Here is a 72,089-nt window from a genome sequence, read left to right on the forward strand (position 1 = left end):
CCTACGGTCCAGCAATGCCAGGCCCCCCTCATATACTCCTCTTTGTAGATTAACTAATGCTATTCTTGCGCCTCCCCCATCCCACAGTAACCTCCACAGTTCACTATCGACCTCTTTAAAAAACCTGTCAGGTATCTTATATGGGATATTCTGGAGTATATAGACCATTTGTGGTAACAACATAAGTTTAAACAGGACAGCTCTAACCATCAGGGAGATTGGCAACGTCCTCTAGTGCTCCACGTATCTCCTCAGGCTTCAAGTTGGGGTAGCACATTTTGGGCCATGAATTCTGCTTCTGTTTTAGTTACTACCACGCCTAGATATTTCAAATTATCATGTACTTGAAGCTGGATACCCTCAAGGAGAACGGGTGGCGGGCCGCCCGAGAGCATAAAAAAAAGGGACTCCGGTGAGTAGGCAGCTGCCTGACCTCACGCACGGTCATACGGTGCTAATCTTGAGTAAAACGCTTGACTTTTGAAAGCACGACCTGGAACTGATTTTAATCTTTAATTTTAAGCAAATTAGGCTTTTTAATTCTGTTCCACCTACCTGGATTCATGCACTCCGACTGCTAACCGCCTCGGTCCCCGCAGCTCAGCTGTTTGAGAGAAGGGCGTGTTAGCAGCAGACTGACCCCGGGCTGTACTTCCTGCCAAAGGGGGCGGAGCCGCGTCTCCGCTTGGATATCTATTTAGGCTGATGGACCAGTGGACGACCAGCGGGCGCACCGACGGCGCACCGAAGGTGCGCCAAAGGTAAGCCCATCTGCGCCCGTCCGCGCACGACGGGCCCAGGGGCCAGACCCCCTGGCCAACGATTAGTGTACTCCGCCAAAGAGTTACACTCAATGGACTCAAAAACTTATTCCATCAGTAGGTCCACCTTCGGTAAACTAAAGGAAGTAAATATACTACAAAAGCGTGGTCTTTCGCCCTCCCACAAATGCTCCGGAAATAAAACTAGTTCGACTACCAAACCCCAGACTGATTTGAAACTGACAAGTCTGAACACACGGTCTTTACAAAAACACCACTTAGAAATCTTCACCCTCCTCCAGGATGAGGATATAGATATTTGGGCACTTACGGAAACCTGGTTGGGAGATAGTTCAATACCAGATATCATTTGAATTTTGAATTTTGAAGGGGTATTTCTAAAGCGCAGCGGTCACTCCGAAGGGAGCATCATGGCGCTGAAAATTCCTGAAGGCCTAGTCGTGTTGGCGGAAGGAGGGCTAGATGGCAGCTTTAGTCCAATCATCGGGGAGGTTAAAGATCCAAGTCTTAAGAAGTTTCCTGAAAGGTTTCTCAAGGATCTGTTGTCTCAAGTGTTTGGGCATGCTGTTCCAGGCTTTGATGGCCAGGGAATTTAAAGTTTTTCCACCTGTAGTCTTCAGGTTGTAACTGACGGGGGACATGAGATTTTCTTGGGCAGAGCGGAGGGAACGACTAGGTTTATAGTGGTGGAAGCGTCTGGTAAGGTATTTTGGGCCAGTCTTGTTGAACGCTCGAAAAGCGATGGTAAGTATTTTGAAAAGAATTCTTTTATGGAGGGGGAGCCAATGCAGGGTTTTCAGGGCTGCAGAGACAGAAGATGTGCGGGGTAATTTCAGGACCAGTCGAGCAGCCGTGTGAAGGATGCTTTGGAGTTTGGTTTGTGTGGACTTTTTTGTCCCTGCCAATAGACCGTTACAATAATCAAGGCGTGAAATTATGAGGGCCACTGTTACTGTTTTTCTGGCCTCAAGAGGGAGAAAGTCAAAAAACTTTATGAGTGATTTGATTATGCCGAAGCATCTGCCGGCAACATTCTTGGCGTGTTGGTCAAATGATAGGTCCGAGTCAAATGTAACACCGAGGTTTCTAGCTGTTGTTACGGTCTGCGGAGGGGCAACAGAGTTGTCCTGCCACCAGAGGGCTGGGCAGAAGGAGGTGTTCTTTCCTATGGGGAGGATCTCTGTTTTGCTGGAATTACATCTGAGGTGGTTGGTGTCCATCCAGTGGAAGACCGCAGTTAAACAGTTTTTGAGGTTGAACTCAGCTTTGGTTGAATTATCCTCAAGGGGTACAATCAGCTGCGTATCATTGGCGTACGAGGTTACTGGTATGCCATATGATTCAATCAGGGAAAGGAGTGGGATGAGGTAAATATTGAAAAGGAGGGGACTTAGGATGGACCCTTGGGGTACTCCGGAGGAGACCTTTTTTTCTTTGGACTGAAAAGGACCAAGAGCGACAGTTTGGAATCTGTCGCTGAGGAATGATTTTATCCATAGTAGGGCCGTATCTGAGATCCCTATCTCCCTCAGTCGGTTGATAAGGATAGAGTGAGAGATAGTGTCGAACGCTGCTGTGAGGTCGAGAAGTATGAGAATAGCCTTCTTCCTCTGGTCTTGCAGCGTTTTTATAGTATCTGACAGTTCGATCAGAGCGGTCTCGGTTGAATGTTTGGGACGAAAACCAGACTGTTGGGGGTGAAGTATGTTGTGGGCTTCCAAGTAGATCTTAAGTTCTTTGTAAACCAACTGTTCTGTTATTTTTCCCAAGGCAGGGAGAAGGGTGATCGGGCAGGGATTGGTCAGGTCCACCGGTGATTTGTTAGCTTTCTTCATGAGCGGTTTAACTGTGCCCCTTTTCCATATGCAAGGGACAGATCCGGAGCTAAGTGACGAGTTGACTATGTCATTGATGACAAGGTTAACAACGTCAATGATTTGGTGAAGAATCTTGGGAGGGCATGGATCAGAGGGGGAGCCGGACCTACAAGATAAAATGACTTCTCTAGTTTGGGCTAGAGAAACAGGGGTGAAATGTTTGAGACTCCCAACTGGGGGTTCTGATTTGTCAGGGATAGGGGGCCCTTGATGGGTTTGTGGCGGGGGGAAGTTCATTTGGATGGCGGTGATTTTTTCGTCAAAATAGTCTAAAATTTTATCACAGAGATCTTGGGATGGGGGGATTTCGGGTTGGAGTGCTTTGGGCTGGGTAAACGATTTTACTATAGAGAACAAGGTTTTTTGTTTCTGACTAGCTTCTTTGATGGCATTGACGTAGAAGGTTTTCTTAGCAGATTTGATGCTAGAAAGGTAGTTTTTTCTTTGTTGGATATAGGAGAGACGATCGTCCTTATCGTAAGTTCTGCGCCATTTACGCTCGGCTTTTCTGCAGATTAGGTGAGCGGTCGCTAAGGCAGGTGTGAACCAAGGGGCGTTGTTTTTCGTATTTTTTAGAATTCTGCAGGGGTGCTTAGTAGGGTTCCGATTTTTGATTTCATGAGAAATCCAATTATGGAAGAGATCTGCGTCCAATTCAATGTTACCGGATAGGACGGGGGAATGTGATTGGAGGATGGGGTTAAGTGTAAGGTTTTTCTGGACTGTTTTCCAGTTGACAGAGTGGTCACGGTGAGAAATTGCTTTGTTGACGGAAGGAAGTGAGATAGTAATATGAAATGGGATCAGGCTGTGATCTGTCCATATCTGTCCATTGCTTCCCTGCCAAATGAATATGTGCCATGTGGCACAATCGTAGTGACAACATTAGAGGGGGGGCATGGCAATCTCTTTCAAAAAACAACTGATGATCACGAAATTAATGGCAGAGACTGTGGACTCAGCGGATATACTCGGTGTAAAAATCACTTTTAATAATTCATGTCTTGCTCTTTTGACGGTATATCGTCCCCCCAAATCAACTCCTCAGTTTAATGACTTTTTTACAACCATTATCTCTGATATCCACACACGCTATCAGAGAGTACTAGTAGTGGGTGATTTTAACTTACACTGGGAAAGATACGGCAACTCTACAGCTGGAGACTCTTATGACCACATTAGGTTTCCAACAACTAGTAGAGGTGCCCACGCATAATAAAGGCCATACTTTAGATCTTATCTGGACTACCCACCCGGAGGTTACTCTCATAGACATTCTACCTTGCCTTTGGTCATCCACTGTTTAATAAGTTGCTGTATCCCAATAGAAGGTTATCCGACCCACACACCCCAAATATACAAAATGGTACGTCAATGGAATAAAACTGACCCAGCAACCTTGACAGACCTCCTCCTCACATATACACTTCCTGCCAACAAACAAGGGAATTTGGATCAGGAGTGTGTATACTTCACAAAAAACCTATGCTGGGCCATTGATCAGGTAGCACCATAGCGGAAACATAAGATCAAAGAAGCAGAAAAAGGGGCCCCTTGGTTCAATTCCTCACTGAGAGAACTTAAAAGAAAGCTTTGTTATACTGAAAGACTATGGCGTAAAACCAATGACCTCACAGATCGAGATAAATATAAGTCATTGCTCAATTCTTATAAAAAATTTATTTTGTCCACCAAAGTCGAATATTTTGAAGCTCGAATAAACAATGCCAGAAATAAACAGAAAGAAACCTTTAGAATTCTGACTGAGCTCAGTAAAAAAACAGGAAAAACAGAGGTTCCAATTGATTGTAATAGATTTCAATCTTTCTTTCTGGAAAAAGTCAGGCTTATTCTCTCAGATATCAATAATATTTCCATTAGCTATCCCTTACTACTGTGCCCTCAAACCCCCTCTCCAGTTCATACCCTCTAGATATAGCTTCCCTCAGGCAGCCTCTGAACCGAATTAAAACAGGCTCCCCATCGGATCCATGCCCTCCTCGAATCTTCCGAATGGCGCTTCCAGGTCTAGAGGGACACATCATCTCCTTACTCAACAACTCGCTAGATACTGGATATTTGCCATCCAGCTTTAAAGAGGCACAAGTTAAGCCCCTAATAAAAAAGCTTGGAGCAGACCCAACCAACTTAAAAAACTATAGGCCAATGTTAGACCTGTCTGCTTCTGAGAGTCCCCTCACACTATGATTTATTTTGTTCCCCCGTGCCTCCTAAAATTTGTCGCTTTTTCTTTGTCTACCAGGACCTTTTTGTGTGTTGTCCCATGGGGCTAGATGCTCTTTGATGCCCAGTTGCTCACCAAGTTCCTGGCACCTATGTACAAGGCGCCTGACGGAACCGGTGGCATAACCAACTGGGGTTGTCAACCCTAAAATGGTGGACACCATTGTCCCCTATGAGAGTGACTCCCATTGGAGCCCCTCTGACCTCTGACCCTTTGAAGGTTTTGGCGCACTTTGTGTAACCTGCAAACCTGACAGGAATCCCCTCAGGAGTAACAAGTACACAAAATGGATGCCTTAGGAAGCCCAGTACGGTGGCTCCTAATGACCAAAAAGATACCTTGAAAGGGCCATGTCATTGACATAGCCAGGGAAGGTTCTAGAACCTTCTGGCTCGTGCTGGCATCCTAGGGCACTGGCTATAAAAGGCCCAGTCCCTGGCGGCCATGGGAAGAATGATCAAAGAACACCAGAAGAAGAGGACTTGACCCCAGATTGACACCTGCCCTGTTAACCCCCTGGGGCAGCTGATAGCGCAGGCAGAAGAGCAGCAGAGGTTGCTGGCGTGGACCCTGACTGGCGTTCCAGTCAGAAGCGTGAGCAGTGACCTCTAGCCTTCAGCGCCTGGTCAGCGAGTGCCCAATTGACCCTCAGAGACTTTGGCCATAGTTAGAGCCTCCCCGCCCCCAGTGGTGAGATCGCAACTGCAACTCTTAAAAGTGCCACCTTCAACTTAAGTGCTTCCTTGCGGGCGTTCGGACGTCTCCACGTCGCTGTTTGTGGATAGAAGGTGAGGTGCTGCGCTGGGGCGGGGAAAGGCTGGCCTTCATTTGGGCGAGATTACTGTCTCTGCCCTGCCCGAGTGACTTGGGAGCTGGTGTGTGGGCGGGAACCCCCCCCGTGAGTGAGCTCGGAGGGAGGATCGCGGAGCCCCTGGAACCCCCCTTCGCCCTTGGGAGAAGTGCCATACTGACTGGAGCGCTTACCGGCGCCGCCGAAGTGAGGTGGGCCGTCTCTACCCCTGAAGTTGCCGCGTTGTTGTGGAACTGTGATGCGGTCTCATTTTGAACTGTGCGCGCAGGTGTTTTGGCCCCTCCGGCAGCCCGTTCGACGGTCCCAAGACTTGTGAACTGAAGCCGCCTTCGGAAACCCCGCCTGCGCTGACAGAAGCGCACAGACTCCTCCGGCAGCAGTAGCATTGAACCGGCTGGCCGCGGAGTGTAATTGCCGTAGTCATTTTATCCCTTTATCTTCCAGATATACGCGCAATGAGCTGTGAGTGCAACTAAGGGATTATCACGCGTATCTTGTGCCCAGAGAGCCCGAACCCGTGAACACTTCAAAAACTGTAAGAGCACGCATTCCGCATTGAATGACAAACGTAATGTGTTTCCCCTGAAAGTGATTAATTGGTGGCAGCGATACCAGAATGACCCTGTGATATTTATGTGAAACGATCAGTATCTAACCTGCTAGGAAACTGTCCAGTCATTGCTGATATTTATTCCAGTCATTGCTGATATTTATTCCAGTCATTGCTGATATTTATTCCAGTCATTGCTGATATTTATTCCAGTCATTGCTGATATTTATTCTAATGTATTGAATCCTGATATTTATCCAGTATATTTATTTATTAGAGTACAACTATTTATTCCTGAGAAACCAGTACACAGCTAATCAAACCCATGTAAGAAATGTGAATGTGATTACCTAAGTGAACTTCCTTCAAACCCAGAGAACTTTTACATAAACGAAACGTATTTTTCTATAACAGTGGTGTGGTGTTATTATTTGGTCATAGCCGGCTTAACACAACAGCCTTCTACCGCCTTGTCACTCAAGCCAAGCTACCCCCCTTTGTGCTGGGCTTGCCTATCGCAGGTCCAACATAAAATTGGTGGCAGCGGTGGGATTGCGAGCCGTGCTTGTTTTGAACCCCATAATAATTCAGTGTGCACCACAGGTACACACCCGGAGTTTTCTCCTAGCGGCCCTCAAATTCAACGTTTTGCTTTTTCCAAATTCTTTCCTGGAGGTGGGTAGAAGTGACCCTCAAAGTTCTTATCCTGGTCACCTACTTCGGGGTGGTGGTCCACACTTTTCACTGACAAGATGGAATTCGAAATGTCAGAGCTGGAGACCTATACTGTGGCCCAGCTCAAGGATTTCTGTCAGGAGAGGGGAGTGTTTGTCAGGCGAGGGGCCAAAAGAGAGGAGCTCCGTACTAGTCTGCGAGCATGGGTGGAAGCACACACGGAGGGAACGGTGGAAGAGGAGGAATCGGACAGAGGTACTGTCATTGATAGGACTGCGGAATGTCCCCCAGGGGTGGGTGAGATGTCAATCAGCCCCAAGGCAACCTCGCGGGAGGGCAGCAGTGTGTCATCGAGAGGGTTGTCAGAAACCGAGTTAGCTGACAGGAGAGAGGAAAGACTGTTAAGGTGGGAAATGGCAAAAATGGAGTTGGAAGAAAGGAGGGAGGGGAGGAGGTTGGAAAACGAGTTCAAGCTACGAGAACTCGAGTTCCAGGCCTCTAACATCACTCCAAAGGGTGTCGAGTCAAAGGAATTTGCCAGGGAGCCCAGGCCCCATTTACCCAAGGACGTAGTCGCCAGTTATACCGCTGGAGACGACATAGCCAAGTGGCTGGCAGCCTATGAGGTCTCCTTAAGAGCCCATGGGATCCATGAGAAGCATTGGGGTGGTGGATTATACCGGTACATGCCTCCGACAGGTAGGGATGCCCTATTGGCCCTAGACCGGGAGGAACAGGTTAATTACCCCGCCATGAAGGTGGCGCTCATCAGGAAGTTTGGGTTGACCCCCGAGAAATACCGGCAAAGGTTTAGGGGCAGACACAAGCTGAGCTCACAAAATTGGGTTGACTTCCTGGATTTTGCCAAGAAAGCCCTGGAAGGGTGGCTCCAAGGTAGTGAGGTGGAGGACTATCAAGGGTTGTATGACTTAATCCTCAAGGAGCATCTACTCGAGAAATGTCTTCCCGAGCTGAGGCAACACCTGGTAGACAGCAAACTTACTTGCCCCCGTAAGCTTGCTGAGGAGGCGGACATTTGGGCGAGTACCCGAGTGTCCACGAAGGGGACTGGAGGAGATTCTCAGAAGTCCGGACAGGGCGCTCCCCAGAGGAAAGAGGGGGGAGATAATAAGAAAGAGTTCTCCAAAGGTCCCCAAAATAACTTTATGGGGAAAAACACTTTTTCCAACTCTAAGGCTAACCCGCAGAAGAACCCTAACCCTGGCCAGAGTCAGCAGCCAAGGGTTGTCCATTGCTTTGAGTGCGGTGGTATTGGACATTACAAAGGAGACCCGAAATGCCCAAAGAGACCACCCCCTCCCACTGGAGGAAAGGCCCCGGGAGTCGCTAGTGTAGCGCTTGGGGAGGAGATGTCCTTAAGTAAGGGAAGGGAGTGGGCGGGAGTCACCTTAGTGTCCCTGGGTGATCGGGAGATGGTTCCAAAGATCCAGGTGCCCGCGAATACTACCAAGTATGGGCAGTGGATCACCATCAATGGCCATAGAGGGGAAGCTCTGAGAGATACAGGAGCCAGTATGACTATGGTAAGGAGTCATCTGGTGTCCTCGGAGCAGGTGATGCCAGGCGTACTTCATCCAGCCGCAATGGCTGACGGCAGAATGGGTCACTATCCTTTGGCCGAGGTTCCCTTTGAGTGGGGAGGGGTTGCAGGTCCACTTCGAGTCACCGTAAGCCCCGCCGTGCCAGTCGATTGTTTGCTGGGCAATGATATGGAGCACAATGCTTGGAAGGAGGTGGAATACCGGACTCATTCTGAGATGCTGGGTACACCTGATTGGGCCTGTGTGAGTACCAGGTCGGCGACTGCTTGAGAGGAGAAGTCGCAGGGGTCGGAGTCTGGAACAATGGCCCGCCCCGTAGCTGCTGATGAGGGAGCATGTCGAGGACAGGAGGAGCCTGCCTCGACGTCCGTGCCCCGTGAGGTGGATAGGCCACCTGCGGAGGTGGACCCGGAGTCCACGGAGGAGGACATGGTTCCGTTGGAGAACTTACCTATCCCCGCTGATTGGCGAGTGGAGGGAGGTCCGTCCAGGGAGGAACTGAGCAAGGGACAAAGGGAATGTCCCTCCCTCGAGGGTCTGAGGCAACAGGCTGAAGCCCAAGCAGCGGGTAACGAGTCTGGGAACTATCATGTTTACTGGGAGGTTGGCCTTCTCTACAGTGAACCCAGGGCGCCAGTGCACGGATTGTCACGGGCCCTGGTAGTCCCACAGTGTTACCGAGCCTTCCTGTTAGAGTTGGCTCATGAGATTCTCTTGGCAGGACACTTGGGTCAGGACAAGACCTTTGCCAGGCTTGTCCCCCACTTTTATTGGCCTCGAATGAGGGTGGCGTCCGACGCATACTGTCGGTCGTGTGTGTCATGCCAAGCCAGTGGGAAAACAGGGATGAATCTGAAAGCTCCCCTGGAACCAATTCCCGTCGTTGGCACCCCCTTTGAAAGGGTGGGCATCGACATTGCTGGGCCCCTAGATCCACCGACAACCTCCGGTCACAGGTTTATCCTGGTACTGGTGGAACATGCCACAAGGTATCCAGAGGCAATTCCTCTGAGAACCATCACTGCACCGGTGGTGGCAAAGGCCCTGATGGGGATCTTTACCCGAGTGGGTTTCCCCAAGGAAGTTGTGTCTGATAGGGGGACCAACTTCATGTCAGCATACATGCGGGCAATGTGGAAGGAGTGTGGAGTGACCTACCGGTTCACCACTCCTTATCACCCACAGGCCAATGGCCTTGTGGAAAGATTCAACAAGACGTTGAAGGGTATGATCAGAAGTCTACCCGAAAGCCTGCGGAGGAAATGGGACGTCCTCCTACCCTGTTTACTTTTTTCTTACAGGGAAGTGCCGCAGAAGGGAGTGGGCTTCAGCCCCTTCGAGCTTTTGTACGGGCACCCTGTACGTGGACCTCTCAGCCTGGTGAGGGACTCCTGGGAAAAGTCTCCCCGGAAAGTTCCCCAGGATGTGGTGAGCTACATGCTGGCCTTCCGGAGCCAAATGGCTAAGTTGTGGAAGCAAGCTTCTGACAACTTGGAAGCCAGCCAGGCAGTGATGAAAGCGTGGTACGACCACAACGCTCACCCAGTGGAGCTGGAGCCTGGACAGAAGGTGTGGGTGATGGAGCCGGGAGAGCTGAGCGCTCTTCAGGACCGTTGGACAGGCCCCTATGAGGTATTGGAAAAGATGGGCAAGTCTACCTACCTGGTGGACGTCAAGACCCCACGGCATCCCCATAGGGTGCTGCATGCCAATCGCCTCAAGCCCCACTATGAGAGGCCCGAAGTCATGTTAATCATGGTGACTGATGGATCGGAGGAAGAGGACACTGAGCCTCTCCCCGACCTGTTTGCGTCTCAAGGGAAGGATGGGTCAGTGGGGGGAGTGAAACTCTCACCATCCCTAACTCTGGAGCAGCAGGAGGAATGTCGCCAGGTCTTGGGGTCATTCTCTCCTCTGTTCTCCCTTGTCCCGGGTAAGACCCATCTGTGTGTTCATGACGTGGACACCGGTGACAGCCCACCTGTGAAATCTAAGTCTTACCGGCTGTCGGACAAGGTGAAGGCCAGCATCCGAAGCGAAGTAGCTAAGATGCTGGAGCTCGGAGTCATTGAACCTTCGAATAGCCCTTGGTCTAGCCCGGTGGTTTTAGTTCCCAAAGCTGCACCACCTGGCACCACGCCAGAATTGCGATTCTGCGTGGACTATCGAGGACTCAATTCGGTCACGAAGACCGATGCTCATCCGATCCCTCGGGCGGATGAACTAATTGACCGGTTGGGAGCTGCCCAATATCTGAGTACCATTGACCTCACAGCAGGGTACTGGCAGATTCCCATGACTGATGGAGCAAAGGAAAGGTCAGCCTTCTCCACACCTGATGGACACTACCAGTTCTGTGTGATGCCCTTTGGGCTCAAGAACGCTCCTGCAACATTCCAGCGACTGGTGAACACGATCCTCACTGGGAAGGAATCCTTCTCTGCTGCTTACCTGGACGACATTGCCGTCTTCAGTAGCAGGTGGGAGGATCACTTGCAGCACCTGCAAGACGTTCTCCAGGCCCTGGAACAAGCTGGTCTGACGATCAAGGCCAGCAAGTGTCAGATTGGGCAGGGGTCGGTGGTGTACTTAGGTCACTTGGTGGGCCGGGGAACGGTGCAACCCCTTCAGGCAAAGATTGAGGCAATCGTGGCCTGGGAACCCCCCAAGACCCAGACTGAGTTCCGAGCCTTCCTGGGCCTCACAGGTTACTACAAACGGTTCGTGAAGGGGTATGGCACTATCGTGGCTCCCCTTACTGAACTCACGGCCAAGAAGCAACCCAGGAGAGTCATCTGGACCGAGGCTTGCCAACGAGCCTTCGACACCCTGAAACAAGCATTGTGCAACGCTCCAATTTTGAAGGCTCCAGATTTCTCAAAGGAATTCATTGTCCAGACAGACGCATCCGACATTGGCATTGGGGCGGTGCTATCGCAACTCAATGAAGAGGGTCTGGATCAACCTGTGGTCTTCGTGTCACGGAGACTACGGGAACAGAGATGGAGTACCATTGAGCGGGAAGCCTTTGCGGTGGTCTTGGCACTGAAGAAGCTGCGACCATACCTGTTTGGTTCGCACTTCCTGGTTCAGACAGACCACCGACCCCTTCGTTGGCTCATGCAGAAGAAGGGGGAAAACCCAAAACTGTTGAGGTGGTCTATCTCCCTACAGGGAATGGACTTTCGGGTGGAACATCGGCCCGGAGCTGACCACGCCAATGCAGACGGTCTCTCCAGGTATTTCCGCCAAGGGGTTGGGTAGCTCTCCCCACTTTCAGCTGGGGGGGACACGTGTTAGACCTGTCTGCTTCTGAGAGTCCCCTCACACTATGATTTATTTTGTTCCCCCGTGCCTCCTAAAATTTGTCGCTTTTTCTTTGTCTACCAGGACCTTTTTGTGTGTTGTCCCATGGGGCTAGATGCTCTTTGATGCCCAGTTGCTCACCAAGTTCCTGGCACCTATGTACAAGGCGCCTGACGGAACCGGTGGCATAACCAACTGGGGTTGTCAACCCTAAAATGGTGGACACCATTGTCCCCTATGAGAGTGACTCTCATTGGAGCCCCTCTGACCTCTGACCCTTTGAAGGTTTTGGCGCACTTTGTGTAACCTGCAAACCTGACAGGAATCCCCTCAGGAGTTACAAGTACACAAAATGGCTGCCTTAGGAAGCCCAGTACGGTGGCTCCTAATGACCAAAAAGATACCTTGAAAGGGCCATGTCATTGACATAGCCAGGGAAGGTTCTAGAACCTTCTGGCTCGTGCTGGCATCCTAGGGCACTGGCTATAAAAGGCCCAGTCCCTGGCGGCCATGGGAAGAATGATCAAAGAACACCAGAAGAAGAGGACTTGACCCCAGATTGACACCTGCCCTGTTAACCCCCTGAGGCAGCTGATAGCGCAGGCAGAAGAGCAGCAGGGGTTGCTGGCGTGGACCCTGACTGGTGTTCCAGTCAGAAGCGTGAGCAGTGACCTCTAGCCTTCAGCGCCTGGTCAGCGAGTGCCCAATTGCCCCTCAGAGACTTTGGCCATAGTTAGAGCCTCCTCGCCCCCCAGTGGTGAGATCGCAACTGCAACTCTTAAAAGTGCCACCTTCAACTTAAGTGCCTCCTGGCGGGCGTTCGGACGTCTCTGAACCCACCGCCGTCGACGCGCTGTTTGTGGATAGAAGGTGAGGTGCTGCGCTGGGGCGGGGAAAGGCTGGCCTTCATTTGGGCGAGATTACTGTCTCTGCCCTGCCCGAGTGACTTGGGAGCTGGTGTGTGGGCGGGAACCCCCCCCGTGAGTGAGCTCGGAGGGAGGATCGCGGAGCCCCTGGAACCCCCCTTCGCCCTTGGGAGAAGTGCCATACTGACTGGAGCGCTTACCGGCGCCGCCGAAGTGAGGTGGGCCGTCTCTACCCCTGAAGTTGCCGCGTTGTTGTGGAACTGTGATGCGGTCTCATTTTGAACTGTGCGCGCAGGTGTTTTGGCCCCTCCGGCAGCCCGTTCGACGGTCCTAAGACTCGTGAACTGGAGCCGCCTTCGGAAACCCCACCTGCGCTGACAGAAGCGCACAGACTCCTCCGGCAGCAGTAGTATTGAACCGGCTGGCCGTGGAGTGTAATTGCCGTAGTCATTTTATGCCTTTATCTTCCAGATATACGCGCAATGAGTTGTGAGTGCAACTAAGGGATTATCACGCGTATCTTGTGCCCAGAGAGCCCGAACCCGTGAACACTTCAAAAACTGTAAGAGCACGCATTCCGCATTGAATGACAAACGTAATGTGTTTACCCTGAAAGTGATTAATTGGTGGCAGCGATACCAGAATGACCCTGTGATATTTATGTGAAACGATCAGTATCTAACCTGCTAGGAAACTGTCCAGTCATTGCTGATATTTATTCCAGTCATTGCTGATATTTATTCCAGTCATTGCTGATATTTATTCCAGTCATTGCTGATATTTATTCCAGTCATTGCTGATATTTATTCTAATGTATTGAATCCTGATATTTATCCAGTATATTTATTTATTAGAGTCCAACTATTTATTCCTGAGAAACCAGTACACAGCTAATCAAACCCATGTAAGAAATGTGAATGTGATTACCTAAGTGAACTTCCTTCAAACCCAGAGAACTTTTACATAAACGAAACGTATTTTTCTATAACAGTGGTGTGGTGTCCTTCTTTTTGTGTGGTGTGCAGGAAGTTATTATTTGGTCATAGCCGGCTTAACACAACAGCCTTCTACCACCTTGTCACTCGCCAAGCTACCCCCCTTTGTGCTGGGCTTGCCTATCGCAGGTCCAACAGCCAATATCCCAGTTACCTTTTCTGGCCAAAATCCTAGAACAACATGTTCTGAAAACGCTCTTGTCGTTCCTGGAGGCTCACCATCTTCTCCAGGAACGCCAAGCTGGGTTTCGAGCCCATCATAGCACTGAGTTGGTGATGCTCTCAGTGCTCGACGAGCTTAGAGTTATGGCTGACGGTAAAAAACCGTGTGCCCTGATATTATTAGACCTATCAGTGGCATTTGATACTGTCAGCCATACTCTCCTACTGGACAGATTGACCACTTTAGGTATACAAGATCTAGCTCACCGATGGCTTGAATCCTTTCTCTCTGGCAGGACACAAAGGATTCAATTGGGGGTGCAACATCTGACTTGGGCTCACTTGACTGCGGAGTTCCCCAGGGATCTGCACTGTCCCCACTCCTTTAATGTTTATTTGCAACCCCTAATAACAACTCTGGCAAATATGGGCTGCAAAATTTTTACCTACGTGGATGACACCCAGTTGTTGTTTAGCATTGACAACACGGCATCTGCGCAGATCCAAGCCCAAAACATTCTCAGCTATACCGTGAGTTGGATGTCTGCCAACTCACTAAAAATCAACCCGGACAAAACAGAGGTCCTGGTTATCCCTGCAGCGGAATCACCCTGGAGCGATCTGTTCTGGCCCCAGGACCTAGGGCCCACCCCCAAACCATGTTCAACTGTAAAAAGTCTAGGCAAAAAAATTGATCATGAACTTTCACTGTCTAGCCAAGTTTCATCAGTGGTGGGTACGTGTACGGGACTAATTAGACAGCTACGGAAACTGGTCCCCCTTCTTTCTACTTCTACACTCCGTACGATAGTCTCAGCGATTATAATCTCAAGGTTGGATTATGGGAATGCCCTCTACCTGGGTCTTCCCCAGGCATTGATAAGTAGACTTCAAGTGGTCTTAAATTATGCAGCTAGATTGATCTTCAGGTTGCCGAGATGGACCCATGCCTCACCACTGTTGCATAAATTGCATTGGCTCCCCATAAAACAGAGAGTAAATTTCAAGAGCCTCTGTGTAGCCCATAAAGCTATACACGCCCTAGCACCTGTCTATATAAAAGAACGCCTTGAGGTCTATACTCCTGGACGCTCATTAAGGTCTTCTGAGGCACAATTGTTGTCAGGCCCTCGGTACAAACTGTCCTCTAAAGGCGGTAGATCTTTCTCAGTGCTGGTTCCGCAGCTCTGGAACAAACTACCTGAGCATCTCCGTAAAGAATCCAACTTGCTCCACTTTCGGAAATCGCTCAAAACTCTCTTGTTTAAAGAAGCATTAAGCGCAGTTTAACCTTTGATGACCCGTGTGCCTTTAACCCGCTCAGCTGCCGTTTTCTCTTCCCTGGGCCCAAGCGCTAAGAGACCTGTGGCTGATTTGGCGCTATATAAATCGAAATTAACATAACATAACATAACATATCTTATTCCAATAAATTTGTTAACCGGAGTATACTCCAAAAAGTGAAAAAATTTTAGGAGTCTGCTGATCGTGAAGCGGGCCTGGTTGCATATAAAAGAACATCGTCTGTATATAGGAAGATTTTCTCCTCCTATTGCCCACCTCCATCAATTCCCGAGGCCACCAAGTCCACCCGCACCCACGCCGCAAGTGGCTCCAGAGCCAGCGCGAATAGTACAGGAGGTAATAGACCCCTGTGCAAGGTGAAGGAGTGGGAGACCGAGCCTATCACAAGTACTCTGGCCGAAGGCAAGCCGTAGAGTAGCTGATCCAGGATTGAAATTGGGGGACAAACCCAAATCTGTCTAAGACAGCAAACAGGTAGTGCCACTCGATGCTGTCAAATGCCATATATGCATCTAAGGACAGGAGTGCTGCGTCTTCGGCTGGTCGGGACCCTGTCAGGTGCATCACGACATACAGACGATGTAGATTTAATCTGGTGCTCCGGTGTGGCATAAAGCCAGACTGATCAGGGTGTATTATTGAGGTAATCACTCCTGGCAGGCAATTCACCAAGTCCTTAGCAAGGATCTTGACTTCCATGTTCAGTAAAGATATGGGCCTATAGGAGCTACAGCAGTTTGGCGGTTTCCTTGCCTTTGGTATAACCACAATGGTGGTTGTGCATTGATCAACTGGCAGGCAGCCCACGTACCTGGCCTCTTTAAACATAGATAGGAAATAAGGCCCCAGGGCACTCGTCATGTGCTTGAATAGCTCCTCTGGTAGGCCATTTGGCCCTGGGGCCTTCCAGACCATCACCTGCATTGTCCCCCATGAATTGCAGATCTCTCCCACCCAATTACATTCTCTATCCCTCTTCTCTAGCCAGGCAATTCTCTTGTTGGCTTTATCGCCAAGGTTATATACCCGCTGCTGCGTTGCCAGGGCAGCTGCTCTTGGGGAGCAATCAGTAGGCTCTTAACCTTCTACCTTTAAGCTAAAGTTGATGGGTGAGCGGCAGATCCAGACAGGATTCTGGCTTCCAAGGTAGCAATCTCGTCCTCTAGCATGTCCCATTGGATCCTTTTTTCTTTATTACAGCCCCCTAGGTGGGCTTGAATGTGTCCCCGTATCACTGGTTTAAACGCTTCCCAGAGGGTGCACCCCGAGTCTAATGATCCCTCGTTTTCCTCAAAATACAATTCAGCTCTCTCCTTCATGTGGTCCACCAAGTCCTTATTCATAAAGACCCAGTTGGTTAGTCTGGGTGGCAGGTCAGTGTTTCGTACAGGTCCCTGGAGCGTTACCTCTATCGATGAATGGGCCGAGATTCCCAGTGATTTACCAGCCTTCAGTACCCTGAAGAGTCAGTACATGATCGAGACGGAAGTAGCTGCCATGCGTGTATTATTGTTCCTGGGGATTATGAAGATGCCATATGTCTGTTAGGACCATGGCCTCTGTAAAAGCATGCAGTGGCTCCACCCCTCTCCCCCTTTCTGCCTTAGATACCCTATCTCTATGTGGATCCATGCTGGAGTTCATGTCCTCCAATATCAAAATACCCAATGGGAGGTCCACCAGCAAGGCCCCCAATACCCACAGAGCTTCAGTATGTAACGCTGGCGGTATAGAGCCCGATTCTATGTTCAGCGTCTGATTCTCCCACTTTCCAGTAAGTGCCACATGTCTTCGCAAGGGGTCATGCCAGATGTTTATGCCACAAAGGGGAGGCCAGTCCTGACCAGGGTCCCCACCCCCATGAGAGTGTGGTGTAGCTGTAGTGTGCGGCAAGTTTATAGCCATATCTATCTAATGCCTTGTACCTATTGCCTTTAAGGTGTGTTTCCTGGAGTAATACCAGATCTGGGGCATGCCTATGAAGATATTGTAAAATGACAGTCCGTTTAATACGATTACCTAAGCCATTAACGTTCCAGGATAGAACTCTGAGGTTATTAAAATGTCGGCGTTCCCCCTGGCACGTCACATCTACACTTTGGTCTTCCATGTGGAAGGAAACAGCCCCTTCTCTGTGCATTCAATCATCAACCACAGCGACGGAGCCACTGAGTGCTGTATGAATCCTGCATAGCAAAGTGTGACAAACAAAAAATGAACATTCTTAATGAAACTAGAATAACTCCCCATATCCTCATGCCCCCTTCCCCACTCCCTGCTACTTCGCAGGCAGGTGAAACAGCAGCCCACCTCCCCAACTGGCAGAGTGCTTGTCGTCCTAAACTGAATAACTACTTAGGAGGTTGGTAGGCGACTAGCAAAGTAATACACTTCCCCGACTTCCCACACATCCCAAAACCCTTGCTATTCTGGTTCAGTCCTGCCACTATACATCTGGTCATCAGACACTTATAGTTCCCTGTGGGTAAAGTCTTTTACACACAGTCTCAAGGCGCAAAACCCACAGTGTTGCTTTACCTGCAAAAGTCGGATCCGTCATCCCAAGCATACCTCAGTCCGACCCTTTTGTCCCATGTTCTGTGGGGCCCTCATGCTGATCTTTCCAGCCCATCGTCCCTCGCGTGGAGAGGTGTGGCCCACTGTGCACCAGCCCTCCAACCATTCCAAGGTCTCCTCAGCTATACCAAAATACCACGTCTTCCCTTTAGTGACCACTCTCAACTTTGCAGGGAACATCATGGAGTATTTGATGTGTTTGTTACGCATTTCCCTTTTGATACCCTCGAAGGTACGCTAGACCTGAAGGGTGAAGTCATGAAAGAAACATATCACTGCATCTTTGTGTTGCAAGTCCCCCCGTGCCCTTGCCGTCTGCAGGAGGATTGCATCCCTGTCCCGATAATCAAGGAGACGCGCTATGATTGTTCTGGGTGGCGCTCTGGGCTTCAGTTTAGAGACGGGCGCCCTATGTGAGGGTTCACCAGTAAAATGCTTAGAAAATCTTGGGGGCTTCAGATGATTGTGGATAAGATCTTTAAAAACAGATCAGTGCTTGGTCCTTCCATCCCCTCCAGGAACCAGACTACTCGAATGTTGTTTCTCCAAACACACCCCTCCTGATCTTCAAACCTGCCCGCCATCACCTCCTGTTGTTTCGTGAGAGTCCGAACTTGCTCCTCAAGACTTTTCGTGCTGGTCTGTAGGTGCATTACATCTTTCTCTGTGGCAGCCACTTTGTCGGACATTTTTTGAAGGTCTGCCCGCAAGAGGTTTGCCTCCGTCGTTACGGCATCTAATTTGGGTTCAGTTGAGCCCTTGAGGTCTGCAATTGTTGCCATTATTACACCCATGGACGGCTCTGCCGCACCCTCCGATCGCTGCTCCCGGGCGGCAGCTGCCAGTTTAGGGACAGCCTACTTGTCCATTTGCGTCGTAGACTGTCCTTTAGGCTTCACCTGGGGGGCTTAGTGCCGTTGCCTGTACTTTCCCTGGCTGGTACCCTAATGTTGGGCACAAGAGATGGCCTCCCACACCAGTCGATGTTCTCCCTCCGTGGGCGTGCACCCCAATCACACAGCAGACGAACACCCAAGAAGTCCACGCCTGGTGTGTTACTACTTGCTAGTCATCTCATTATGGGTGAGCAGCCCCAAACACATGACGTTTAGAGTGGCGACAGGATCATGCTCACCCTTTCTCTGGTCGGCTCTAGTCACCCTCTTTCTGACTGCTCACGGCCACCTTTCACTTCCGGGGCTCCTGCAATCCCCAGGGTCTCTCTGGCTCCGGTCACACCACAGCTCACCTGGCCCAGGTAGGGGATGGTGCTCCAAATCAGGCCGCAATTGCATACCACCAGGCGCGCAGCATTAGCTAGTCTCACCCTTGAACTCACCTCGATGAATGCCAATGTTCCTGCCACTCGGGGGAGGGCAGTTCACACACCCCCCCATTTGAGGAAAGCTGTGTGCATGATCAAGTTGCTATGATGGTGGCCCAGGGCCTGATCAGATTCCCTGGTTGCCCCTGGCCCCTGGCAGAACGAATATGGGTTACAACAGGGGCCCACAATCCAAACACTCCGCTCTGGGCACTGGGGCTCCCTGCCGGCTTACCAGTGTCTCTGGTGCGCTCCGCACACGCAGGCCACTAACCAGCAGGATCTCCACATCAGCGGCTCTCCCTCAGAGCCCAGCCATGCCACAGGCCTCCGATCAGCACAGAGTCTTGTCTCGCCTCGGAGCCACATGCGGAAGCCACATACGCGATTGTCGCTCCTGTCAACACATCAACAGGCCCTTTCTAGGCCGCGCCTGTCGCGCTGTAAATGGCGGCTCATCTGTGGTGTCTCTGGGGTTGCACTCAGCTCCAAGTCTGTCATCTGGGGTCATTATCACCATCTCGGTCCAAATCACCAGCAGGATCGGATGGGCAGATGGATTTCTAGAGGGTTTACGAAGACAGTTGACGGAGCTCAGCTAAGACGCTGTCATTTTACTCGGCTCCTTGGCCACGCCCCCTGATAGACACATTTTTAACACGCACGTGTATGCCCAAATATTAATATTTCATCTTTCATGGACATGATTATTCACATTTAGCTAAAACCTTGTACTTTCATTTCAGAGTTGGACACCTTCCCCTAATTTTGTTGACTTCAAAATGGAAGGGGAATAAAGGTGATTCTGGGGATTGCCCCTTTTGTCTGTTAGTTAGCGAAACCGAGGCCCCTTTTTTATTCTTTAGTCCCAAGTACATTTTACCACATTCCAAGTGGATCATTTTGATCTGCCTCCAACTGGGTGTTATCCGCTGTGCAGGGCCATTGCGCATTCTGAGATCAAGTTCTGACACTTATGAGCAATGGTTTTTGCAATTTCAAAATGTTTAAACTGGGCCGGGTATATAAGGGCTTGAAGCACTAAGCAGTATGCCTACATCTTGTTTTAAGGGGAGCGCGGTGCCAACAATGTGATGTCCTTGACTTTGGAGGTTCCAATGTTCATCAGCTAGATACTTGTACTTTGCTTATCTGACACCTTTTTAATAGAATACAATTATGTGAGTTTATGCTATTGTAAATTCTGGATTTCTACGGTGGTTGTATTTTTAGCAGTCCGCTCTACTCTGTGAACTCCTTGATTATTATTTTTTTATCTCGATCACTTGTCCTTTTTCTCTAGAGACTCTTTATAGAAGGACAAAGCACGAGCCACTTTAAAATGCACCTCATGCCTTAGTGAAAAGTGGTCTTTAACGTGGCACTGTAGACTGATTTAGGCAAATTGTAGTTTTTTAATTTGCTATTTATATATTGATGATATACTCAAGTGAGTTGCCTGGTAGTATCACCGTCCCTAGTCGTTTCTAATGATTATATTGGAGCACAAATTGTGATATGAAATCCTAAATGTTTTTCCCCCAGATTCATCAAAGTCATGTTCTGCGAGTCCTTAATAGCGAATTTTAAAGATTCGCTATTAAAGACTCGCAAAACGGGATGCATGTAGAAATCGCAACATTTTTTGCAATTTCTACTGCTTCCTTATTTGCGATTCGCTAATTGCTAATCGCTAATAAGCAATGGCTTTCCCATTCATTCCTATGGGCCTAAAGGCCAATTGGAATGAATGGGGAGTCATTCCTTATTTGCGATTAGCAATTAGAGAATCGCAAATAAGGAAGCAATTTCAAGGGGGCAAGGGTGTCCAAAGGACACCCTGTTACACCCCTGAAATGGTAATGTACCCTGGTGTTGCGCACACACATGTCCCAAGGACATGTGTGTGTGTAACATACAACTTAGACAAATGCACTTAAGTGCATTTTTCTAAGTTTTTGCTATTTATCACGTAGTTAGACTTTTCAGTAAATAGTGCCCCCAGATTGCGAATTCGCAATTTTTAAATGGTTCATGCATTGCATTTAAGGAATCTCAAATTGAGATTCCTTAAATGTAAATAATCGCAAAGTAGCGATTCGTAAAATTGCGATTTTTGCATTTGGGAGGATGCATCCCAAATGCAAAAATACCGCTCGCAAAGGGACAGATTCTCAGAATCTGGCCCTTTGCGAGCGGATTTTGGTTTGATGAATCTGGCTGTTAGTGTTTTAAGTAATCGCCTGAATTTTTCAATTAGGGTATGTCGAGCTACTCTTTATTTACAGTGGTTTTTTTATTACATATTATTATAAATGACGTGTAATTTTATAGGTGTTTTTTCGTATTTATGTTTTAACTGTGATTTTAAAATGTACTTTTCTGGTTATACTTTCTGTAACCCAAATAAAGTTATACTACCACTATACATAAAAACAGCATTGGTTGCTTTGAAATGTAATAAACCTATACCGAATTAATCAGATTTCTGTAATCTGTTGTAATTTCTAAGACTGATAACAGAACTGCACTGCTATTAGAAGCATATAAATGTGCTGTTGCTTTCAGCAGAAAGAAAGGCATAAAACCGATCATGAGAGACCTTTACCAGCTACTGCTGGAGGCAAGAGTTAAATTCAGCCTTGCACACCTTACTTTGTACGCATTACAGCAACCAATTCATCTTCATTCCTCCTCTTGCATCTCTGGAACAGCAAAAACCTGAAGAAGTAAGTAGTCCTTCCACCTTAAGGCAAAGAAATGCAATTCTATCTCTGCCGCTTCAAAGTCATTCACTTGGGCTGCCCCTTAGTATGGAACACGTTCCTTGTCTTGCAGATCTAAGCTGTCAACAGAATATCTTTTTTTCTAGGAAAAACTCACACCTCCTCTATTCTAAACTCGCCTAAATGTGTGCAGCTCTCTTGTTGATCTCTACAGAAGCAGGAAAAACAGACACGTTTCCAACAGTTTCTTTCATTTTTTCCTTCTTTTCATTCTCCTTAGGAATGACCAAACTCTCTCTACAATAGTCCTTACCTTTCCTCCCTTCTCTTGCTGACTTGAACTCTCTCAGCTGTTATTCCAGTCCTTGAATATTGCTCATAATTAAGTGTACGCACACTACATTGTTCTTCATACTTTTACTGTGAAGTGTATAGAGCACTGACACTCTCTATATAAGAGACTCTCTGGGGCAGATTTATGTAGGGCTTGCGCCACGTTTACGCCGCCGTTGCGTCACGCAACGGCGCGGAAACGTGGCGCATCCCTGCGACCTATTTACAACGTGACGCATCTAGGCAGATGCGTCACGTTGTAAAGCCCTGCGCCACATGAAACCTGCGTCAGGTTTCATGTGGGCGTTCTGTCGCAGGGTGGGCGTTCCCTCGTAGGAAAGCCCCGTAAAACTCACGCAGTGAAATCTACAAGATTTCACTGAGTCAGTTTTACGACGCTGCTGGGTCAAATCCTTACGGCTGCTTGAACCAGGCGTAAGGAGTGACGCACCACGTTATGTATGGGTGGTCTCTGTACATTGCAGGAGTTGCGTCGCACTTGCGACACTACTCCAGCAATGCGCCGCCCGTACACCACAAGATGCGTCACGCATCTGCCCTTCCTTGCACCATGGTGCGCCGCATTGTAAATGCGGCGCATCTGTGGTGCCGCAAGGAGGGAATTGCGTGACGCATCAGTTCTGGCGCATCCCTGCTGATTTGCAGAGATGCGCCAGAACTCATAAATCTGCCCCTCTGTCTATATGTATACATATATCTATATATATGTAAAAATATATATATATATATAGATATAGATATAGATATAGTTATAGATATAGATATATATCAGGGTTCTCTAATCCTTTCTGTACTGAGAGCTACTTATGTTTCATGAAAGGTATTGCGAGCTACTAATATTATAAGTGTTGTATAATCTCTATTTTTACATGTATAATAATTCAACCAAGCAAAAGCTTAATAATATATATATATATAATATGTGATCAACGCCACCGTGTTGTCCGAAACGCGTCATAAACGGCTTGGAAGAAAAAATAAAGACCTTTTAGCCAGTTATCATTGGAGTCCGGATCTCTCTCGTCGCCGGCTGAAAGTTGAGAGAGCAAACATATATATATATATATCCAATACAAAATGGGAATTTGCAAGAGAACACACATACTGTCACATCTGGCCACCCTACACACCATCACAGTATCATGAAGATATGATCAAACGATAAAATCACATCTATCTGAAAGCACTCCGCTGGCCCCCTTTGCTGAACCACCAGTAGAGAACTACAAAAAAGAAAAAAACAATAGAACATGCCATTTTCAACAATGCTGCCAGTACTAGAAACAATGTCGCTGTATCCTTAGAACCACTTCATCTGTGCTCCAAATTAGGTAACAGATCAAGTCTCACACCTTGAAAGAACCCTGAATCCCAACATAATAACAGTCCACTTCTACTCTCAGGACCCAGCTACCCGTCCAATCACAGACTGTATCTTCGACATGCTGTCTGTACAGCACACTGCTACCTTTCTGCTAAGGATAAACTAAATGAATACCATATGCATGCATACTTTCTCAAATCCATACAATGCGCAGCAAATAGATCAAAACCTAAGAATTGAGAAGAACTGGTTTCAGCCTCAATCAGAAGACATGTTTGGTAAATTGTATTCTTATTCAGTAAAACTTAAATTCATTTACATCTGTCTGTTTAAGGTAATTGCAATAACTCTAGGGAACTGAGGCTAAACAGTGTGTGCAATCACAGATGTGATCTGCTGAAGCCCAACAGGCTACCATCTTCATGATGACAGCGAATCATAGAGGATAGCAATGTAATTTAGAATTTTGTAAACTGACCTATTAGTTCATGGCTGGGTTTGCAAAGTTCTTTACATTTCCAAAAAGTCGGTACGGAATCTGTAATAACTTTTTTGCGAATGGAAATTTCATACATCAGGCGGCTCCAATATGTTAAAAATGTCACGGTGACCATTGGAGTTGAATTCTTGTGAACGCAAACATTTCTAAAGTACTGTGCCCTGTGAAATGTTCCTAATCTGTTTAGAGACTTTTGAGAGTCATCTGTACAGTTCCTTTCATTTAAAACAACCTCCGAATACTAATTGTTTGCCTTACTATTTTCACAGACATGAACAGCAATGTCTGCCACTTAATTTTGTCTACATTTTACATAGACACTTCCAGTATTCTAGAGTGTTTGCCTTCTATGTTTCTATTGCAGTGAAACCTTCTGATAGATTTGTGAATTTGTTGGTTAATTTGACTCCTTTGCACCCTTCCATAGATTTTGATTTAATTGGCATATGAGAAGAGATGAGTGAAGTCTTTTAGGATCTGAAGAGTTCCCTGAGTGTTTTGATATAATTGGGGTTCTAGAGGGGATCAATCCCATTCTCTAGTCTTATTTCGTGATCAGGTTCAGTGTGGAAGAAATTCAATCATTGTTGCAAATGGTCTAAGACAAATGTCATGGACTTGGGGCATCATAGGAAGTGAAGTGGTCCATTATCTTAGTCTTTTCTATGTGCTTCTTTGAGGCTCTGTGGTCCCAGCCCATATGTGCTATGGCGAGAAGTGAAGTAAAAATATTCGAAAGTCACACTGTTGTTACAGTCTCCATAGTACAGATACGTCTTAAACTACACAATTGATTTATTTTCACAATAAATGCAAGGAAAAGGGGAAAGATAAGGCAATCACGGAAATAGTGTTCATGGAAAGATTGCAGAATCAAATCAATATGACAAAGTACTATGCCCAAATGGAGAACAACTAGCAACATAATGTCAAAACCTCCCTAGGGAAATTAAGTAGATCTTAAAGAAATATCATATCAAAGCAGACAAACTGTTTTCCATCTAATTGAAAACTATTTACAAGTGTGCCAGAGGCTGAGCACGAAGTAGAACATACTCCTGCACTAATGAAATCAAAGAAGACGTGAAATTCCATAAAGGAATTCTTATTATAATACAAATGAATAGATATAGAGGCAGGATTGCAAAAATGAAAACAGATTGCTAGTCCTGTTAATTTATGTATGAACAGCTACTCCATTCCTGATGAATTCTAATCTCCTGGCCATTTTCAGACGAGGAAATGGAAAAAATATCTATTTGAGCAGTTATGTTCATGCAGTTTAAACAGCCTTGGATCTCGCTTTCCAATACTTGGGTGTGTTTGTTTCGCCAATTTACCCTTGGGCCATATCATGGTGAACTGTGCGTTTAAAATGTCTAAAGTATAAACATCAAGGTCCTGAATCACAAAGGTAAACTCACACTTTTTGTGTAAGTTTATGATTGTTTGCTATTCACAAAGATATTTTACTAGTAGTATATCTTCGACTGCAGAGTCTCTGCACATAAAAAATAAAACACTCCTAACTTTTTAACGGGTGGAGATTCCGTAGTCATAAAGGGCAGTTCTATCTTTTGATGTGTGGAGACTCCACAGTCGTAAAGGACAGCCCTATCTTTTAATGTGCAGGGACGCTGCAGTCTTAAAGATATTACTCATTAAATACCTTTGTGAATAGCAAAGAATTGTAAACTTATACAAAATTGTAAGTTTACCTTTGTAAACCATGCCCACGACTCGGAAAATTCTCTGAATCAATGCCTGATCTATAGGCAGCACAATTTGGAAACAGACAGGCAGTCCTTGCTCACTGTAACCCACTTGTGCTTATCTGCATTTCATGCATTAATATGGAGAAATTCGTAGAAAACGCTGAAAGAAGTTTAGCAGTCATCAGTTCCTACTGGAGGGGGGGGGGCACTAAAGAAACACCTAGCAAAAGTTGAAGACCACAATGAAAATCCTATAACTGAATGTTGGGTGCTTGTGTGGTGCATAGCAGAGCCTTGCCTTGCAAACAGCAGCGCAAATCAGCTTTCACTTGCAAAATATCTTTTGTACCACAAATTGACTTGAGCACTGTACAAACTTCCCGTGGGAGGACCAGACCCATGTAATTTATGCCAATGGAGTGTAAACTGGAAGGAACCATGCAAAACCCCTTAGGATTCCCTTTAAACCAAGGTAAAAAAAACAACACTGCAACCTGGCCGTGCGTGGAATCGTAATGCCAAGGGAACGAGGTGCAAACATGGAGCAAATGTAATATCAGGTGATATTCCTTTCCACAAGATTGGTAATTGCTGCAGATTTACACATTTTACGCAGCTAGCCCCTGAGTGGTTGTCCTTGAAATTGGTACTGGAGGGATTACATCGAGTAAAAATCTCAGTGTCGGCACCACTGGGAAACCTTTGCACTATAGTGCAATATCTATCATTAATTGCAAGCACAACCAATGACATCATGTCCATTTGATTCTTGCTAAATATGGTGCTTTTTACAGGTTTGAGCTCCGCATTACTGAATATTTCATGCACCTTTTCAATGTGTGAATCATTGCAAATCTAGGCCTCTGTTGCCCTCTAAATTTGCATGTCTCTGAAGTGACTTCATGTGATGTTCGTTTCAAGAGGGTGGGGAAACAGTATTTACAGCACAGTCATTACCATGCAAACAATGCAAAACCTTTAGAACGCATCCATTACCATGCATATTCCTTTACCACACATAACTTTACCATGCACATTTTTACCTCGCACATACCTTTCATATACCTTTACCAATCATGGCTTTACAATATTACCATACTAGTGGTTGACATTAGGTAGATATAGTTAGGACCTAGTTTCCATAAAAAAAGCGATTTTTGTTTTGTCAACAACTTTGGTGCCACGTGATGAATCTTCATGAAATGTTCTAAACTCCCCTCTCACTTGAGCGTTTCTACAGGCACTTCAGGCACAATCACGAATTATACCCTTTAAGTCTAACACACAGGTATTGAAAATTACGGCATATGCCGATGATATTGCCATCTATTCATCTGATGCCACAGAGGCATTGAAAGGGATTTCCATTAAGGCCTGTAAATTTGGGATAGTATCCGGCTATAGGTTAAACATAAACAAGACACAAATTATAGCGAATTATGCACCTGCGGTAGTGACCCCTGAGATCTGCAAAGTCGCTACTTATCTAGGCGTGAAAATAACATCTAAAATAGGGGAAATCAACAACATTAACTATAGTGAACTGATCAAATTTACTAATTTAATTTTGAAGAAATGGCACAGACTGCCCTTGAACTTAATCGGCAGAATCAATCTAATTAAAATAAAGGTACTTCCAAAATTTGTGTATCTATTCCGTTCCATTCCTTTGGCACTAAACAATTCTCTTTTTAAACAACTGGACGGAATATTTAGTAGCTTTATCTGGGGCTACAAAAAAGCCAGAAGATCGTTGAAACTTCTCAAGAATGGAACTGATTAGGGTGGTCTTAATTTCCCTGATTTTAAGTTATATTTTTGGTCCTCGTTTATTAGGCGTCTTTGTTCTTTGCTTAACAGAGAAGGTACTTTTTTCTTTCATTTATTTATTCTAAAAGCTAATTCAAACTTGTTCTTATTTCGAGTAAACGACCCTAACTACTTTAAAAGGGTCAAATTTAAGACTGCAAGGGACATAGTGAGGATTTGGACAAATATATTAACATTCTGTAAGACCACCATCTATCATCCGAAACTACAGTTATGGGGTAACCCGGGTCTACCTGGAATCTTTAATGATGGAGCGGCCCTAAGATGGTCTATGCAGGGAGTTAATGTTCTGGGGGACTTATACGGCGCACAAGGGTTTCTAGATTTCCACACACTCAAAATTTTGTATGGTTTGTCGGAAACATGCAGGTTTAAATATTTCCAAATTCGTGACTTCCTGGTACGAAAAAAGCAAATTTACAACATCTTAGATTGTGATATTTGGAATTGTTTATATGCAATGAAAAACAAATCGATTATAAGCGATGCTTATAGAAATCTCTGCGCCTTTACATCTGATGATTGCTTAAAACTGGCAAGGAAATGGAGCATCAAAACTGGCTTAAATATAACTCCTAAACAGATAACTCAACCTTTATCTAACATTAATAACTCAGTTAGATCATCCAGTTTAAGGCTGCAACAGTTTAGAACAACATGCATGTTATATTATACACCAGAAAAGATTTCAAAATGGTCTCCCAACAGTAGTCATGGCGACCGTACCAAATGCTCTAAATGTTCAGCGTATGCAGCAGACCTGGAACACATGTTGTTTTCCTGCCCTACCGTGAGGGATTTTTGGGGGGAAGTACATAAAGGTCTGGAAACCAAGAAGATTTATCTACCTCCTATTTCTGCGGTCACAGTTCTGCTTAATGTGCATTCCTCCCCCCCACTTTTTCCAGCTCTGGTCACGATCCTTTTATCCTGTGCTAAACTGACACTGGCCAGAGCCTGGACTTGCCCTAAACCTCCTAACATCTCGGAATGGTGGTCTCTAGTAATAGAAATTCACTCTATGGAGTCAGCCCTGGCAAAACTAAGAGGAGCTCGCTCACAAAAAAAAATTGAGAGAATATGGGGAAACTTTATATGAAGTATGCACAATTATTGTAACATTGTTTATTTGGTTAAACTCTGACTGCTCCGTGTATTTTTTTATTTATCCTTGCTGTTCTGGCCTAGTTATTTTGACCTAGTTGTTCGTTTAACAAGAACCATTATTGTTTAATTTATTCCAAGTAGAAACCGATAACTGAATATGAAAATGTAACAAGCTCTATTTGGACAATATAACTTGCCATCTTTTTTTCTCATCAGTTTGTCAATAAAAAAGATTAAGAAGAAAAAAAAAGAAATGTTCTAAACTAATTTGCCGTCCGATTCAGCTGCTGTCTTGAAAGTTTTGGGGTGATCCATCAAGCGGGGGCGGAGAACAAATGGATGGGCTTTAGCCAAGGTTACAGGTAAAACAGCTGATTGAATTGCACCAAATTTGGCAGAACAGTAGATGTTTGTTCAGGGAAGTGCATTTTTGTGATTTGGTATAAATCTGGTCAGTAGTTTTTGAAATATTATAAAAAATTCAAGCATAGAAATAGAGGGATGCTGATCCTTCGAGGATCCAACAGTACCTTATGGTGAAGTGATTGGCTGCCAACACTTCAACCAGGAAGAGTTGGCAGCCATCTTGGGACATGACTTGAAGCAGAGTCCCATAAAAACATAAAAAAGTGGGCAGGGTAGGAGTACCCTGACCCCCTAGACTTACTTCTGGGATCCGTGACTTCCGCCAAAAAAGTCTCCTGGCGCGCTACTGGTTTGGGAATGAATCCCACTGTGTAGGACTTACTGGAGGTAACATGAGGTCTTCTGGGCCTCCAAGAACACTCAGCATCCAAGAAGACTTCATCCCCCAATCAGTTGTGTGTCATGAGTCACATTTACAGAGTGGTGAAAGAAGGTGGTGTGGCCTTTTAAGACCTCTTAGCAATTTCGCTGTGTAGGAATTATTGGAGGTAACAGGAGGGCTTGTTGGCCTTTAAGGATACTCTAGAGCCAAGGGGACTTCATACCCCAACCAGAAGTGCACCAGGAGGTGTGTTTGCAGAGTGGTGGAGAAATGAGGCAAGGCCTTCGAATTCCTCTCAGCAATCAAGCTGTGTTTGACTTATGAAGGTAACAGGAGGCCTTGCTGGTTTTCAAGAACCCTCAGCATCCAAGGGAACTTCATCCCTGAAACAGCAGTGCACCTGTTTGTTGGGGATGGAGAAAAGTGGCATGGCTGCCGAAGACCTCTGAGCAAGCAGGCTTTTTAGGACCTACTGGAGGTAACAGGAGGGCTTATTGGACCCCAAGGACCCGCTACAGCCAAGGGGACTTCACCCTCTAACCAGTTGTGTCCCAGGAGGCGCGTTTGCAGAGTGGTGAATGAAGGGGGCAGGCGTCCGATGACTTGCCTGTCTTTTTTTATTTGGTTTTTGTTTTATTTTTTATTTATTTGTGTGCTCAAAGTGTGTGGCCGGCTTTCTTTGTTTTCACATGGGCTTGTCCAGGGGAGGTAGCAGTCCCCAGGGCCCAGAACGGCCTGGGAGGTGGACTACACAGCCTCTCTCTCAATTTGTTAAACATCAGGATGGCCCTGGTGCCTGGGGGCCTCAGAGGCCCCCAATGCATATTAATTTTGGCCCCAGAGAGGTGGTGGTAATATATATACACATATGAAAAGACTTTATATTTATCTGCAAAATATTTACATTTCTGTTGTAAAGGCATGCATGGTAAAGGCATATCTATGGTAAACATTTGCGAGGTAAAGGCATCTACGTGGTAATGGACGCATGGTAAAGGCATGCATGGTTCTATCATACATTCAAGAGGGCGTGTTGCCTGATTTAGAGTTTGGCAGATGCATTCTCTGTCACAAACGGAACAAATATCCTGTTTATCTCACTGCAAGTGCATTATATTATAATAAGGCAAAGTGGATACTCGACATGCTGTGACGAAGTGCCCTTCAACCAAATGTTAAATCAGGTCAATAGTTCTTATTAGATGATGCGGACAATGCTAAATTATTCTTGCATATGTCACCAGTTCAAGAAATGCTGAATCTGTAGAAGATCTTTAATGGGCAATCATCTTACGTTGTGTGGCAACTCTTTGCCTTGAGCAGCAATTTAGCCAAATTTCTATCACATTTAAAATCACATTGCTCATTCACATTTTTCTTATTTATTTCATATTGGTATGTAAAATAGCATACACGTAGTGCCAAAAAATAATGGAATGTGTCACACAGAGCTTTACTGCAACACTAACAATTCAAACAAAAGATCTGTACACAGAATATATGTGTGAAGGTGAACGAAATTTCAACATCCATAATATGCTTTGGGGCATCATGAGAAATTGTAATTCAGGCAGCTTGTCATAAAGTAGAGCCAAATTTACTATATGTTTGCATGGACGCTTGACAGTAACAGTGCTTCATATATATTTGTGTTGAAAAGTTGATAAAACACAACACAAAAGAGCTTTGCATCACAGAGCGCCAACATTCTTGAATTTTTGTAAATGAGAAATAATGGGGCGGCAACAGCACCAAATGTTCTTGTTGGCAGAATCCCAAGTATGCTAAAGTAAAGTTGCCTGTCTTTGATTCAGGGGCGGCTCCTCCCTAATGGTGGAAGAACATCGCCCCACTGCGCTCATTCTTCATCTCCTTGTGTTTGCATTGTTCACCCTAGTTCCCAGGGTGTGCCCAAACCTGGGTCCCTTGCTCACTTTGCCACTGGATTCAAGTTAGCCTGGCTGATGAGGGGTGTTGCCCCGAAACCCGTCCTAGGGCAGGACTGTACCCATGCATATAGCTGGGTGTGAACAGGGGTGGTGAAGTGGCTAAAGAGTGATGATGGATTCAACCCAGATCTGTGACTGGGGGTGAGTGTCAGAAAAGTTTCAGTGCTCCATCCATCATCTCTATCCCTTTGCCCCACTGCCCAGAGGCAGCATATCATAATTAAAATAATAACACAATGTAATTACCATTTCATTTATTGCTGTCTGAGACGCGCGTTAGGTATAGGGTGGGCATGGCATTCGAGAGAGGAGTAGTAGTGTGTACTCATAAGTGCACATGTCTGTTTGGTCAGCCATCTTAGGCCGGCCAAACAGACATGTGCACTTATTTATTGGATGTATGACGTTACAACGCATACTTTTACAACGCCTACCTTTACAACGCGGTTTTTACTACGCATACCATTACAACGCATAGAGCTTTGGGGTGCTGGATAGTGAATAGTTTAATTTACTATTCCAACTCCAGTCCTCGTGGATAGTAGGGAAGGTTATTGGATAGTAAATTAACCTATTCCCTATCCTAGAGCGCCCCCCAGAGCAATGCGTTGTAATAGTTTGCGTTGAAAAATGTGCGTTGTAATGGTAGTTCATTGTAAAAGTTTCGTTGTAAAGGTTGTATACCTTAATTATTATTTTGGAGTTTTATATAGCGCTTGCAAGACCCGGGGGTATCAGAGCGCTTTACAGCATACATAAAAGTGAAAACATAAGCAATAAAGTACAGTGAGAATCACAAGGATATTGGGTACCAAGAGTAACAAAGTCATTGTCCGGAAGCATAGAGGTGGCGGTTGAGGAGAAATTCTTTTAGTTGTCTCTTGAAGATCGTGAAAGAGGGATTCATCCTGAAAGTAAGGCGTCCGTGCGAAACGGGTAAGAGGGAGAGATTTTAGATAGTAAATCGACGTGCCTGTCTCCATGAAGGAAACGCGGTATGGCGAACAGGGACTCACCCGAAAATGTATCTCGTGGGTCAGCCGGTGAGCCGGAAGGTTCCTTTGAGAGTAAGAATAACGGAAGTGAGACAAACTTCCTATATTAGAGTATAGAGATAAAGAAAGGACTGACTTGGCAAACGCCATCTTGTGTGAGGAGAAGCCGGAGCGCGAGTGTGAATAATGCATAAGTTGGGAGTTTCATCGAAAAACATGCGTGTGATGTGTTATAGAAATTAAAAACATGTTCTAGTTTATGAAAATGCACTTCAGGTTAAGTCCAGACTAAAGTGAAGCTAGATATGACAAACAATCATACTATTTGGCGATACTTCAAAGTATACACAAAAACAATTATAAACACTAAGGAGCTGCCACTAACAGTGTGCACAATCTTCAAAAGGTATTATGAAGAAGTCCTAGAGAAAACATGCTGTAAGCATCACAGTAATGAATATAGGAAGTTTGTCTCACTTCCGTTATTCTTACTCTCGAAGGAACCTTCCGGCTCACCGGCTGACCCACGAGATACATTTTTGGGTGAGTCCCTGTTCGCCTTACCGCGTTTCCTTCACGGAGACAGGCACGTCGATTTACTTTCTAAAAACTCTCCCTCTTAACCGTTTCGCAGGGACGCCTTACTTTGACGGGATCGTGATTACTTACCCGCATCGAAACAGCGAGGGTGAGTGCATACTATCTTAATCTTAATTGCGCTTCAGCATAATGCGCTTTCGACTACTAAAACCTACCCATATATTTTTTCCAGTTGGCGTTTTCATTTGGAAAACGAATTAGGTCTCACATTCGTCCTAAAGGACAACTTAGAGCGTCCCCCCGTTCTCTCTAGTAAGCGTTAATTCTCGCATGTCAAGAGCTCACACACATGTTGCACTTAGGCACGTTTAGTTTTCCCTCTATCTTTCCGCTCATAGGTTCACGATTCACACATCTCCCATGTTGCATTTTCTACTTTCTCTTATGGTGTTCTTATCCATTGCACGAGGATGGTTTCCGTTGGCCGCTATTTCCGACACTATGGGTTCATCTCCTGATTTCTATCCCACACCTGAAACTTCGGGTCTTCCTCTTGCTCACTATTTTCTATCTCATTATGATGTGTTACGCCTCAGTAGTAATATTTCTTGATCCCGTTTAATGATTTGCTGTGATACCTCTGCCCATAGTGTAGATTAATATGTATCATTGTTATCTTATAGATTCCCCTGACGAAGGGCAGATTGTTCAGCCCGAAATGCATTGGGATGTATATTTGAACTTGTCGCTCCAGTACTCGATTTTGTGACTACACAACAATTTCAGAAGAATACTGATTACATACTCATCGAGCAACAAATCATGATGTTTATGTTTGTGACATTTTATTGAATTGTATAAATGTATGAACACTGAGGTTTAAATTTTGTTAATGTTTGAAACACTTATACCATTACATGGAAACTTATGGTTTACACTCACTCGAGTGAATTGAGCAGTGCATAAGGTCCCTGGAAATTTCCCGGATGATCATGTTGCTTTCAGCTTAAAGGTCTGGCAGGGCCTTATACCTCTTGCACGCAAAGTAAAATTGATTAGAAGTTTTTCTCATTTAACTACTCATTCAGATTGATCACTTAGTGCACACTCTGCTGAGTTTACCTTCAGTTGGCCTAGTTTGAGGCAGTCGGGCATCAGTCCGTTGTTCAGAGAGCTGTTGATAATCTTTGTCCACAGTGGGGTTAGGGTGAGGTTAAGGTTCTTGGCTAGGGAGGCAGATAGAGGGTCTGCAAAATGGTTTGAGGGTTTGGAGTTAGCAATCACATTAGAAATGTCCTCTTCGAAGAGAGGGTTGAAGTCTTTCCACTGCTTAGGAGGGGATGGGGGCAAGGGTGAGGGGTGAGTTTGGGGGTCGATGGAGGAGTGCTCTCGGCTTCCATGAGCGTGTTGTGTGCTGGGGATGGGAGAGGTTTCGTAAGGGGTGGATGTACTGTGTTGGGATTGAGGGTGGTGGTCTAGGCAGAGCTCAATATTGGAGATTTTGTCATCGAAGAATTTAGCCAGGTTGTTACAGTGCAGTTTGGAGGCAGGGGAGTTAGCTTTGGTGGGCTTGGAGGTCTGTCTCTGGATGATGTTGAATAGTTCTTTTGGGTGGTTTTTAGCTTTGTCTAGTGTGTTCTGGAAGAAGGAGGCTTTCTCCTTGATTATGTGTTTTTTGTAATTGTTGCGTTCTTTCCTGAGTTTGGAAAGGTTGATTGTGGATGGGTTCTCTCTCCAGAGTCTCTCAGCGGCTCTTACTTTTCTTTGTTCGAAGTTAAGGTCATTATTGAACAAGGCTCGGGAGGGGATGTCTCTAACTCTTTTGAGTTTTATGGAGGCTAGTTGGTCAAGGGCAGTTGTCATTGTTTTGTTGTACAGAGTGGTGAGCTTGACCTTGTTGAGGTTGTCTGAACAGGTTGGGAGCAGTGATGTTATAGTTTCTTGAAGGGCAGGGAAGGGGATGTGTTTGAAATTCCTGGACCATTGGTGGGTGATTTGAGACTTGATTGGAGGAGCTACTATTTGGTTGATACTGAAAAGGATGATGTGATGATCTGACCAGTCGATTGGGAGAATGTTATTTATGGTTATTGTTTCATTTCTGGCTATGATAGCATCTAGGGTAGAGCCCTTGTTGTGGGTTTGACCCTTGCAGTGTTGAGTGAGCTCATTTGTGAGAAGGAGATAATTTAGGGACTGTATAACAGTGTCATTGTTGTTCCAAGGGAGGTTAAAGTTACCTAGGATGATGTTGTCAGAGTTTGCTAGGGAGCACTGAGTTAATAGGTCCGAGATTTGGTCACTAAACGCCAGAGAATTTCCTGGGGGGTGGTAGATGAGATGGCATTTTCTTGTTTTGTTGTTTGGACGTGTTAAGATGGTGTTAAGGTATTCAAAGGTTGAGAAGGTGTGAGTTTTGAGTTCAGTTATGCTGATGTTGATCTTGTGGATAATGGCAATGCGCCACAACGTTGGTCAATTCTGTCTTTTTTAATGATGGAGAAGCAAGGGGGGACTAGGAGGTCAAGGAGCGGGCAAGATGTTTCTTTGAGCCAGGTTTTGGTGAGGAACACAATGTCCGTGTTGCTACACAGTATGGTATCAGCCAGCTCTATAGCATGCTTGGCTGCGGATCTGCAGTTTATAAGCATGTAGTTTACCATGTCGCTGTCGGAGTGGGCTTGAGAGGGGGAGGAGCTTGGGGGATGGTTGTGCGTTGGGAGGTACGTTTTGTGGGCCTAGGTTGGGGGTTGTCTCTACCTAAACTGGTGATTACTTGGATGTGAGAAGGGGGGCTTAGGGTTTTTCTGGGGTCATAGGTTTTAGCGAGTGTCAAAGCCTCACTCTATCAGGGGTCTTTCTTTTTGGTCTGGTGGATTGGGAATTGCGAGGGGAGGAGCGCCAGCAGGGCGTCATGAGATTAGGCTGTTGAGGTGGCTCACTGGTGCTTGAGAGGGAAGGGGTCGTTCTTTTTTGTCTGGTGGATTGGGAGTTGCGAGGGGAGGAGCGCCAGCTGGGCGTCATGAGATTAGGATGTTGAAGTGGCTCACCTGTGTTTGAGAGGGAGAGGAGTATTGGATATTTGGAGGGGGAGGAGGGCGCAGTGGTGTTGAGAAGGATTTTGTTGATGGCATGGGTGATAGTGTTGAATTGGATGTGAAGTAGGGACATGTTTTCAGTGATGGGTGAGGGGTGAGGCGGGGACAGAGGTAAGAGGGAGTTGAGTTGTTTTTCGATGTGTGTGAGGCACTCGTTTATTACTTCCATTGTCTCTGGGGATTGGGGAGGGGTGGGTTTGGGAGGCGTAACTGACTGGGGCGGTTGGTTGCGACAGGGGGGTTTGAGTGTTGTTGCGGTGAGGGGGAGGGGAGGGGTTAGGTGGCGGGTTAGGTTGGCAGTGTGGGTTGGGGCGGGGGGGTCTGGGGTTGGGGGGGTTAGGTGAAGTGGAGAGGCGTGTGTCTTCTGATAGGCGGTGGTGGGGAGGATTGTGTAGGGTATTTCTCGAGAGAGAGAGCAAGCCTGGTTTTGTCTGATGGTCGGGGATAGGTTGGGCGGGTGCTCGAGTTTGTGTGAGGAGGGAGATTGGGGAGGATGTTTTGGGGGCGTGGTGGGTTCGACAGGCGGCTGGTTTTTGGGGTGGGAGGAGTGGTTAGGGGGGTGGGCGTGGGGATAGAGGGCAGTCTTGCCTGTGAGTAGGGTGAGTCTACGGAGTTAGGTAGGTCCTGTCTTTCTGGGGTCAGGATGGAGTTTCGCAGCTTGGGAAAGGTGAGTTCGAATTGGCGTTGACTTGGACCATGATTTTGCCATTTCTGTATAGGGGTATGGTGGCGTTAATTGGGAATGGGGGAGACTTTGGGATACTTAGTCTTTGGCCGTGGGGGATGTTGGTGGCTTTGGTACCTCGCAGGTGGTTGGCTAGGTTATTTTTCCATTTGGCTTGGTGGGTGGTGTAGAAGATAAGGTAAGTTTTAGTCTTGCCTTCAGCAGAGTTGTGGTAGAGGTCGCCTATGAGGGTTTCAGTGTGTCGCTTGAGTAGATTGTGTTTGAAGATTTTAGTGGCGTTAGGTGAGAGTTTGGGGGTAGAGGATGGAGAAGGAGTGTGGGCCGTGGGATTTCAGGTTGGGGGCGGACGGTTGGTTGGCATCTTTTTAAATGAGGGGTAAGGGGGGTCGGTGGGATGGGAAGGGGGTTTTGGGATGGGTTAGTGGGATGGGTATGTCATGGGTAAGCTGTGTCTTGTTGCGTACTGCATTGTCTGGTGAGGTATGTGTCAGTGGGGGGTGGAGCTGTGTATAGAATGGTTAGGGAGGGAGTGGGCTTGGAGATTCCTACTAGATATAATGAGGAGAAGTGCAAGATGATCGGGGACAGGGGGGGGGCACCCGGTGCGCAGCCTGCAATGAGCTTGAATGAGGGTGGGGTTAGAAGTTAATTTGCAGAGAGGCCTAGTTACTGCTGCTGTGGGCGGGGTGGGGGGGCACTATCTCACTTAAGGTGCCATTGTCGTAGGACCTGGGGGTGTTGAGGAGTTGAGATTGGCGATCTTAGGATGGATGATGTCTTGTCTCACTTAGAATTGCTCCATAGTGGGACAGATGATGCCTTGCCTCTCTTAACTCAACAGTATGGCCATAGAGATTTGAGAGATATTTGTGGTAGATCTTGATATTGTGCCATCCTAGAGTATAGTGGGGGCGTTGAGAGGGGAAATTGGTTGAGTGCCCATGCCAAGATGGCCTCTGCTGGGGATCTGTTATTCCTTTTTTTATTACTATTTTAGCATAGCTCTCTTGGTTACAATTTTGAACAGGAAAGCATTACAGGACTCACCCCATTGTTGCAACCAAGCAGTGTTGCACAACGAGTTGGAGAAAACCCACAGGCACCAAGGCACTGTCTGAGCGGCAAACGTAGCTGCTCAGACCACTCCTGGTGCTGAGCAGTGTCTGGATTGGGTGGGGGAGCCTGTGCTCTGGGGCCCATCCACATCCATGTTGGACAAGAGAAGCAATAAGGTGACCGGGAGCAGCAGCGGGAGCAGAGCGGCAGGAAAGTCTTCTTTTATTTTATATTATTACCCAACCGCAACCTTCCTCCTAGGCCCACCATACCACCCCACATAGGTGCTGGTCACCACTGCTTTAAGTGAAATCCTAAAGCCAACTACAACCAGGCATTTACTTGGCACCATTTACATTTGTCAATCAAGACTTTTTAGGCCAATTAACTATAGGACTGACCCTGTTGGTGAGCTTCCATCAGAAAGAAAGGAACTCAGGTATTTGACCCGCCCTATGTAACTTGGTGTGTCCCATTGGGTGAGCCTGGCAGATTCAGTGATCACTGGAGCACTCTTTATGTGAGCAATGGTTCTGGTGATATTGGGCCAGATGTAGGTAGCCCAATACCGGTCGGTAACGGCCGAAATTACCGAATTTCGGCCGTTACCGACCGGTATTAGGCTATTGAGATGTAGGTGGCTACATTTCAGATTCTGTCATTTAAGGAATCGGTAATTTAAGGAATCGGTAAATTACCGATTCCTTAAAATACTTTGGGCCAGATGTAGGTAGGCTATTACCGATCGGTAATGGCCGAAATCGGCCGTTACCGACCGGTAATAGGCTTTTCCCATGTAGGTGGTATATTTACCGATTAGGTAAATAACTAATCGGTATTTACCGATTCGGTATTTACCGAATCATTCTTTACAGATTCGGTATTTACCGAATCAGTAAATGAGATGTAGGAAGCACTTGAAAGAGTGCTTTTGTGCTTTAATGATTCGTTATTTACCACCAACTACTGGTTGGTGGTAAATAAGGAATTCCTCAGTAAATGCAAATCTGTCCATTTACTCCTGTGCCATGTGACAGACATACATGCCCTTCGGGCATGTATGTATGCCACATGTGCACACCAGCACTATTCAGGGGTGTAACAGGGTGTCAAAGTGACACCCTGCAACCCTTGACTATTTCCCTATTTTACCGAATCGGTATTTACCGATTCGGTAATTGACATTCATTCCTATGGGACCCCAGGCCCATAGGAATGAATGGCAATTATCGAATCGGTAAATACCGAATATTACCGATTCGGTATTTTTTACCGAATTTTTAACTACATAGCAATTACCGATTTGAAAATACCGAATCTGTAAAATTCAGTATTTTCGAATCAGTAATTTACAATTACCTACATCTAGCCCCGAATCGGTAAATTACCTAATCTGAAATGTAAGGAGCACTCAAATGAGTGCATTGCATGGCTAAGGATTCGGTATTGAAAAAGCTAATTTGTGCCTTTTTCAAAAGTGCCATGTGGCATGTATGTGTGCCACATGTGCACCCATGCACTATTCAGGGGTGCAACAGGGTGTCAATGTGACACCCTGCCACCCTTGAATGTGTTCCCCCATTACCGAATCAGTAAATACCGATTCGGTAATTCCCATTAATTCCTACGGGCATCCAGACCCATAGGAATGAATGGGAATTACCAAATCGGTAATTACCAAATATCACCGATTCTGTAAACTTTACCGAATACTTACCTACATACCATTTACCGATTTTGACATACCGAATCGGTAAAATTCGGTATTTTAGAATCGGTAAATGGAACTTACCTACATCTGGCCCATTGTGATTTAAAGTTGATGCAAATTGTAATCACAAACCAGTGTTTTTCTCAGTTTACAGTATAAATCTGTGGGTACATTTGGTGCTCTAGGCCCTCTGTAGGTCTGACATTTCATTTCTATTTGAGAGTAATCTCACGTAAATCCTGATTATTGGGTTTTGGCTTTTTTGCATGATTTTTAATCTTTTGCATTATTTTTTCTCAACTGAGACTGGCTCAAGCTATATAAATCATTATAACATAACGTTTTGACTGTGGCTTTACACACCGCAGGTTGTTCAGTTACACTAGCTCCTAGGAGGTCCTTCCCCATTAAAAAAACACTGCCTTAACTTCACACAGCCTTCTGCCTCTGCAACGGTTACAGCTGCCTCCTCATCCCAGAACCCAGGTCCGGCAACATCATCCTGAAGGAACATTTAACAAAATACATCACCAGCACATTGTATATATAATATGCCCCAGTGAGTCTGTGTAGCTGTGAGGCCAAGCCAAAATGTCCAGCCCCCCTCCTTGCGAAAGTGTAAGGCGTCTCAGAAAGACGTCATCGCTGCTGCAACAATTGGATAGGTGTACAGATTTTTTTCTGGGACATCTGTTGCTCCATAGTGCCAAAGTGGGAGAAAGTTTATCTGTTACTTTGACTGCCATGCTAATTCAAATGACTCATTTATTATATAACCATATCTGTAACTAAAATCTCTAAAATGACCACAGGGGGTCATGTTTGCTGCTGCATAATTCAATGGAAATATTAAAAAACAGCGAAAAATAAACAATAGCCTCATGAAAGCAACACATCTAAACTACAAAGGGCACGGCAAGCAAACACAGCTGACAGCTACTGTGAGAGAAGGAAAATAGACAAACTTACAAGGCCTAATTGGCTGACACAGGTGACGCTCACACAGAACACGTCTGGAAAAATATTAGATAAGAGAAGCTGACAACTGGGAAAGTAAACTCTCAGATATGCGCTGGCATGTTTGATGTAAAATCAAAGCAGCCACACAGGAGCAGAAACGGCTCAGGAAGCTGCTAGCAGAAACTTGCTTCTTTTATTGATTTTTAAAGCACCTGCCGCACGCCTAATTACTTCTTGGCGCTGCAACAGAGAAGGCACATTGATACTGTGATGTAAGAGTAAAATCTGGTTACATTACTTTGGATTACGATGATAGTTTGGAATAGTTTGTGTTAGGAGAGAATGCATGTACTTCTAGGGCAAGACTTAAAAGTAAAAACAGCCCTGTCAAAAAAAGTTCAACTCATCTCCACAGTGCATGAAGCTACGAGGAGAATAAAGTCCTAAGGCCATGTTTGGGTCATGGCAGCCCATCTTGCTGTGAAAGTTACCCCCAGTCTGCCGTTTCCCTTGGAAAGTGCCAGACTGGCAGAATAGCCAGCCCGGCCTTAATGATGACACAGATTCAGCTTTGCAAACAGTGCCAGTGCTTAATTTGCAAAATATGAAGTGCCCGGGCTCTGACCAGTAGGCCACTGCAGCTTGCACGGCCATCGCCCTTGTCATCGCGGCCAAAACAACTACTAACCATCTCTCTCGCATTAAAAAAATTAGAAGGGTAACGCAACCATATGGTAGACTGCTCTAAGTATGGTGTTGACAATTAGGTGCCGAGCACCTGAAAACAACAAGGGGTATAATATCAAGAACGGCTTTAAAAATTATCGCCGGTTTAGCAGCAGAAAACTGCCGCTAAAGCGGCGATAATGGGCTTGATAATATGCCCTTGAGAATTCCAATCGAAGTCCATGTGCTGGCGTGAACTTGGGCTTCTATTGGAATACTCCAGGGCATATTATCAAGCCCAATATCGCCATTTTAGCGGCAGTTTTCTGTCGCTAAACATGCAAAAATTTTAACGCCGTCCTAGATAATATGCCCCTAAGTTCTGGTGCAAAGCACAGGCTCAAATTGAGCACTGGCAAACACAGAGAAATGATCTCGAAATCAGCCCCTTGTTCTCTAACACAATCAACCCAGCATGGATCAAATTCTCCCCAAGAAGGTAGACTGGTGCATAGAAAGGAAAGACAACTGCTAGGGCCAGTCAGTCTAGTGGACATAGGGCCACATGTACATAGATCTCATTTTGCGATTTGATATTAGGTAATCGCTAACTCCGATGTTTTGATGTGTCTTTGACACCATCATCATTTAACTTTTTTTCGTTTAATAGAAACCACAATAGCACACATGGCAGCATAGGTTTAAAAACATAGCAAATTGTAAACAGTTGAATTCATTAAAAGGAAATGTCTCCTTCCAACTAAGAGAAAACTTAGTAGGACCTTTTTGTCAAACCCAATAATCTAGCAACTCTTTATTTTATTTATTTATTTATTTATACCATTTATAAAGTGCGCTGTTACCGAGCGGTGTCCTGGCGCTGAAATAGTGTGAAGTCTCCCCTAAGATGTCTCCTGAGTTCTAAAGGCCGAAAAGCCATGTTTTAATGGTTTTTCCTAAAAGGCCATCAGAGTAGTACTTTGTTTCACGGCCAGGGGCAGTTTATTCCAGATGGTTGAGGCTCCAGAGATGAAGCTACGGCCTCCCCATCGTGCTTTCCTGATCCGACAGGTCTTGACTAGCACTTTATTTGCCGACCTTAGCTGTCTACTTGGCGTGTATCGTTGAAAGTGTTGTTGAAGAAAGGATGGACCTAGTTCATTCACTGCCTTGTACACCATACACAACAATTTAAACATAATTCGCTTGCGTACCGGGAGCCAGTGCAATTTTCTCAGTTCCTGTGCCACCGGTGCAAACTTAGGCAGGCCAGTAATTAATTGAACAGCTGCATTTTGCAGCGTCTGAAGTTTATTGAGTAGCCCTTGCTGGGCTTGCAAAAACAGACTGTTGCAGTAATCAAGGCGTGACAGCACAAGTGCTGTCACCACCGTTTTCCTGCTACTGTCTGATAAAAAAGGAGAACTTTCCTAATGGTTTTCATAATCCAGTGAATGGAAGATGTTAAAGCCTTGACCTGTGGTTTAAAAGAAAGCTGGCTGTCGATAAGAACTCCTAGGTTCTTTACTTTCGTTGCTGGAATGGGTGGGGCTCCCATATCCTGGGGCCACCATTTGGGGCTCCAGAAGCTAACGTCAGCGCCGAAAAGTAGAACCTCAGTTTTAGCAGAGTTCAATTTAAGACAGTTACCCGCCATCCATGAGCTCACCGCGGACATACATTCCTGAAACCTAGCCGCTAATCCTTCTTCTCTCCCCGGGAGCAGAGATACCACAATTTGTGTATCACCTGCGTAAGATGTTAGTTCAAATCCAAATGACCGAATCACCGGGGCGAGAGAAGAAACGTAAATTTTAAATAAAGTGGGGCTTAGGGAGGAGCCCTGAGGGACCCCCCCCTGGGAGTTTGAAAGGTGTAGATTCAAAATCTCCCAAGGCCACCACCTGAACCCTATCGGCTAGGAAGGACTTGAGCAAGCTCAGGGCTGATCCCTGAATTCCGCAGCCTTCTAGACGATCCACCAAGATGCTATGATGGACCGTATCGAAGGCCGCGGAAAGATCAAGGAGAAACAGAGCTGCCCGTCCTCCTGCATCCAGCGCCTTTCTGATTTCTTCCGTGGACTTGATCAGGGCTGTCTCGGTGCTGTGGCCTTCCCTAAACCCGTGTTGGGCTATATCCAAACACTGAGAGGATCTGAGAAAGTCGCATAGCTGTGCATTCATGACTTTCTCAATAAGTTTGGCCGGAAGTGGTAACCTGGCTATGGGCCAAAAGCTATTGGGATCTGATATGTCGAGTGCTGGTTTTTTAAGCAGTGGGGCAATCGAGACTCGTTTCCAGCATGTAGGATAATCTCCGATGACAAGCATCTAATTGAATACCTCCGTCAGAATACATGAAATGGGGATAGCTGCCAACTTTGCCACCGAGGCTGGGCATGGATCTTGAGGTGAACCTGATTTAGATGCCAAAAGCAGATTTTTTATCTCATTCGAATTCACAGGCGAGAAACCAGCGAGTTTCACCGCAAGTGGATTGTCTGGCATGGTCCTGTAAGTCCCTTCAAGGAGAGACAGCCCCACCTGGTGTTCCAATGCAGAGAAAATTAGTTCCACTTTGTTTGAGAAGAACTTGGCGAGGGTCTCACAAAGTTCAAAACTTTGGGGAATAGTAACTGATTTAGGGGTAGCCAGACTGGCAACTGTATCAAAGAGTTCTCTGGTGGAGTTTTTGGCTCCCTCAATCCGATCAGAGAAGTAAGTACTTTTAGCCTTCCTGATCATTTCTTTGTAGATCCTTTTGACTGGCTTTAAGTTTAATTTTATCTGCCTGCAGGTAGTCTGAGCGCCAAATGCGCTCTAGTTTTTTACAGACCACTTTATGGTCTCGTAGCTCCTGGGTAAACCAAGGAGCAGATGGTATTGTACGAGTAGGGCGACAGAGTTTAGGCTGAGCTAAAATAGTACATGCTCGGTCTAACCAATCTGTGTACTTTCCAGCGGCTTCATTGACATCTGTAGGTAGTGCAAATATAGAGGATGTTAGCTGAACCTCCAGCTCCCTTCCATCAAGCTCTTTCCAAGGACTATATAGCTTGGCAGACTTCCTATCCTATCCTTTATGTGCTCAGATAAAATATTACTTAATATCACATAAAAGGAGCCATAATCCAAATTTAACTTAAAGTGAGTGGTGCGCTAGGGAAGTGATACCTCTTTTCCTGAGATACCATATGGAGTTTCGATAGCTGGCAATCGAATACAGAGATTTCAAAACAACTTATGTGTTTTGTCGTTCGCTCTATGTGGGAAGGGTATGCACAGACGTGGGTCCCGTGCTCACTACGCCACTGGAGTCAAGCTATCCTGGCTGATGACAACTGATAGCCAGAAACCGGACTTGGGATGCTTGTTTCCGGTCCAGGGAAGACATGGCTTGGCAGTTCAGGCTGGACTGTTCCCATAAGGAACAGGGTCAAGACTGATTTGCATATGGCCATGTCTGAACTGGGGTGGCGTGGTGAGCAAAATAACAATGGATTAAGCCCAGATCTGTGACTGGGGGTGAATGTTTTGCCATTGTGCAACATTCCGTCCATCACCTTGTGTGTTTTGCTGTTCACCCTATGTGGGAAGAGTATGCCCAGACGTGGTTCCCGTGCTCACTACGCCACTGGAGTCAAACTATCCTGGCTGACGACGGCTGATAGCCAGAAACCGGTCCTAGGATGCTTGATTCCCGTCCAGGGAAGACATGGCTTGGCAGTTCGGGCTGGACTGTGCCCATGAGGCACAGGGTCAAGACTGATTTGCATATGGCCATGTCTGAACTGGGGTGGGGTGGTGAGCAAAATAACGATGGATTAAACCCAGATCTGTGACTGGGGGTGAATGTTTTACCAATATGCAACATTCCGTCCATCACTTTGTGTGTTTTGTTAACTGAATACACAGCACATCTCCTAGTGTCTGCCCTACATATTCTCAAGGTATGATTCTTGTCTTAGAGCTCCAGGAGGTGGCACCAAGGGATAATCCAGCGACTATGCTTTTTAGTGTACACATTACCAAATACAGTAGGTGCTCGTTGTCCTCGACTGACCAACAACACATGGGGCAATGATTGGAGGAGTTAACATTAATCCTCCAAGAGGAAGTAAAATAAGCAGTTGGTGAAATCCACAGGCTAAATTTAATATAAAGGGACCTAGACAATGGCATATTAACATAGTCCATAAAATGTTCAAAGTAAAAACAACATTTAAAAGACAGGTCAGTTAGAGCGCACGAGGATACAGTAGATATTTTGGCGGCAATAACAATATTCCAGTAGTGGTCTTTAATGGGACCATATGAACAGCTGGTCATTATGGATGATTAAAGCTGGTGTTAAGACAGTCCTACCTTAACCAGTCACAATTTTACATGGGCTATCCACACGATCCTAATGGCCAGGTGATGGGCTAAGATTTCCACAAGACATTCTCTGTATGGCTCGAGTTGCTCGGATGTCAATATCCTTGCCCAAAATAAAATAGGCTTAACTCCTTAACCGTGGCACGAATTCCACCACAGTGTGGGAATTTTTATTGAGTGGTGGGGGCTGCGTCGGCCAACGGACATGTGCATCACAACCGCCGTTGGCCAGCACGTGCACACAAAGGGTTAAGTTGGGCTGTGTCTGAAATTTGTCTGACATCAAGGTCAGACCTTAGGGGAAGTGGTAGTGTACCTTTTGGTAAGGGATCCTAGAAAGGAGTGTTCTCCTTTATCAACACATCAAGATTACAGTATCCACCCAAATCAGAGCCATATAGCGTGGCACTGCATGCTTCGGCCGTATACATTTCCAGTGCCAGTGAGATAAAACGGGTGTAGGCTTTGGGCCAGATGTATGAAGCATTTTTCCCGTTCCCAAACGGGCCGATTCTCAGAATCAACCCATTTGCGAATGGGAAAAAACTTTTTGGGATGTATCATCCCAAAAGGCATTCGCAAAATAGGGAATCGCTAAAATTGCGTTTCCCTATTTTGCGAACGCATTTAAGGAATCGCAATTTGCGATTCCTTAAATTAAATTCAGGAAGCCAAAATAATTTGCGACCAGCCTTATAGGAATCGAAAGTTACCACCAACTTCAAGTTGGTGGTAATATGCGATTTCCCTTAAAAATATAATTTTTTTCATTTTTCAAGGTGCCATATGGCGTACATACATGCCCTTAGGGCATGTATGTGCGCCCCATATGCATGCTTACATTTTAGGGGATGCAGCAGGGTGGCCTTTCCCCCCTATCAACCTTGTGATCGCAATTTGCGTTTACCTATTTGATCCTTGCAAATTGCGAATTTCTTCCCAGTCATTTCTATAAGCATCTAGGCCCATAGGAATGAATGGGAAGGTATTCCTTAATTGCAAATCGCAATTTGCAATTCGCAATTAAAGAATATGTAGGAATCGCAATTATTATTGCGAAACCTACATACACTGCATTTTCGGATTCCATAATAGGGATTCGGTAAAATTCGCTTTTCACCCTCGGCCCCATCTGACTATGACAAAGTTATCAGTAAGCAGATTCTGAATCAGCATTAGAAGCCCTGGAGGAAACCCCATTTTTGTGAGAAACTCCCAAAGTTTTTGCCGTAGGGACTTGGTCAAAAGCCGCACAAATATCAAGAAAGGTGACAAAAAGCGCCCCCATTCCAATCGGCAACTTTCCATTTTAGGGTCAAGAACCGAAAAATCTGGTCCACAGTGCTTGTTTTGGGAATGCAGCCAGCTTGAAGGTGAGACAGAGCCTAGAGTTAGATCAAATCCAATCCCAGAGTCCTACCAGAAGTTGTTTACTATATACATTTTGGCTGTTATCGATGAGGCATATTGGGGTATAATAGCTACGTTCTTGCCTTGAGCTCTTTTTGTAGAGGGGTGTTATTTCGGCCTCTCTCGGTGAGTTAGGGATCGTGGCACCCGCGACAATTGCATTGGTCGGGATATTAATATAGCGAGCCCATATCTTGGGTTCGGCACAGTACAAGTCTGAAGGAATCCCGTCAATGCCAGGAGCTTTCCCCACTTTCTGCTCCTTCAGTGCATTGAGGGATTCTTAGATGGTAAAAGGCACTACATCCTCAATTCTCGTCTTTCTAGGGGGCAGGGTGTCTGTGTCAATTAAGGGATGATTGGTGGAAAACTGTGCATAGGGGGTCGTAAAATGTGGCACCCAGCCAGCCTCAGGGATGTAGCATTCAGGAAGAGCATTAGCTTTATGGCCAATATGAATAACCAGATGCTAAAACAGCCTGGGGGTCCCTCCCCTTAGTTCTTTCCAATAGATCCTCCAAAACCCTGACTTCCCACTGGGAGTTACTGGATTTAATATTTTGGGCATATTTCCATCTGGTTTTTACAATATCTGGCCTCTTGTTGCTTTTTAGGGCTTCATTTACAACTGTTTTGACAATAAAAGTATTTCTCCTTGTTGCGGCTGCTCTGGGGAGGTTTAAGGTTCTGGCGCTGCCCCAGGTTTATGTGATTAAGTAAATCCGGGGCAGCATCACATTCCACAGGTGCGGCTTGGGAAAATCAACCGCAATGTCCACGGAATGCCTCCTTGATACAGAGTAAAGCAAGGCAGTGACTTGCGCTGCTTTATCTTACTCAATATCAATAAGGTCATGCAAAGCCACACATAGTTGCTTTGTGTCGTCTCATAGATATGATTGAGAGGCATGTGCCGCTGCACCATCTCATAAATAAGCCCCTAAATGAGTAAAGATTGAACTTTTTCCAAATTAGGACACACAAATCTGTTGGACCCGGCCCTTTTTAAGGGTTATCCTCAAATGTTTTACATTCTTCCCATCACTTTCTCTAAACTGTTTTTGTTGACTTTAGAACTCTGGGCACTTTACCACTGCTAACCAGTGCTAAAGTGCATATGCTTTCTGTCAAATTTGCATTGGTGATTTGTTTGTCCATGAGTGTCATATCTTGTTTACTAGTAGGTCACTGGTAAAGTGCCAATGCATGTCAAGGGCCTGTAAATCAAATGCTACTAGTGGGCCTGCAGCATTTATTGTGCCTCCCACAAGGGTGGTCCGGCAAACATGTCTCAGATCTGCCACTGCATTGTCCGTGTGTGCACTTTTAAACTGCTGTGTCAAGACTTGCCTGGCCCAAACTTTCCCTTTTCCTACATGTAAGGCACCCCTGAGGGAGGCTCAAGATAGCCCCATGGGGAGGGTGCAGTGTTTTTAAACGGTAGGACACATACTGGTGTGGTTTACATGACCTGATAGTGAAATACTTCTAGTTTCATTTTCACTATTGCAAGGGCTATCTCTCTCATAGGTTATCATTCGAGCTACCTTGTAACCTCTTACAAGTGTAACTTTCAATTGGGAAAAGATGCAGATTTGAGTTTGGGGTACCTCAACTCACAATTTTAAAATACATCTTTTAGTGACGTTTGTGTTTGAAAATGCCCCTTTTTAGAAAGTGGGCATTTTCTTGCTTCACCATTTTGTATCTCTGTTTGTCTGTGGACTCCACGTCTGAGGGAGGGTGACAGTTGGGCTGATTGTGAATTCACTCTTAGATGAGGTTCCGAGGTTTTCGGGACCGGACTCCATTTTGTTTGCGTTGTCTGAAGACGCCATTTTATGTTGCCCTCACGTAGGCTTAGGTAGTAAACGAACGAACAAAGTTGCATGGGCTTCTTTGTCCATGTACATATTAACTTGCCCTTTCTGACTTGTGAGTGAACTGCAGGACGCTGACCTCTTCACTTGAAACTGACCCTTTACGAAGCCAATTTCCCTTGGTTTTTAATTCTTGTCTGTGATTGCCAATCAATGTTCAGGACCTCGTTAACTTTTAGTTTCCTTGCACATATCTTATCCTAATCAGCATCTGAATTGTTTCTTTCCTTACGACTTTTCATTACATGGGTAGTGCTTTCAATTATGGGTTTGTCCGGCTTGTGGAAATTGAATTTGGGACATTCCTAATAATTAACTTTTGGGTTGGGTTACTGTAAATTGGGTTTTTGTTAATGTGATACTCAGTTAGAAAATGTGTCCTATTGGTCAGAATTTTGCGCAGTGGGTGTGCATTTATAATGAAAATATTGTGTATAAATACTAATATAATGCTCAATGAAATTGAACAGTTTCTTGAGTTGTACACCATGTTGTATTGCTGGCATTACTGTTACTAGCTGCAGCTAATAAATTTGATCTCTGACGCCACCTAGAAGTATTCCGTGTCTCTGTTTGCCAAGACAGGAGAACCCGAAGACTTTGGGCGTGTCCCTGGCGCCGCTGGGTTTTAAAACCCGGTTCTTCAGTTGGCGCCCAACGGTGGGGCGACTTCATCGGTACCGGTCAAAGCCCGAGGAGCTACGTGAGGAAATTCTGGAGGAAGGCCGCCACTTCATTGACCCCTGCGTGTCGACGTGGACCAAAGGTTTTTTCTGCGAGGCTTCCCGCTTTCCGACGGCCACGAAGGACTGCTGCCCTGACTGTCGCCCTGTCTTGGACCCTTGATTGATCCTGTGTAGAGCGAGACGATAGACGGTCTTCTGGTGGCGTGACAGATATTTGGTTAAGTATAAGTGGGTCGCTCCCACGACTTTGTTTTGGTTCTTGGTTTTGATTTGATTTTTGCGAAAATTGAAGCCGAGGGGCTCGTATATTTACGAGTGTATCGATAGTTGATAACCCCTTGAAGTTTGAAGCTAGATTAGTGAGCTATAAGATGCCTGGTCTTAGCAAAATTAGGAAATGGTTTAGTTGTGATTGGAGGATTCGTGTCCGATACCTCCGGTTGGAACTCCGATTTATGAGCTCTATTCAAAACACGGAGTGGGTCCTATTACTTATAACGAAGTATGGGTCCGCTGCACAAAAAAAATGGTGTTTTAAGATGGCCCCAATATGGTAGTTTTGAATCTAATATTTTAGATAATCTGGAAGTTGCGCTATTTAAGAAGAAAGCCCGGCCGGCAATGTTTGACTCTTTCCGCCTTTGGCGAAAGGAAGCCAAACAGCGAGAAATTAAGCAAGCAAAAAGAGATAGGAAAGATAACAATATGTCAGTACTACAAGCTGCTAGGCAGTTTAAAGCAGACGAGGAATTTCGAGTGTGTGAAGTTTTAGATAGACAGCGTTGCATGGTCATAGATAAATGTTATCCGGCCTTGCCGTCTTCTCCTCCGAAAGTGACGGAAGACCTTGAAAAAGATCCTTTGATGTCTCATTTACTGAGATTGCCACCCCCTTATGTGCAGGGTGCTACTGCGTCTCCATTACACCCGGTTGTTCCACCCTTTGTTGTTCAACCTCCTGCTGTTGTTCAGCCACCCGGTACTCCACAGATGGTTTTACCTCCTACTGCGCAACCCACTCTATGGTCACAAGCTTTGCTTCCAGCTTGGCCTCAAACTCCTTTGCTTTCTGCTTCTGCATCTCAGACTCCTACTCTTCTTGTTCCTACTTTGTCTCAAGATTTTAACTTTCCCGTTTTTACGCCTACTTCTTCACCTTCTGCTCGAAAACGAATGACAGAAACTGTTGTTAATCTGTTGTCTCCATTGTTTGGGCCACTGAGTATGACCCCTGTTTCGGAACGTAAGCAGAGTCGTAGTCAGCTTCCTAGTTCCGAAGAACGAGCAGTGTTGGATTTATTGGCTCGTAGATGGATTTTGAATGCTTCTAGGTACAATTTGCCATCAGTTATGGATGTTTTCTTTCAGTGGGAGCCGCCTAAGCAAAGGTATGTTTTTAATGTAATGTGTGCCTTTTTGAGGCAGGAATGGGAAGATAATGAGTTGGGTCTGATTCCGCAGGAAGTGCTTGATGTTCAGTCAGAGTTTGCTACAGGAGCGATAGTGGAATCTGATGTTACTGATGCTGTGGAGACGATACTTGCCTTCAGAACTAGACTCCCGTCTCAGCCATTGTACGAACCTGATCCTTCTGTTAGGAGGAAAGTGAAGCAGTATCCTATGAGAGAGGTTCCCCCTGTCTGGAGAGAGGCAGTTCAGGCTGATGTTAATTGGGGTATTCAGGCTGCAGAAGCCCATTTTCAGCGAGTGTGGGTACATGTTCCTTGGAAGCGAGCAGAGGTCTTAGCTCTTAAGAAGACCTTACCTGACCCCTGTAAGAATCCTGCTGGTTATTACAAAGAGTTGTCTCAGACAGTTGGAGCGTGTATTATGAATTTAGCTGACATAGATATGTTGATGGGTAATGTAGTTCCTCAACCTTTGTGGGCGAAGATTGGTCATGAGAATCATGCGGCAGAATTAGGCGATACGTGGGCTAATATTGTTGCTGCAGATGGTCGACAGGTAGGAGGTGCTAAACCTGAAACTTTAGTTGCAGAATTACCAGGTAGGATTATTAATCTAATGAAAACTATGATGCCTGCTTTACGAGTGAATTGGGACAAGTTAGCAGCATGCAAACAAAAGAAAGACGAAAGTGTGTCCGATTTCTTCACAAGGTTTGAAGAAACGTTTATCGATCATAGTGGTCAGGACATGAGTACGGAAGGTGGTCAAAGGTTGTTCGTGGACAAATTTGTCTTTAATTTGCTTCCCGAGCTCTCCAATAAGTTAAAAGATTCTGAGAGTTCATGGGCTGTTTCTTCGTCGGCCCAGATATTGGCTACTGCACAATATTACGAGAATAGGGATAACAATGAGAAGGATAAAGCAGAGAAGAAAACGAAAGATTTAAAGACAAAGGTTCGTTTGCAGCAAGCTTATCCTTCTCGTCAGAATCAGCCTCAGTTTCAGCAACCTCCACAGTTTCAGAGGTTGTTACAGAAGCCTGAGCCTTATGCTCCGCGATTCTTTCCTGGTACTAATCAGTGTGCTTATTGCAGAGAGGAAGGTCATTTTAAGAATAGTTGCCCGGCTCTGTTACAGCGTGCGAATGGCATATCTGGTCAGAGAAGTCGTGGTGGTTTTCAGCAAGCTCCTAGGGGTAGGGGACGTGGTGTGTTACCCCAGAATGAGCGTTCCTCTTCCCTACAGAATTCTGCGAATTTTTTTGACAGACAGAATGTTCCGAGTGGTCAGTCTGCACAGTACTATGTTGATGATTATTATGTCGATAGTGAGAGTGCTAGTTATAATGATAGTTAGGACAGCCATGGGCAAAGAGAGGGAGTAGTGTCAGTTCCAGTAGACCAGAGTGGACCTTATTTTGAAGTGACTACATCAGGTGTGGTACAACCTTCTTTTGGATACTGGTGTGACAAAAAGTTCTATTATGCACTCTAAACTTCCTGGCGCACCTTTGTCTGGCTTGACCAATGTTTCTGTAGGATTTTCAGGCGCCGCAGTTTGTAACCCGATTTCTGATCCTTTGTCCCTTTCTATTGGCCCTTATGAAATGGAAGCTCCTCTTATTTTAATGACTGGTTGTAATGAGAATCTGTTGGGTTTGGACTTGCTGAAAAGATTGTATGCGACATTACATTGTTCTCCTTCGGGAGTACATCTTACCCTAGGTAAGAAAGTGATTTCTCCGATGTATTTGTCTAAAGATTGTCTTCCACTGGAATTGCGTTCTCTTCCTGATACACTTTGGGCTACAGGTCCTAATGATGTTGGTCTTTTGCAGATTCCACCTTATGTTGTCACCCTCAAATCAAATGCTAGGCTACCTTGTATTCCCCAGTATAAAATATCTAGTGATGGCGAGAGAGCTCTATTAGCGATTGTCTATGATCTGGTTGAGAAGGGTGTAGTTGAGGAAACGAGAGGTAACGTGTGTAACAGTCCTGTTTTGCCTGCCCTTAAGCGTACTGATGCTTCTCAGCCACCTGTGTACCGGTTTGTGATCGACCTTCGAGAGGTAAACATGATTGTGGTGCCACAGTTTCCTGTTGTTCCCGATATCACTGCTTTGTTGACTCTGATTCCGGCTTCGGCAGCCTGGTTTTCTGTTATCGACTTGAAGAATGCTTTCTTTAGCATTCCGATTGCTGAGGAGAGTAGGGGTATTTTTGGCTTCTCATTAGGAGGACAAAAACTTCCGCTTTAAGAGAGCTCCCCAAGGTTAATATGAAACTCCCTCCATCTATAGTCAGGCGTTGAAAACTCAGCTTGATAGCTTTGTGTTGCCTACTGGTGCTACTCTTATCCAGTACGGTGATGATCTATTGATTACTGCTGATGACGAGAAGATTTGTAAAGAGGCTACTCTTTCTCTGTTGCGGTATTTGTCTGACCTTCATCATAAAGTGTCACCTTCAAAGTTGCAATATTGTCGCCAAGAAGTAACCTACTTAGGTCATCTCTTGTCGAAGGAGGGAAGAAGGTTGACCCCAGAACGAATTCAAGCGATTGCGCAAATGAGTGTGCCATCCACACAGAGAGAAGTGCGCGCTTTCTTAGGTATCACCTCGTATTGTAGACAATGGATCCCTAATTTTTCCCTGCTAGCGAATCCTCTGTTGGCACTGACTCTTAAAGATACTCCGCATCCTCTCCCTTGGTCTGATGAGTGTCAGAAAAGTTTTTCTGAATTACGTGATGCATTGTGTTCGGCTCCGGTATTGGGTACTCCGGACTACAGTAAACCTTTCACGTTGTATGTTCACGAGAGAGAAGGTTGTGCATTGTCAGTGTTGACTCAACAGTTCGGAGATAAGCAGCGTCCATGTGCATATTTTTCAGCGACGTTAGATCCGGTAGCTAAAGCGTTGCCGAGCTGTTTGAGAGCTACAGCGGCAGCGGCTGTTTCTATCTGACAGTCTGCTGGTTTGGTATTGGATAATACGTTGATTGCGATGGTCCCACATGCAGTGGATACCTTATTGAACAGGACCAAGACACAGCACCTTACTAGTGCACGTCTGTCAGGTTATGAGTTGACTCTTTTGGCTAGCCATGTTCACATTAAAAGATGTAATGTGTTGAATCCAGCTACGTTGTTGCCGATCTCTACAGAGACGGATGCTCAAGAACAGCATGATTGTTTTCTTTGTACAGAGGAAGAAACGAAAGCTAGAGTTGATCTGAAGGATACTCCTCTTGACAATGTTGATGGTACCCTATGGGTAGATGGTTCGTGTTTTAAGCTTCTGAATGGTGAAACGACTGCAGCATATGCCGTCACAACTTTACATACAGTTGTTGAGACAGCACGCATAGCACAGAATTCTGCGCAAGCAGCAGAGTTGATTGCATTGACATGAGCGTGTGTGTTGTCAGAGGGAAAGCGAGTGAATGTTTATACTGATAGCCAGTATGCGTTTGGTGTTGCCCATAGTTTTGGACGTTTGTGGAGAGAAAGAGGACTCCTTACTTCCCATGGCACAAAAATTCAGCATGGGCAGTTAGTGAATGAGTTTTTGGAATCTCTTACTCTCCCAAAGCAGATTTCAATTGTGAAGTGTAGTGCGCATAAGAAAGTTGTGGATGATGTAGGTCGAGGGAATGCGTTTGCGGATGAAGTTACGAAGGAAACGGCGAGAGACATGATGAGCCGTATGTATGTGGCAGGTCCTGCAAGATGGGTTGTGGAAAGAGGAATGTGTGAAGGCACAATAGAAAGTGTGAAGTCAATTCAGGCTGAAGCTACTGAGAAAGAAGTGAGTACGTGGAGAGAAAGTACGGGTAGGTTGGATTCGACAGGTTGTTGGGTTGAGTTGTCAGAACACCAGCGATGGTTGTTGCCTGATGCGTATGTGCTCCCAGCGGTTACTATGGTGCATGGAATGGCTCACATCAGTTCGAAAGGGATATGTAAGTTGTTGGCTCCAGTATGGCAGAATGCTGGAATTCCTAAATGGGCTGAGAATGTCGTGAAGCATTGTATGCTTTGTCTGAAGTATAATCCTGGCAAGGGAACTCCAACTCCAGCTGGTCATTTTGCTCCTCCGACGTATCCATTTGAAGTGATACAGCTAGATTACATTCACATGGAGAGATGCAACAACCTGACGTATGTCCTTGTGGTTGTTTGCGCCTTTTCCAGATGGATAGAGGCCTACCCCCTAAAGGATAATACTGCCTTGTCTACAGCTAAGGTTTTGCTTAAAGAGTATTTCTCTAGGTATGGTTTGCCGAGAATTGTATGGTCAGACAATGGAAGTGAATTTGTGGGTCAAGTTATGAAGAAAGTGTGTGCTGGAATAGGGATAAGGCAAAAGTTCCACGCAGCGAATCACCCCCAGTCTGCTGGACTTGTTGAATGTTACAATGGTACCTTGAAGCTGAAATTAGCTAAGGTACAAGCGAGCACTGGTCTTACATGGCCGGATGCCTTGCCGTTGGCTCTTTTGTCAACAAGGACGACTGTGCATTCTCGTGTGGGACTTAGCCCATACGAAATAGTGTTTGGTCGTCCAGCGAATGTTTGGGGTGTGCCTCGTCCAAAAGAATACAGCAGTATTGAGTACCCTATGTTGGTGGATTACTTACATGACTTGACTGCTAAATTACGTGTTCTCCACCAACAGGTCTATGACAGTTTGCCGACAGCTACTACAGGTCCAGGCCACGTTATCCGACCTGGCGATTCAGTTCTCATCAAGAATTTTCAGCGATCCAAGAACTTGGAACCGAGATGGACTGGACCTTTTCTGGTGTTGTTGGTAACCCGGACTGCTGTTAGAGTAGCTGGTAAAAATAATAAACTACATGCCACCCATACGAAGAAAGTTCCTTTGCCTTTACCATATGATCAGTGGGTGAGGGATGGAATAGCTGACACAGATTGTGAGAAAGTCCCTAGATTTGTGTCTTTTAGTGATGCACATTTGACATGGACTCAGTCAGAACGCGAGGATGATGATGTTCTGGAAGCTGCTGTGCCTCCGTCTTTGAGACTCGACATGACGAATCCGAAACTCCTCTTTAAGGATCAGACTGTGCCTGGCAAAGAGCGCTACAATCTGAGATCGAAACAGGACGTTTGAAATGGACAAATAAATGTAAAAAATTTTATGTAGTAAATTACACCTTGTCAGATCAAGAGACTTTTTTTTTACTTTTTCTTTTTCGAGTCACCATTCGGACTAGGCTGCAGGGTCACGGTACAAGTTCTTAAGGGGTGAGCCGAGTATTGACGCAAGGTCTGTGGTTCAGGGTTGTTAGTGCGATCTTGGCGCACACTTAAGTGAAGAGGGAAAATTGCCGTGAGCAGCACGTTAGAGGATGGAGTCTTTTGAGTCCAACAAGGGTGTTAAAAGAGTCGATTTCAGAGTGCAAATGTGTATATTGGTTCGTAACAAATGTTTTTTGATAATGTGTTTTCTAATGCTTTTGAATATTACGATAGCTTGTGTGGGTTGGGTTTTCTATGCATCACAACAGACACTTGCATCTACCTCCCAACCTACTCTTTCTTTTCCTACTGTTTCCCCACATGAGTTTCATACGTTGCCTGAGCATGAACAGACACGAAGATTAGAATTTGTGAACAATTCGTTTATACAGATGTTACATTAGCATCAGCTAGTTGTAAATACCACAAATTGTTGGGTGTGTGGTCTTATGCCACATACGACTAATAAGGGAATGCCATATTTGGTTTTGTCTTTTTCGCCTCATGGGTCAGTATGGGCACTCCAGTCAATGTTTATCTATGCGGATGAAGCATCTCCTGTACGTTCCGTCAAAGATAGTGCGAATAATAATGCCTTGATACAGGGAATAGTAGATATGGTCAGAGATATTGATGCATATAATGCTATCCCTAAAGATGAGGTACGAGCATATATTGGTTGGAACAAGACTGAATATAGCATTAGTTTGACTGAGAAGTAGAGACGAAAAAGGTCTCCCCCTATTTGGATTGTACCCCACCGAGGTCATCTTTGTCTGCAAGGCAATGGTCAGAATCCGAGAGCTCAGTTTGGTAGGAGTGTGTGCGTTCACACCTATGTCTATACGTCCCAGAAATCTCCACTGTTCGTGCCAGCCAAAGGCACGTATTTTGTTTGTTATGATAGAGCATATACATGGTTGCCTTCTGACTTTTCAGGCACATGTTATGTGGCATTTTTGCTTCCTCCCTACATACACAGCTGTTTTTAATTACCATAAGACAAGATATGGTAGAGGTGTTATCGATGAGAAAGATACTTCAGGACAAGAAGTTGGAAACTTCTTTAAGGGTTTCCTGCCCTTTTGGGGTCCTATGGCTAATGGTAGGATATTCGTCAGCTTACGAGAGTGGTCAAGGCCACTATAAATGAGACTGCAGGTGCCCTTAGCAATATTACAGCCGAGCTTCAAGCGGATCGCCTTATGACATTACAGAACCGCTTTGCTTTAGACATTATACTTGCAGATAGAGGTGGAGTATGTAAATTGATCGGGTCTAGTTGCTGCGTTTTCATACCAGATAACGCCCCGACAGTGTACCAAGCCATCTTGAGGTTACATAAGTCTGCTGAGTCTATACATGTAGACGAAGTGAACTGGTCGTTGATGGGATGGTTTTGGGAAATGCTGCCCAAATGGGGATGGAAGATTCTGATGTTCCTTGGTATGGCTTTAGCGATCCTTTTCTCGTGTTGCTTATGCATCCAGTGTGGTCCCGCCATTTGTAGTCTTTGTGCTACAATCTGTGTGAGAAGACCAGTCCCGAGAGAAGCGAAGGATAATAAGATGATGTTACAGCAACACCTCGATGACCTGATGAGAATAGATATAGACCTGGATTCAGATTGACGTGAGTTTAGGTCATTGCCTACGTAATGGCAAAAGGAGGGCTGAGGTTCCGTGGTTTTCGGGACCGGACTCCATTTTGTTTGCGTCGTCTGAAGACGCCATTTTATGTTGCCCTCACGTATGCTTAGGTAGTAAACGAACGAACAAAGTTGCATGGGCTTCGTTGTCCATGTACATATTAACTTGCCCTTTCTGACTTGTGAGTGAACTGCAGGACGCTGACCTCTTCGCTTGAAACTGACCCTTTACAAAGCCAATTTCCCTTGGTTTGATTCTTGTCTGAGATTGCCAATCAATGTTCAGGACCTCATTAACTTTTAGTTTCCTTGCACATATCTTATCCTAATCAGCATCTGAGTTGTTTCTTTCCTTACGACTTTTCATTACATGGGTAGTGCTTTGAATTATGGGTTTGTCCGGCTTGTGGAAATTGAATTTGGGACATTCCTAATATTTAACTTTTGGGTTGGGTTACTGTAAATTGTGTTTTTGTTAATGTAATACTCAGTTAGAAAATGTGTCCTATTGGTCAGAATTTTGCGCAGTGGGTGTGCATTTATAATGAGAATATTGTGTATACATACTGATGTCTTGCTCTATGAAATTGAAAAGTTTCTTGAGTTGTACACCGTGTTGTATTGGTGGGATTACTGTTACTAGCTGCAGCTAATAAATTTGATCTCTGACGCCACCTAGAAGTATTCCGTGTCTCTGTTTGCCAAGACAGGAGAACCCGAAGACTTTGGGCGTGTCCCTGGCGCCGCTGGGTTCTAAAACCCGGATCTTCATAGATAATCACACAAAGGGAGCTGAGGTGTGCCCTGCACATCTTGATGGTCTATTACCAGACTGATGTGTCTTCCTGAGCTAGAGTGGGTGGGAGGAGTTGTCAGTGACACCTGAATAGGGCTGTGCCTGTCCTAAAACAAAGCTGTCTCCACCCACCTATAGTGTGTCTGGAGCCAGGTCAGGGAAAGGCAGGGTCTTGTCCACTACAGAGAATTTCCTTTGATGTTTGCCTACTTCAAGGGCAGAAAGTGGTATAAGTACTGGAGCTGTGACACAAAAACTTCAGAACACTTCTGGACTAAGATGGCATTCTGTCAGAAAGATAAGCTGAATGCTGTAGGAGGGGAATTGCCACTCTGCTTGTTGCTTTACTGTGATGGCCTGATGCTTGCTGCTTTCGTCCTGGGAGTAAAAGGACTGGTCTTAGCTTTCTACATCCTGCTTCCAAGGTTCTCCAAGGGCTTTTGAGTGCTTGCCTCCTGTTAAGAACTCACAGGGCCATCGAATACTACATCTGCAGCCCCTGAACTCCTCTGCTGGGAATTCTAGTTCTGGGCCCTTGAAGGAGGCTATTGCTGCAAACATACAAGAAAATCCACACATCGTCTTCCAGCATCTCTTTTTTCGTGAAGCAGCACTGCTGTGCACTTGAAAAGCCATCGCATCCTAAGCACCATGTCACCGATGTCCATGGCACCTGCTCTGACTCTGATGCCGGTCCTGCTGCTTGGCAGAAGAGATTAACACATCACCTGCTTAATGGTTGCGAACTCGATACAGAGCTTGTTTCACCACCATCACATTGACCCGGCGTGTCTGGATTTTCAAGTGCACAGCAGTGCTGCTTCAGGAAAAAAGAGAGGCCGGAGGACAATGTGTGGAACGATGGTTCCTGTGCTCCAAGTTCTTCCTCAGTGCTGCTCAGCAGTAAGGAACCAGGGCTGAGTGTCCAGAGATCGATGTTTCACCGCCCCTCACAGTAAGGAACTGAAGCATCACATCCCCTGTCTATAAGGAACCGACACATCACCTGCCCTGCAGTAAGGAACCAGCGCATCACCTCCCCTGGCTGTAAGGAACCGATGTATCACCTCACCTGAGAGGACGGAACCGATGCATAACTTTGCTTTTCTGGCACCTCACCTCCCCTGCACCTGTTTTCATCTTTGACTTTGATGCATCCCAGGTACTTTGTCATAAAAGTGACGCATCAGTAGATTTCTATGGGCTAAACTATTTTGAAGATTTTAAAAGTGATATTTTGATTTGTGTATGTTGGATTTTTGTCATTTTTGTCTTTTTTCATTCAGATAAATAGTGGCTATTTTTCTAAACCAGTCTGAAGTGCATTTGAGGTGTTTTCACTGTGTCACTCTGAGTGTATGTACAATTTCTTTACACATTGCCTCTGAGATAAGCCTGACTGCTCGTGTCAAGCTACAAAGTGGGTGAGCAGGGGTTATTTTAGCTGTGTAATCCCATTATCCTGACTTGAATAAGGGTCCCTACTTGGACTAGGTGCAAGCCACTGTGAACTAGAGACCCCCATCTCTAACAGATTCCAACAGAAGTCTACAAAACATTAGGCAAACAACGCGACTATTTTCGCATAGTCAAACATGGAGAAAATGGTATTAGAAAATGGCTCAACCAGCCTAAAAAATAAATGATGCCAAGAAGCAGAACAGTGAGTTAGTATGAGCCGGTATTGTTGGGCTGTGGTGACTGACAGGGCACACAGACTAGGTTAGGCTGACATGGCTAATTAGTACAAAAGTCTTGAGTAGTTTTCTTTTTTAGTGCATTTGATACTTCTCCAAAAATCTGTTTTGTCTAAAGAGCCAGAAATTCTTACAACTTCTTCGGGCCGTAACAGCTGGTGGAAAGAGACAGAGCTGCTTCCATCATCATTAGAAAAAGGAGAGCCCCAACAAACAGAACTAGAACAGCAAGCAGAAGACACACATGAGATAGTAGAAGAACAGGAGGTCACCAAGTAGCTCATCTTCTCCACGTCTGCCTTCAGACAGTGGTGAAAGGGACTGCCCTTTGGAACTGAGATCCAAAGGGGGCATGGTAAAATAAATTAGCAGAAAACTCTCATTCCCTGTTTCAATATTTATAAAGATGATGGAAATTATGAAAATCGGTCTGTGGTTGTTGATGTCAGTGATAGCACCCTCCATAGTCAGCAGCATCAGCTGTCACTCGGCCTTCTCACTCAAATTGATGCCACATTATTTTAAGTTTAGCAAAATTGACTAGCATGTGAATGGCTGCATAAATAACACTCAATATGAAGATAGTAATTTTGGCCTAGAGACAAACATTTACATAATCAACATATATATATTTTACAGTTAGTTCAATTTAGGATTTTGTCGTGAGCACTATTTGTGTCCTCAATTAAAGCTACCACTCTCTAAACTACTAGTGTGTGTTAATTTACTGTCCGATTAGTTTCTTTATTTTGTTGATATATTTTGTTCCAAAAACTATCAGGTCAATTAAAGAAATGGCTGCCACACCTGGCACTCTAATCTTGATTTCCCATGCTCAGCTGTCTCGGTGTTCAACTGAATTTTAGAAGGCCTACTTCTCTGACGAGTATGGAAGAAAAGAGACATCACTCATGAATGAAGGCAAGTGATTTTGAAATAACCTTCTGACTTAGTGCATATATGTCTTATACTTTTAAGATAAAATATTTATATAAGATTCAAAGGTGTATGTAAACTTGAATGTCTTTAATGTTTATAAATGGTCAGATTGCATGAAGTTTGTTTGAGTGGTTCGTGATATAACCAACTCTGTCCACTAGAGTGTGTGTTCCCTCATTATACACGAGATTTGTGATTCGTTCAGTATTTCTGACCTCTCCACTGATATTGATTCTTTAGGCAGAACTATGTGGATGACCACGCTTGATCTGGTTTGTGAGCTGTCTCTCTTTTCAATTCTAATGACCAATGAGAGAATGAATCTCTTTAGAGGCAGTATAATGGTAGAACGTTTGGAAACCTATTCAGGAAAATTGTGAAATCTGCAGCCTTGCAAAGCTTGGCTCAGACTGACAAGCGAATTAGCATTAGCACATTTAAAGCACCTGGCTGTCTGACTAGAACATGAGCTCTGAAATTAAGAAAATGTCACACAGGCAGTCTGAAACCTTGGCAGCTATGACTCTACAAAGCATGACAACAGGTAATACTCTCAGCATTTTACTAAGCTGATTTGCGTGACAATCTTTATACATGTGGTAATGCGGTAATGTGACTTAACATGCACTACTCTAACGCGAGAAGTGTGACACTTGTCAGGGCTACACACATGTAAATAGCGGATACGCATCTCCGAGAGAAGGCAATTCTTCCCTGTCCGAATACCACTGCTAGCATGCTGAATAGATGTGTGTGCACCAAAAAATGGTGGTGCTAACTTGTCCTCTCTCTTATAAAGCTAGCACCTACTGCAGATATTGCTGGCCTTGACATGGTCTGCAGCAAGCTGTAGATTAATTTTGCCAGCAATTGCATTTCAATGTACTTCTAAGGAGCTGTAATGAGACATCACATTGCTCCTACCATGAGGTTTGCTAATACATACTAGGGGGCATATTAGCAACAAATAGCGATAATTATCGCTAAATGTGCTTACTGCATTTTTTTTCGCCGGATATTATCGCAGAGATTAGCAACGTTTATCTCCAAAGCGATGAAAAATCCGGCGATAGTGGCTCAATGCGTGAATATCGCTCGAAATCCAGTGATATTCAGGCATCATTGCTAATGGGGACTTAACCTGAATATCCACCTCCCATTGTATATACAGGTTAAGAAGTGGTCTGAGCAGGTGCTAGGTTCTGGCAATATTCGCGCTTAGCGCAAGTTTTTTATCACTTCGCTTGCCTTGCTATTAGGCCATAGCTGTGTTAGCGACTGCTTTCAGTCACTAACAGGTTGGGTACGCCCACTTTGCATGTCATTAGCGATAAATATCGCTGACATGCAAAGTGGGCCCCAAACCTGTAGTTATCGCCTACAAGCTGTCGCTAACTGCTGTTAGCGACAGCTTGCTAGTAGGGCGATAAAAATATCGCCACTTTCGCGGAAAAAAGTCCCGCTAAAGCGGCAATGTCACCCTTGCTAATATGCCCATTGGTTATCCCAATTGTGGGGCGCGCAAGCACAAGAGTGTGATGTTGGGGTCTGAACAGTTGGGGCCACACATCATCTTTGCAACATGATTAAGAGCATCTTTTCACCAGAGGCCGTAGGTAGCAAAGTGCACCGGGGGCTCAACTGGAGTTTGACCCACTTTGCACACCGCCGGGGCACTTTGGTATTACAGAAGGGGCCACAGATGCTTGTGAGGTCCGTCTATAATACTGAAAGCGCTGGCGCACATACTGCAGGGGATCTCTAATCTCCTTTAAAAATGCATGTGGGTTGTCGCCTGCACTGTGAAACACGTAGCAGCTTTAAAGTAGCTACCTTTTTCACTTGAATGCGCTGTAAGTTTGCTGCTGCCTTTGGGGCAGTGCATTCTACGTAATAGGTTGCACTTTCCCTGTTTGCATCCGGTGCACCTGCTTTAAGGTGCACCGGGTGCAAACAGGGAAAGTGCACCCTATACAAATTAGGGTCCCAGGTGTGCAAAGTCAAACCTCTCTCATGGCTACATTGTCAACATTTATCTTTACTATCATGCTAAACCTGTTTATGGTGGTGTAATGCATCTGGGTATATCCTGCCAAATATTTTCCTATTCCCACTTTGAGATACAACTCGTCAAATCTTTCAACCACTTTGCTTGAGTTTGCCAGGGTTGCTGTTTGCTCTTTCTACCAAGGACGAAGTATAGTCAGGAGATCAACTGGTTGGAGCTCTTAAATGAACTTATAAAATATCCCATATGGGTGCCCAGTTACCTACAAGTAGCTCCCCTGAGCACATCCCAGCCCAACCCATTAGACGTTTTTTCTTAATTACAGAAATACTTGTAATTTATAAATCAGATTCGCTGGAGGAGGAGGTAGAGAAGGACTATACCAATGGTATCCATTCCAATGTCATGGCTCATAGGGGAGCAGGTAGCAGAGCCATTGACTACTGCCATTTAAGTCTCCATAGAGCAGATCTCCTAATTACCATACACATGTTCCAGGGGGTACTCTTCTCCCACTACCTGCAAGACTGATAGTCAAGGGGGTGCATAATGTCTGACAGTAATGGATTCCTTGCTTGACCTCAGAAACCTGTGGGACGGTTCTCTCAGCTTGGAGTGGACAACTGCACAGTGTTTCATTTCCTCCCCTTCCAATATTATGGAGCTTCTTTTGTCTTGCACCTGGTCTTCTTGAGTTTCCCTTGCTCCCAAGGCTGCCTCTTCTCGCTGTCACCATTTTTACTCATTTAGACTGCATGCCATCCGACTTTCTTACTTCTTAGTGGAACCTCCTGCCCTGTTTTCAAGTTTGTTAGTCCTCCCAACTGCAGCACTAACTTGTCCTACTGAGATCTCAACAGGGCGAGTTGAAGCAGTCTTTAGGGAAGTCTTGTCTCTGATTTGCTGCCTAGTTTGGTGTGGAGCACCGCCTGGGGCTCCTTAGCTGCCCCTTCACTGGGATTATTGGGACCAAGTGTGCGGATTCATGCCCCTGCAGGCGTCAAGCAGATCCCTGCTATTGGACGGTCCTCCAGGAGTCCCCAGACATATGGCGTGGAGTGCAAATTGTCAGGTGGGATGTCAGAGCTCTGTGAAGATGCTCTTTAACAGTTGGCATCTTGGGTGGCAGTTCAAGAGCATTTTGAATGCCCATGCATACATTACATACCTGATCTTCGTGGATAACTCAATATCCAGTAGGGCAGGCTGCATCAGATCACAGTTGTGTAAAAATGTTACAAGCAATGGCAAAACCAATTGCTCTGTCATTGCTAAATACCTGCTTTTTACCACTATTTCCTATGCCAATGCTAATTAAATTAAGCTAACATTGCCAAAAGCCAGTAGCTGTCCTTCTTGAAAGTGTATTTTCTTTACTTTTAAAATGGCCGTCATGTTGCGTGGAGAAGCAATGTGACAACTATTATCAAACAGTGGAAAATTATGTTCAGAACTTTTTTAACATTTTCTATGCTTCCAAGAAGGCTGTGACGTTGCATCATGGCACATTTCACCACAACATGTGGCTGCCATTTTGGAAGTATAAACAAATATGCTTCCAAGTCGACCAGCTATGTGCATCACATAATCTTGTCCTATGTAAAATGATGGGCATTTTGGCGGTGGCTGGACATCATTGTTAGCAGATGCTTGATGCAACAAAAAGGATGGCAACAAAAAAATAAACCAGAAAATGTTTTCCCTGATTTTAGCAGTGGAAGGATACACACAACCAGGCAACAATGAGGGTGAAAGTCTAGAGGTGGGAAAAACACAAAAAATGGAGCAAGGCCAATAAATCAAGGCAGCAAAGTGAGACGCATGAAGAAGCCATCCAATCATGAGCAAACTTGAATGTCACACTCGTAAGTATACTAGTATTGCTCATAGTGATGTATGTGACAGGCATCTAAGGCTGTTTACCGTGAAACTGTAAAATGGAGATAATAGAGCACCAAAACAAAACATACAGATCATGCATCTGCTCAAATCGCCTACAATTTCTAAAGCTTTCATGTATTTTTCATGATGAAAAATGCACGGAGATAGTGAGAAAGAAGGTACCCCTACAGCTGACCCCTCTGGCATCCTGGAGTAATTTTCCTCTGGGATCAGCAGAATTTAGACCCATGTCTCTCTGAACCTCTGAACTGATTTTGTAGATGGCATTGTCTCGACACCCTCCCAAACTCCGCACAACGGGAAAATACAAAGGTAGTTATTATGACATTAAAACTCGATGCCTCCCACGCAGAGAAACCTTCACGGCCTCTCAACCCAGCCGGCAGCTGATCACCAGAACATTATGCACAATTAGAATACAAGCCCTTTTTAGTACTACTCATGCTTTCCTTGAGCTGAGCTGAATAAATCTATTTATGAGGCCTGCAAAGAGAGCACCTCGAAAAAGCCATCAGTGGCTTTGCTGCAGGTATTTGTACCAGAGATGCACTGTTCAGGCAGGTACTCAAATGCTTCATAACAGTTCCTCATTATAGCATGAATGGTCCACGGTCTCTACCCCAGCTGTGTTGGTACAATGGCTCCAACATTCTTCTGAGTGGAGCTGAGTTGCCATCTTTCTTCCTCTACTCAAACCCACCACACATTACATTCAGTGATGGACGTGTCACTGCCGGATAGATTATACTTTACGATTTCTTATATGGGTGTGAAAAGGCTTTGGTGTACATGTTCCTGAGGTCTATGTTAAATATATGGACTTGCTGAAGCCATCTTAGGAAGGTCCTTTGGCAAAGTTAATAATACATTGTCAACATCCAATAGGACAGATTTACTAACACTGTGTACCTGGTTTGCGTCACAAAAGTGACACAAACCTGTGAAAAGTGTAGACTTAGGGGCATATTTATCATTATGTGGCACAGTGCATCAAGCCACGTTGCTGAGCTGCATAACAGGGAAAGGGGAGGAATGCACCGCATTTAACATATTACAATGCAGTCCTGCATTTTCTAGAAGAAGACACTCGAGGAACAATCACATTGCCAAATTAAACACACACAAGGTCACTGGAGGCATTTCCTCGTAGTCATTATGCAGTTGTAGTATAGAATTTGCACTAGATATTTACCCAACGAGATAGCACTTACTAATTAACCAGTAGAAAGTACTCCTGTGATTGGTTATGAGCATATAGGAGGTTGCCTGCAAGGGACAGCAGACACTGACCACTTTATTCACATTTGTAAACGAAAATGATTTTTTTTTAAAAAGCATTCTAAGTCCTCTAAAATGGCAGGTATTCATTTAAAAAACATGTTCTGCATTGTAAAAAGCATGGGGGTGGAGAGCATGCAGTGGTGCTATCTGCCCACCTTGAGGCTAGCCAATACGATTCCTAAAGGGGAAGCTGTCTCAACATATCAACTCTATATTGGATCAATGATTTTCGACCTCAATTGTGGTTGCAAATCATTGACACATTTTATTGAGAAATGCATTGAAGATGGAACAGTCATTTCACATTCCCTTATAACTGCGATTTGGAATGATGGAATGACCTGCAAAGAACATTTTGTGAGTTACAAAGGTATTTCAACTCCCAAAAGATGTTTAGTAACTACAAAAAATCCAAGTGATTTTGTGAGTTGAAGGGTTTGGAATTTCGAGCCAAAGTGGTCATTCAGTCCTTAAAACATCCAGACCAATCAGGCTTCATGCCACACAAGAGCACTAGGCTCAATTTGCGGTGCCTCTATGGTGTAATGTAGATGACCCTAAAGCAAATGGATCTGCATGCCGCTCTTCTGTCGTTCAAACCGATGATAGTGTTCGACAGTATTGAAAGGACGTACATGTTTGCTGTCCTAGATAAAGTCAGCTAGGTCCCAATATACGCAATGGATGCGCATATTGTATACCGGCCCAATGGTGCGCGTCAGCATCAACTGGAATATTTCCAGACCCTTTATGCTTCATCGGGGCACTCGACAGGGCTGTACACTATCGCCAATGCTATTTGCATAGCCACTGGAACCACTGGCTGTTTGGTTACGGGGGACCCAGCAGTGAGAGAAATAGATTTAGGGGGCATCTGGGAAGAACGCATATCTTTGTATGCAGACAACATCCTGGTCTACGCCCACAGCCCAAGACAGATGTCCCACCCGCTAATCCATATAATACAGTCATTCGGCACATACTCAGGATACTGTGTCAACAGGAATAAATCTCTGGTGTTCTTAGCGGGAGCGCTCCCACCCCCGACGTCAGTCTGCTCAGAGCTGGTTCACAAAGGGACGTTTAATTACTTGGGTGTGTGGATCACCAAAAAAGAGAAAGACTCTATGCGGCCCAATGTGCAGGCACAATTGGATAGACTGAGGGATGACATTGCACATTGGACACAACTTCCTGTCTTCTTGGTGGGTAGAGTGGGTATTTCTAAAATGATGGCCCTCCCACTTCTGTTGAATGTAGTCCAGAATACCCTGGTTCAGGTACCGGAGAACTTTTTTCAATCTGTTGAGTCCGAGCAGGGCCTATTGCTATGGGGGAGGTAGCCCTAGAATAGCGCTGAAGAAACTCCAGAGAGGAGTATATGAAGGGGTCCTCGCCATTCCTGATATTAGAAAATACTGCTGGGCTTCTCAGCTCATCAATATTAATGGGTGGGTTTTCTGACCTTTAGAGGAACCGGCGTACAGAGTAGACCATTTGGAATTAAGCAACCATAGTTATTTGACTGAGCTGATTCGCAAAGGAAGAGGTATTTCGCTCCTCCCGGTACATACCAGAACAGTCATCAAAGCTTGGCATAAAGCAACCAAAATGACTGGATGGACAAACAAACTTATGGTGGAGACTCCTATTGGGGAGAGTGACTACTTGGGAGAGCTGAAACGACTAATGGGCTTTCGGAAATGGAGCCTTATTGGGATTGATCACTTGGGAGACATCTGGAAGGGAGGTAAAATGTTAGACTTTGACACCCTGCGGGAACGGTTCCAAATGGAGTTGGGTGTATTTCCGCTATCGACAGTTGCAACATGTGCTTCATTGCCACATGATCGATAAGGCAATCTCTTTGACTTATTGGAAACTAGTGAACAACTCCCCAGACTGCTTGGGCCCTCTACGAGAGGCTTGGGAATCAGACGTAGGCCTACTGGAGGACAACCACTGGACCAAAGCCCTAAAGAGCCCCCGAGAAGTAGCTGTAAGGGCACGATTCAGGCTGATTCAGCTCTGTATTCTCCACAGATCCTATGCTTCCCGAATGGCTCAGGTCCGAACGGGCAACTGTGTGGATGACGAGTGTGTGCGGGGCTAGGCGAGAAATGCTCTTTCTTCCACATATTATGGTCTTGCCCCAGCATTCAAATGTATTGGGACAACATAACACGAGTGATGACGATGGTGGTAGGTGAGAATGTCCCGCTAGAACCAAGGTGGCTCATCCTGGGAGTGATGGGTGAGATGACATGGCAGCAGTGGGCCAAGACCTGGCTGGCCTTAGCGGGAGGGTTGACCAAGAGTAACATCGCCCGAACATGGGGCGCAGCGGAAGCCCCCACACTAGCTGCTTGGAAGAAAGATCTGGACTGTTGATATGGGGTGGAGCAGGTGATATTCCAGAGTCGGGGCTGCCCACGTAAAGGTGAGAAGATATGGGGTGCTAGGTATAGAGGCCATTGGCAGGTGCCATGAGGAATGTTTAACACTAGCTTGAGAGATAAGATATTATTGTATATGCCAAGAGAGTAAGAATGACCAATAGCCTGTAATTGTGATAAGACGCTTATCACGTTTTGCGATTCCTGTGACACATGTTTCTCCTGCTATGTCAATTTGAATATGCCGTTGATCTGAAGCCTGTATTTATGTTCAATAACATATTTATTTTTTAAATCAGAAAGTGAGAGAGAACAGGTAATGGTGACTGAAACTATGCCAGCGACTGCTTTCACCACTGTACCAAGCGTCAATGATAATTTATTAATCAATTTATCAGATTATGTTTTTAGTGAACAAGAACCTTTGGCTTTGAACAAAGGTCTAGGTTTTTGCCCAGACATTCTGAAGTTGAAGTGTCATTTTTATATGAATGAGTACAATAAAGCTCAAGCAAAAAGTATGACTACTCTGTCTGAATTATCTGTGTCTCAGATTCAAGGATATATCCATGTTGCTTGACAATGATAATGCTCGTACAATGGATGAGGTTATTGAAGATTTTGCATCGAACAAGACTATATGTGTGATAGTGGTTTACTTTTGCATAGTAAATTCACCCCACAAGGTGTCCATCGCAACAGCATTGTTGTTTTCCATCAGCAAATTACCACAGCCCTACATGAGTTGGAAAGCCTCACAAAAGCAGTTAGTTAAGGACAATCTTACTAAGGAAGAAAGAGTATCTTTGTCAAATCTGAGTAACAACAACGCAATAATTATAAGAGAAGCGGACAAAGGAGGCAATATTTTCATGATGAACAAGAAGGATTATGACATGCAGGTGTATAGACAACTTAACAATGCGGTGTGCTATAGGAAAATGGTTACAAATCCATATCCTGTTGCGACCCATACTATTAATGAATAGCTCTCTCACTGTAATGAAGTTGGTCTCCTATCAGAAGCAGAGTATAGAGTTTTGTGGGTAAATCATCCAAGGTATCCTTGCTTATATTTTCTACCAAAGTTCCACAAGAAGGAGAAATTTCCGCCTGGCCGGCCTATCATTTCCGGTATAGGCTCTGAACCACTGTCACAGTTTGTGGATTCCTTTTTGAAACACATAGTTAATAATATCCCATCCTTTACCAGGGATACTACTGACTTGCTCAACAAGCTTGACGATCTAGTATGGGAGGAGTCTATGTAGCTCATTGCACTGGACGTTAAATCCATGTATACATGCATTAAGGGTGAATGTGTGTGTAGAGCAGTGGACGTTTTCCTGTCAACACTCAGTGCTAGTTATTATGAGCACAGCAAAATGATACAAGATATGATAAATTTGATCTTGTGCAACAACTTCTTTCTCTATGATGACACCTGGTTTCAGCACCTCAAAGGAACCGCAATGGGGTCCAATTTGCCCCTTCCTACGCCAAATTGTTCATGAGGTGGGTGGAACATGTATATGCCAAGGCCCCATCTGCTGTAACATGGACGAAGGATTTTAATTTTGGGGGTGTTACATATACAATATTTTATTCATTTGGACAGGGACTGAGGCTGCATTCAAATCTTACTTCTCTTACCTCAACACTAACCCATTCAACATGAGATTCACCATGACGATGTCTAAAACCAAGATTTGTTACTGTTTGTGTGCAAAGCACAGTGTCCGGAAAGGAGACAGCAGTTAAAAGTATGTTTCTTTTCCATAGTGTGCATCCTCCATGTACTAAGCGGGCGTTGCGTTGATTCGTATTCTGAGAAATTGTAGTGATGACATTCAATACAGAGATCATGCTGACCAGTTAGTTCAGCACCTCAGGTGTAGGGGCTACAAAGAATCTACACTTCAGCAAGCGGCAGGTTGGGCTAGTAAAGTGAAACAAACTGAAACACTAAAACCCAGGAAAAGGTTTGCCAAAGAACGCCTCTCGTTCATTACAACTAACTCAACCCTGAACCAGGAGGTATTCAAGAGTTTGAAAAAACATTAGAGTCTAATAATAGGGGTGCCAGGGGCTGGTCATTTGCAGGAACAAAAACCTAGCGCAGGACTGGGCCATCAGAGTTTAATCCATTATTCGCGGTCGCCATCTTGTCATGTCAAATGTTTAACAGTGTCCTCTGGCAGCATTCATATTATGTAAATAATGTCAATCAGATATCAACACTTCATACAGTCTTGCTATTAAATTTTAAAAGTCAGAGAACACCTATACTTGCTGATGTTGTGGACAAGCAGATGGTACGTTTTTCATCCTCCCGTCAGTAGTGCCCATATTAGCTGCTACTTATTTGCTGTAAAAAATTTGACATGACAAGATGGCGGCTGAGAATAATGGATTGAACTTTGATGGCCCAGTCCTGCCTTTGTGTCCATGTTCTGACCTCCAATGGAAGAGAAGTCTGTTGCATTTAAACAGATATGATGATGGGAGGTTTAAATCAGCAAACATTGAAAAAGGTAGTGTTGCCGAAACCAGTCTGTTTGCAGGAATAAACATCTTTGAAATTTACCCCGTGAGTGCCGTATATGTATATATAAATATTACCCTCTGGTGGTCGCCAGTAGTTAGTGATAGTTAGGTCCTTGTTTCTATTAAAAAAGTGGTGGTTTTTTTGCCAATATCTTTGGCACCATTTGACAAATCTTCTTGAAATTTGCAAAACTAATGACCCACTCACTTTAGCTACTGTGTTGAATTCGTCAAGGGGGGGCCGAGAAAAAGGGGGGTCCCAAAACTCTTTTTCTCCATGTTGATTTCCATAGGAAACTGTTGACGCAGCTACTGCCTGAACTGCTAAACAGAATTACATCGAATTTGAGAGAAAAGTAGCCCTTGGTCCAGAGTGGACAGAGTGGACTCTGTTTGTTAAATGGTGTAAATCCTTTAAGTAGTTCCTGAGAAATTTTAAGATTTCTCGGATATACAAATATGGTCGCGGAGGATTCATGACCCTCCCGATCTCGAGCCTGTGATCGGATTGGCTGCCAACACTTCAAATCAGGAAATGTTGGTAGCTATCTTGTGACCCGGTTGAACTCAGTTACAAGAAAAATGGTTGAAGCACATTAAAAATGAAGAAAAGGGGGCAGGGTAGAACCACCCTGACCCTGTAGGTCTTCTCAGGGGGTCTCAAAGGGACCTACAGGGCCCAAAAAAGCATTTTTTTAAAAATATTTTGGCGGTACTTGCGTTAGATCCTAGAATCTATCCGAAAGTTTTAAAAAAATGAAGCGCAGGCTCCTGCACTTTGTTTTCTTTAAGCCCCCCGCCTGGGCCGGCCCTGGGGGCAATCATTAAAATAGATGCGGGG

Source organism: Lissotriton helveticus, chromosome 9, assembly GCF_964261635.1.
Source record: "Lissotriton helveticus chromosome 9, aLisHel1.1, whole genome shotgun sequence".
Lineage (NCBI taxonomy): Eukaryota > Metazoa > Chordata > Amphibia > Caudata > Salamandridae > Lissotriton > Lissotriton helveticus.